This window comes from Azolla caroliniana, unplaced genomic scaffold (assembly GCF_043228905.1).
Source record: "Azolla caroliniana isolate FFs.n. ecotype wild unplaced genomic scaffold, voAzoCaro1.0.p SCAF_1, whole genome shotgun sequence".
NCBI lineage: Eukaryota > Viridiplantae > Streptophyta > Polypodiopsida > Salviniales > Salviniaceae > Azolla > Azolla caroliniana.
The window spans coordinates 26163845-26235462 of record NW_028230436.1 but is presented as its reverse complement, the minus strand read 5'-3'; the positions used below and the strand labels follow the sequence as shown (position 1 = coordinate 26235462).

Here is a 71618-nt window from a genome sequence, read left to right as displayed (position 1 = left end):
GAGGGAAGGCATCCGTAATTGTGGCGGCATTTAGTTTCCTGTAATCAACACACACACGGATTTTACCGTTCTTCTTGGGGACGACGACGATGGGGCTCAGCCACGTCGCTTTCTTTACCGGCCGGATGAAGCCCACTCTTAGGAGTTTGTCGATTTCCTCTTTTACTTTGGCGGCGTAGTTGGGGTTCATTCGGTATCGTCGTTGCGCCACTGGTTTCGCGTCCTTGCCTAAGTGGATCTGATGCTGATATAATTGAGGGTCCAGCCCTCGCATGTCTTCGTATGACCAGGCGAATACGTCGCGAAACTCCGTGAGAAGTTTGATCATCGCCGCTTTATCTTCCGGCTTCATTTCTTTGGCGATGTGTACCGGCTTTGATTCGTCTTTGCTTCCTAGGTTCACTTCGTCGAGCTGGGATGCTTTTACCCGTTGGGAAACGGCCATTTCCCGTTCCAACGCTTCCTGTGCTTGCCGTAATTCCCGAATCGCATATTTGTCTGGTTCGGCTTCGGTGTCGTCCCGCTGCGGCAAGTATGCGGCTACGGCTTCAGCTACGTCAATCTCGAAGAGTGGTACGATCTTCGGATGTTCCTCCAAGTACCGGGCTTCTTCGTCGTCCGCCAATCCTTCAAGCATGTTCACACATTCCGCATACAGCGGTGTGCATTCCTTACCGTTGCTCGTCCGTGGTTGTGTCGGTACCCGGACCTTGGCTTTTCCGCGCCGGAAGGTAATCATATTTTTTCGCCAATTTTGCTTGATGTGTGCTGTTTTCAACCATGGTCTGCCCAGCAGCAGTGGGTACGCGCCTTGCGCCTGTAGCTGCAGCACTACAGCCGAGATGTGAAATGTGTGGCCTCCTATGGTGACTTCCAATTTCCGTATTAAGCCCGTCGGCCGTACAGAGCTCGTATCCGCCATCCGTAGCCAGAACGGACATGGCTCCCATTCATGTATACCCAAGGCCTCACACGTACGAAGGCTTATTACGTTCACTCCGGAACCTCCATCGATTACTGTGCCGGGAAGTTCGTGCCCTTTGACAATAGCTGTGATCACCGGACTACTAGTGTCCACCACCGTCGGTCCCTCCTCCGGATTCGAGAAAAGGACTGGTGCCGGTGGAGCTATACCGTCTGTCATGACCGTTTTTAGTCCTTCTGTGAATCGCGGCACGAGCTGCAAGAGTCTTCCTAAGGGTAACGTGATCTGACATTCTTGTAGTGCTTGCCATGTCTCGTTTTCTGGGTGGCTACCGCCGGCACTCCCTATGGTCGTCGCCTTTTGCCGTTCCGCGTCCGCGACGTTTCTTTCATTGGCTTCCTTCACCCATTCCGTCGCCTGTTTTCGTATGGCCTCTTGTGTTTCCCATTCTTTGGCCATTCCTTTCGACCGTGTGGTTACTTGCTGTAAATCCGCCACTTCCGGAACCACCATATTAACTGCTGGTCGTTTCTCGTAGCTCTTTACCGGGCACTGGTTACTGTAGTGGCCTTCCTGCCTGCAGTAGTAGCAGTACTCTTTACGGGTATTGCTGGATTCAGCATTGCTGGTAGCCGGAGTCGGTCCCGTAGCGAGTGGTGCGTTCTGTGCCGGTTGGCTCCTTGGGGTTCCATGTTCCGGGTCCCTAGGGTGACCACCTTTCTTGAAATTACGTTTCTTATTATTCTTATGTTTATTTCGGTAGTCCGGTCGTGGTGGATCGTAAAATCGGCCGTAGTCCTCCTGGTGCCTTCGGTAACCAGGGGAATGGTCTCTGTCGTATTGCTCGTGTCGCCTGTTGGGCTCTCGATAACGGTCCGACCGCTCATACCGGTCGTAGTTATCACGCCGATTCCCGTACCGGCCATCATTCTCTTGCCTGTCTCCGTACCGGACATCCTGTGCCGGTCGGTACCGGTTCATTTTTTGCCAACGATCTTCATCTTCGTCTTGGCTGTTTCTTGGCTCGATCCGTCGGACGGGTGGTGCTTGTCGGTTTAACAGGTTATACTCGCACCGGTCCGTTGTATGACTCTTGGATTGACAAATCACACACTGAGTGCGCATGGTGCACTCTACTGCCGAGTGTCCGGCATTCAAGCAGATTGTGCATTGAATTGCCTGCCGGAACCGGAGATCTTCCTCGGTGGGTAACGCCCGTTGCAGTGTTCCCAGCGTAAGCCATGAGCTTGTCTTTTCCATCTCTCTGACCCGGTCAATGACCTGATCGATGGTGCATCCTCGAAAGTCAATCACCGTACACACCGTGCGTAACGGTTCCCGGAGTGCGTTTAAAAATATCGTCCGTAATTCCTCCTCCGGGGGTGCACGGGCAAGCTGGCTATGCATCCGTTGGAAACGGATGACGAATTGGGGAATGCTTTCCCCTGCCTCCTGCCGGATCGTATAAAACAGGCCCACCATTGTCGTCTGGTCGACCTCCTTGTGGAAAAAATGCAAGAATTTTGCTTTTAATTCTGCAAATGTTGTGATGGTCGCCGGGTCCTGCGACCGCCGCCATCGTGTCGCTGGTCCCTCCAACGTGACTCCGAATTCCGCTATCTTCGAGCGTTCTTCCTCCTCCGGTGTCATTCGCTGGGACGTGTGATTTGCTTCCCATGTCTGCTCGAAGTCATCCACATGCGCTTCCGCATCCGGATCATCGCGGTACTTTGAGTATTGGAACGGCATGTCGTCGTCCAGTATTAAGCCGCGCTGTAGTGGCGTTTGTTGATATTTTTCCGGTTCTTTCTCCGGTTCCACTTCCGGTTCTTTTGCCGGTCCTTTTTCCGGTTCTTTTTCCGGCTCTTCTTCCGGTGCAATTGCCGGCCCTTTCGTTGGTGTTGGTGGCTTTGCCTCTTCCACTTCCGGTGTTGGTGGGTTGACGGCTTCCGTTTGCGGTTCCGGATAGCCCTGGTTGAGCGGTTCCGGTTCTGGAGTCGGCACGGTATCCGACCCGTCGTCTTCCGGGCCGCCGGGGGTATCGTTGCTGCTCCGGTAGTTCGTGTGCACGCTGTATCCCCCTTCGGAATCCGATTCGTAGGCTGAAAAGGCTTCTGCCTCGTTTTCTCCGCTTGCCAGCGCCTCCAGGAGTCGTTCGGTTTCCCGGAGACTACTTAGACTGCTTCCGTCGTCCTGGTTGCGAGTTTGCCGTAACCGGAGAGATTCCTCCGCGACTCTCCGGATCTCGTTGGAGAACGAACGATCCGAGCGAATTTCCTGCGCTGCTTGCTGGAAAGTCTCACGCCGTCTTTGCCGTTCGGCGATGCGTCGAGCTCGGTCTGTAACCAAGTCGTGCGTTGGTCTAGTCATCCATTACCGTCGTTCGCTGCGAGAAAGCAGGAATCGTGGTCGCCAAAACTGTGTTATTCGCTTAGCCGGACAAGGCCTAACACAAGGTGTCACGGAGACACTTCACCAAAGGGTGATTACGGCATAGGATTAAGATTCAACGATTACACCGACTTACGTAGGTTACACGATTAGATTGCTTTGGTTAATTACACGCGTAAGATATAACAGTGATTACAGAACGGAAATCAAGACAGAAGTATAAACATCAGAATCTCTATTAATTATCCGCTGTCATTACAATGGGGTCCGGGCCTTTAAATAGGTTTCCGGCCCGTAGTACAAAACGGTGCCAACCGGCACCTTTTCGGGATCGGTCCGGATCTGGAACGGCATACCGTTTCCAGTCCGTCCGTCCACACTATGCTCATTTACAACCATATCTAATTAATTCCTTCACTCCGTATTTTGGACTCCTTGCCGGCCGGTAACAATTTACTCGGTCGGTGATCTATACTTAGGGTACGACCAGTTCCAGCTAGCCGTGGAGAGCAGAGACATTACGACGATGCGAACTCCCCTCGGCCTAGTGCGGATGTGTACGCTGCCGCAAGGAGGGACCAACTCGGTGGCCCACATGGTGAATGCAATGAACAAGGTGCTGAGGGACTGCATCCCGGACATCACCATGCCGTTTCTAGACGACATCCCGATCAAGGGATGCCCGGTAGAAGAAAAGGACGAGACGATCGGGCCGGACAGATGCCGGCGATTCGTGGCGACGCACATCGACGACTGCGAGAAGGTGCTGCAAAGGCTAGAGGCTGCGAGGCTCACCTTCTCGGGGGAGAAATCAGCCTTCGGGCAGTCGGAAATCATGGTGGTCGGACATTTATGTGGACCATATGGCCGGAAACCGTCTCCGGCAAAGGTAGAAGCCATCTCCGCGATGAAGCTTGATTGCAGCTCGGTCACGGAAGTACGAAGATTCTTGGGAGCATGCGCCTTCTACCACATATGGATCCCGCATTACGCGCATGTCGCGGAGCCGCTGTACGGATTATTGAAGAAAGGGCGAAGATTCGACTGGCTAGACAAGCACACGGAGTCGGTCCGGAAGTTGAAGGAGGCTCTTTCGGCAGCACCGGCGCTCCGAAAGGCCGTCTACAGGAAGGGCACCCCATTGTACATAACGGTTGACACGAGTCCGACCGGAATCGGGTGGGTCGTCAACCAAGAAGACGAGGACGGCAATCGGTTCCCGATCCGATTCGGCGCGAAGGTCCTCAGTGAGCGGCAGCGAGGATACGCCCAGGTTAAACGTGAACTCTGGGGTATCGTTTCGGCGGTGAAGGCCGACAAGGACTATCTGATCGGGACAGAGGTAATCATAGAGATGGATTGCATGCCGATTCTCGGCATGGTTTCCGGATGCGCGACGCCGGACCTGGCAATGCTCAGGTGGATAGCGTACATCAAGTCCCTGGACCCGGAAATACGACACATTTTTGGGAAAGACAACGCCATGGCCGACATGCTTTCAAGGGCGAGATTCGATGACGAGGGCGGCATGGTTTCGGAGGACGAAGAGGTCGGCGTGGACTTCTTCGAGGCAGCATACGTAACAACCGGCGGGACGAGCACTCCGGCGCTTAACGACTTCGACGCGAGCAAGTACGACGGGGAGTGGCTGCAGATCGGCGGGTTCTTGAGGACAATGGCGCCGGATGCGTCATGGACGAAAGACGAGGCCAACCGGATCCGGAAGAAAGCGTACCGGTTCTTTCTCCGGGATGGCTATCTGTGGAAGCACCCGAAGAAGAGGGACGGCGCTCCGCTCCGTGTGGTGGCGATGAAGGAAGAACAGGAGGAGCTGCTGACGGCCTACCACGACAGCCCTTGGGCCGGACACCGTGGAACTTGGGCCACGTTCGAGAAGATAAAGGAGAAGTACTGGTGGCCGGGACTGTACCGGGACGTGCATCGATTAGTGACAACTTGCGAGAGCTGTCAGATGCACTCTGTGGTCCGACACCGGGACGAGCTTCACCCTACGTACCCTCCGACCATCCACTTCAAATGGATGGTAGATCTGGTGACGATGCCAATGGGGGTAGGACAGATGCGGTACCTGGTCCTAGCGCGGGAGGATCTGACGAACCAGGTGGAAGGCCGGGCCCTTCCGAACAAAACGACCGCGGCCGTATGTCGGTTCCTAATCGAGGACGTGATATGCCGGTACGGGTGCGTCGGGAAGATCGTGGCCGACCGAGGGGAGTTGGACGCCGAAGAAGCCGCGGAGCTGTTCGACCGGTTGGGAGTCAAGCTCTCGCTCACCACTGCGTACAATCCGGAGGCGAATGGAAAGGTGGAGCACGGACACAGACCGATCGTCAAGGCGCTGGTTCGAGCATGCGGAGGCCAAGTCGGTAACTGGCCACGGCTGCTACCTTATGCTTTGTGGGCAGACCGGACCACGCACAGTTCGGTAACCGGGTACATGCCGACGGAGCTCATGTTCGGCCAGAAGCCGATCATGCCGATGGAACGGACGATCTCCTCGTGGGCAACGGTCGACTGGAGGGACGAGATGAGCCGGGAGGAGTTGTTGGCCGCGCGTATACGACAGCTCGAGCGGAGACTGGAGGACGTGGAGCTGGTTGCGGAGAAGCTCCGGGTGGCCAGGACAAAGAACAAAGCCAGGTTCGACCGAACGCACCGGCTCCGACCGAAGAAAATCGACGAAGGTGACTGGGTGCTCGTCTACGACAGCAGCCTCGACAACCAGCACCGAGCTACACGGAAGTTCGCACGAAGGTGGTTCGGGCCTTACGTGGTACGGAGCGCCAATGACAACGGGACATATCACCTGGCGGAACTAGACGGCACGAGAATGGCGATACCGGTTGCAGGGAAGCGGATCAAAGCGTTCAAGAAGCGACACGACGACGAGCCAGACCCGGCTCTCCTAGTCAACAGTGACGAACGATCCGAAAACGAGGAAGAACCGACGGGCGAGGAATGAAGACGGGCCGGTTTTCTCCGTCCCAACTCTCTTGGCGCATACCGGAGGATGCGCGGTTAGGTGGGGGCGGATGTCGTGAAGAAAACCGTCCATAGGCGGAATCGGCGCACCAAGGCGTGGGAACCGGTTCTTCACGCGCGCACGCTCCAAGTTGTACATAGAAGCGAATTAGGAGGATAATCGGCAGGAACGGGCCCTAACACAAGTGGAGACAAAGACCGCGCGAACAGTCTTTTCGGTCGCGCGCGCGAGCTAAGGAACTGTACGAGTCGGCGGCGTAACTACGCGGATGCGTGAAGAACGGAGCGGATCCCTGTCCAAAAGGGACAGGGAATAAAGCTGACATGACAGCCTGCTCGTCGGCCTATATAAGGAGCAGGAAAGAGCTGTTGTAGGGATCTCGCGCAGAGAGGACGAAGTGCTGCCGGACCGTTTCTGGACGCTTCTCTCTCTGTTTCCTTCCTTCTTGAGCTCCATAGCTTTTCTGTGCAGGGTTCCGAGGAGGCTCGCGCTGTTTCGAGGAATGCCCGAGTGCTTCCGGCAGCACCTCCGACCTGCTACCCCTTTGTGCGTCGAAGCGAACAGGCATCGACATCTGTTCGCCGGCCTGTTCAGTTGTAGCCAACCTGTGCCCCATCGAGGGTTGTAGTCGTGTTAGCCATTTTTGTTAATATACATATTTAGTCATTCGCATCTGTCTGTGTCGGTGTCTGTTCGCGTTCTCCGTGCTGAAGGGCCGTGTCCCTGTGTATCCCCGGTCCTGCGTAGCTGGTTCTCTCTCTTTCTCCTCCCTCGTTTGCTCTTTGGTTCGAGACCCCCGCGGTCCCGCCTCGTTTCCACACGCACTTGCGTAATATCTCGACAACGAGTAGTCTGATGTGCCCATCGGCACTTGACCCCAAAGATGTGTACCATCCAAGGAACATTAGCATGGCATAATACCCCCATTATTGATTGCTCTATATAGATGAGGTGATTTAATATCTATTTCACTTCCCATTCTTGTATTACTTACTGTTCAATGGTTCCATGGTCTAGTAGTTAGGATATTGGACTCTCAATCCAGCAACCTAAGTTTGTACCAATGATTTCTCTTCTTCTGTGATATTTTTGTTTGTTCAATAGTTCCGTGGTTAGGACATTGAGAATTGAACCTTCTTTCAATATTTTCTTGAATATCATTCATAACTATTCAATTGTTTCATAATCTAGTGGTTAAGACATTGGACTTTAAATCCAATAACTTGAGCTCAAGTCTCAGTGGAACATTCCTAACTAACTTTTGTTGAATAGCCACTATATGCAACCAAAACAATACACGAGGATGGGAAGTGAGATAGATGGTAATTAATCTCACTTCCCATCCTTGTGTATCACTTCGCTCTTCGTTCGATCTCGACAACTTAGATCCCATAAGACATGTACTTGTTGTTCCATTATCGTCAAAGTCTCGAGCATTAAACCATTTGAACCTGGAATCAATTTTCTTGTATCATTGAAGTCTACAACGTCCATCAATGATAGTTCATTAATATTCATTGATTTAGAGTCCTTCTCTATCACCTTATACAAATAAGATCAATTGGTGTCAGGCTTGTTCCAAGGATTCTTTTTCTTTGCCCTAGATCTACACACACACACACACACACACACACACACACACATGTATAGGTATTTACAAATATAGCCTTGCATCGGCTTTAGGCCGTCTTGCCTCTGGTTGGGTTGGCCGAATTAGCTCCTAAATTAGCCAACTCTCATATTGGTCTGACTCACAGCCAGATTAGTCGGCATAGAACCGGCTCTTGGTTGGATAGACTCTCCTCCCATTAGGAGGGACCTCTTCTCCACAACAAAACTCCCCCTTCACTCCTATATAGGAAAATTTACCAAGTTGACTATCACGGACACACCAACCGCAGACTACGACAGAGCATGGATGACGAATGTGGAACTAGAAGTGACGAGGCTAGGAACTCTAGAAGTTGTGAGTGATGAGACTATGAACTTAGAAGTTATGGAGAGCATGGAGATAGAGATGACGAACGAGACAAGATGGAATGGAACAAGAATACTAGATTGATGTGTCAATGACTAGTGTTGAATCCCTTGAAAGGAACCAAGGGGGTTACAAGTATTTATACAAGTTCTGAGATTGATTATGTCTAGAATATCCTCGAGAAATATCTCTAGAACATACCCGACAAATATCTCTAGAATATACCCGTCTAGAATACACCATAGAATATTTCTAGAATATACTAAAGACTAGAATATTATGGAATGTATTATATGCTAGAATATATAATACTAAATTATTATATACAAATACATGCTGATATTTAAATGGTTGAGCATGATGTCTTGTTAACATGAGGTTGTAGGTTCAATCCTCAACAACTATATATTTTATGTCATGACACAATCGTGACATTATCCTCCCCTGTACGACCGTCTTTTCGAAAGCGTGGTGTAGGGGTGAGCGGGAAACAGAGCACCAACGGACGTGAGTGACCATGTGAGGTCCTCACTGGAGACACGAACACCAACGAACATGAGCGATTGTGTATGGTCCTCACCGGGAAGTGGAACACCAAAATGTTGGACTCATTTTTATTGTCATAATGAATTTGATTTACCAAATGTCTCGGCCTACGGGGGCAATGAATGGCTATATGTCTTGGACCTCCGCAATATAAGCATAGATGGTTTGCTCGGCGGTGTTGCATCTCTTCGTCCGACAATGGTCCTCGTTGTTGGGTCATATCGATTGCCATGGGTGTAGGACTATCCATTGGAACTGGACTACGTGTTTGCCGTGGAGTTCGAGTAGGGCTATATGTTTACCTTTCTTGTATCCATTATCTTTCTCTTTCTATCTTAATACACTCATTCTTCTCTTATCATTTCATTCCTTTCTTCTTGTGTTCTCTTATATCGTTCTTCCATCACGCTATCTTTTATTCTAGGTTCTGACAGTTTGATTAGAATTGATTTGAGAAGACATGTATGTCTCTATTTATAGGTTCCTATAGAATACCTTAGAGATTTCTATTATGTTCAAGAATGTTCTAGACCTAGAATATTCTAAGATGTTTTAGGACATTTTAGAGCTAGTTCCAGAGTTTTTATAATAATCAATATATATTACAAAACTTAGTAGCTTAAATGACAATAAGCTATCTTAATGGTTGGGTTTTTCAATTATGGATTGCAAGGTCTTAGGTTCAAGTCCGGGTGACGCCATAATGGTCATGTGTTCATGACAAATACTACACAAATTTTGTAGGGGAGTTCTTAAAAGGAAGAAGAGGAGAGCAATGTGGATACCTTGATAACTATGTGATATGTTCAAATTGATATATTAATGTTCACGTCTAAGTTTGATAGTTTATGAATATTGTTTGCACAAATTTTGTAGGGGAGTTCTCAAAAGGAAGCAGAGGAGAGCAGTTTGGATACCTTGATAACTATGTGATATGTTCAAATTGATATATTAATGTTCACGTCTAAGTTTGACAGTTTATGAATATTGTCTACACAAATTTTGTAGGGGAGTTCTCAAAAGGAAGAAGAGGAGAGCAGTGTCGATAACTTGATAACTATGTGATATGTTCAAATTGATATATTAATGTTCACGTTTAAGTTTGACAGATTATGAATATTGTCTACATTTTTGGAGTTCTGAATTTATCAAAACTATTTATGAATATTGTCTACATTTCTTGAGTTGTGAAATTATGGATGTTGATGAGCACTAAATTTATAGATGATGATAGTAAGGATTACAGTGTTACCACTTATACTTAAAACATTTTTAAGTCTAACAATAGATGCCACTTCCACCTTTGGAACGTACATCTCCTCAAGATGGTGAAACCATTAATCGTAACTTGTGCCTTGAGTTAGCCATATGATTGTGATTTTCTTTAAGTTAACTACATTTCATATTTGCAGACCGTCAACGTTTTAACATTGATTGAAAAACTATTCAATTTTAGAAATTATCATTTTGAGAAATTATCAAATCTCAAAAAACTAGCAAATTTTATATGCTATTTAAAACATGTGATATTGGTGTATCAAGTTTTTGAAAACTGCCTAAAATCGCAAGATTATAAAAGGAATCTATAAGTGGAATGCGCGATCCTTCCACTTGTGAACGCAAACGTATGTTGCTGCCGGCATACAAGATTTTCTTTTCCCTTGTTCTCAAATCCTTCATGTTGTTGCATGTAGATCTCTTCCTCTAGATCACCATGCAGAATTGCAGTCTTGACATCTAACTGCTCTATTTCCAAGTTCATGTTGGACGCAATGCTCAACACAGTTATGATGGATGTCATCTTGACTACCGGGGCACATATTTCGTTGAAATCCACATCCTTCTTCTGTTGGAAACCCTTCACCATTACGTGGGCTTTGTACCTAGGTGGATTTTCACCTTCTCCCGGTTTCATCTTGTATACCCACTTGTTTTGGAGTGTGTTCTTTCCTTTCAGCAACCCGATTAGCTCATACGTGTGGTTCTCTTGCAAGGATTCCATTTCACCTTGCATGGCATGTACCACTCTTTGTTGTGAGTATCTATCATGGCTTTCTCGAAGCTTTCTGGCTTCCCTTCTTCAGTCGGTAGCACACTCTCTTTGTCTGGAAATTGGCATGGGGCTCTCCTTTGTCTCAAGGGGTACCTTCTTCTGTAAGTAGTTGGTTCTGGTTCAGCTGCATCAATTGGCTCTTCATCCAAATCTGATTCAACTTCATTGGTCGACTGCCTTATGCCGGTCGGCTCCCAATGCTCATCAGCCAGCTGCCAACTATCGGTTGATTGGTATTTGATTTGGCTTGTATCAGCTAGTTCGGATTTGGCTGCTTCAACTGGCTGCCTTATGCCGACTGGCTGGTAAGATGACCCTGATTTCTGCATCTCCTAGTCGACAATGATCTTATCCTCCATGAACACTATATCCCGGTTCTTGATGAATTTCTTGTCTATCAAGTCCTATAGTTTATAAACGAATTTGTCCTCATTGTACCCTAAGAAAATACATGGCCGGCTTTTGTTGTCCAATTTTGATCTTTGTTCCTTAGCTATATACACATATGGCAAACAATCGAACACCCTCATATGTTGGTATGACACATCTTTGTTTGTCCACACCCTATGTGGGACATCACCATCTAATGGCACTAAGGAAGACCTATTTATATGTAAACCGTCTCATCAACGCCTCCGCCCAATAGGTCTTTGACAACTTGGCATGTGATAGCATACTTCTAACATTTTCCATGATCGTTCTATTCATTCTCTCGATCATTCCATTTAGCTCAAGAGTTTTCGGTACTGTGTATTCAATCTTGATTCCTTGGCTTTGGCAGTACTTCTCAAACTGCCCTCGGTACTCTCTACCTTTGTCAGTCTGGAGGGCCTTCAGCTTTCGTCCAGATTCCCTTTCGGCTCTAGCGTGGAATTCTTTAAAGACCGATAGCGCCTAGTCCTTTGTCTTCTGCACAAAAGCCCATAACTTTCAGCTATAATCATCAATGAACGTAACAAAGTATTGTGCATGGACGTGTGATTTTGCATCTACATAGCATACATTGGTGTGCACAAATTCCAACACAAATTTCCTCCTCATCGAAGGCATAGGGTGAAAGGCGGCCTTGTTTTGCTTGCCGGCCAAGCAGTCTACACATTTATCAAGATGCACATTTCTTATCTCCCGTAGGAGTTCCTTTTCGGCAAGCATCTGCATTCCCCTTTTATTCATGTGGCCTAGCCTCTTGTGCCACAACTCACCGGATGTGTCGGCTGCCACATTTACTTCATTCCGGCACAACCATGCATACATTACATATAGTGTGTTTTGCTTTAGAGCACGAGCAACTATTAGGTTCCCTTTGCAGAATTTCCACAATAACCTTCGTTTTGAAAGCTACCAAAATAACCTTCATCATCTAGTCATCCGGCCAATATTAGATTCAACTTGATATCCGGAACATGGCATACATCTTTATGCAACATTCTACAACCCGTCGATGTTGTCAGCAACACATTTCCTATGCCCACAATTTTGCACGCTCCGTCATTTCCCAGCTTAACATCTCCGTAGTCTCCAGTTGTGTAGGATGAGAAGCACTCTCTCTTGGGTGTCAGGTGGAACGATGCACCCGAATCACCAACCCATGTTGATTCATCGTTGGCGAGATTTGCATAGCTCTATTCGGTGATGAACAATAGCTCTTGTTCACTTGCAATGATGGCCGAGATGTTCTTACTGTTCGAAATCTTTTTCGGCTCAACACCCTCAGCTCCTCCTTTGTCCTTTCTATAGTGCCGAAAACTCTTCTGGAAGTGCCCCCACTTCCCATAGTAGAAGCACGTGAGCCTTCCTCTAGACTTTGATCTGGTTTTGGACTTGTCACTATTTTGAGAACATCTCTACCTACCCCTTCCTCTATTTGAGTCACCTTCTATGACTAATGCCGTATGGTCAGAGTTGAACTCTTTGTCCTTTCATCCAACTTCTTCATTCAACAGGGTCGCCTTTACCATGTCTAGGGTCAACTGTTTCTCTTGTGATGTGGAGTTACTCAAGGTCACCACAAGTGTCTCCCAGCTGTTTGGAAATGAGTCTAGCACCAGCAAGGCTAATATCTCATTAGATAGAGGTATTTCAAGTGAGACGGTTTGGTTTATAAGTCCCTAGAAGGCATTAAGGTGTTCCGCCATGCTCGAGCCATCCTGATATCTCAACCTCACTTCCTCAAGGTGGGAACTCTAATTAGGGCAAACTTCATCTCAAACATAGTTTGTATCTTCTTCCATGAGACATCAGTTGTTACGAGCATGACCATATAATATCCCGTGGTGAGAATTTATCGTAGTATTCTATACACATGGATAAAGTGTGAGGGTTAAACGAGAGTGTAAAGAAGTGGAGGATTACTTTTATTCTCGGGATTGAGACAACCCATTAGGCCAAGTGTGAACTTGCCAGGGGACCTTAGGTCTGGCTATAAATATGAGGCCTAGCTACCCTCATTTGACACATGATCGACTATGTCTAGACTCTGATAATGTGGTGGGTCCACTTTTGTAGCGAGCGTGCGAGCACTAGGTACAACAGGACGCCACGATGGTAGTATGGGACGCCGATCGAGGCTCGAGTCCGTCTCGATCCCTTCGCTCGAGTGTGGTCGGGTGGATCGACACCCTTCTTTCTCTCTCTCCTTTCGTATTTATCTATCTTTTATCCTTATCATATGCTTACTTTAGAACATTTCTCTAACATAAGCTTCTGTCTCATAATTGAAGTTGTTATATAGTCTCATGTCTATAAAACATCGTATATATGTAGATGCCTTTAATGCGTGGCTTCCCAAACCAAAGCATCTATGTTATCCGGTTTGTCTTTGCCATTTTGTACTAGCAACCACAGGACTTCCAAACTGAATAGTTTCGGCTAGTTAGCTTGAACATACTTGAAAGGTAGCAACGTTGAGTTCATCTTCGTCACAGTGGACGAATATACAACTACTTCTCACTCTCACGCTCTGATTATTTAAATCTAATAATCATCACACACACCTGTATTTCCCTAGCTCTGTAAATACACACACACACACACACACACACACACACACACACATATGTATAGGTACTTAAAAAAATAGCCTTGTATCGGCTTCAAGCCGGCTTGCCTCTAGTTGGCTCAGCCAAATCGGCTCCTAACATAGCTAGCTCTCATATTGGTCTAGCTCACAGCCAGATTAGCCAGCATACAGGCGACTCTGGGCTGAATAGACTCTCCTCCCAACAAGAGGGACCTCTTCTCCACAACACTAAGTTTGAGTCATGGTGGAATCTTTTCTTGAATAGTCATTATATGTTTGACAATTAATGCAACCAAAACGATACACGAGGATGGGAAGTTATATTAAATCTCACTTCCCATCCTCGTGTATCATTTTTCTATGTTCTTCTTAGTACTAATATTTGTATTCAACTAATGGTTCCGTGGTCTAGTGGTTATGACATTGGACTCTGAATCCAATAACCCGAGTTCAAGTCTCGGTGGAACCTACTTGAGGTTTTTCATAGTAATCATTGTATGGTTGAGTATCAATGTAGTGATAAACGAGACTATGAATCAAATAATCCCGTTGTGTATCACAACACCTTGAATCCAATAACTCGAGTTGAAGAATTAGTGAAACAAGTTTTCAACTTGGTTGACTCTTTTCTTGAATAGTCATTGTATGGTTCAGGATCAATGGAAACAAAGTGATATGTGTGAGGTATGGGATGCTATTTACTTTTTTCTATTGGTTCCATGGCTTAGCGGTTAGCACATTGGACTTTGAAGACTTGAGGTTTTTCATAGTAATCATTGTATGGTTGAGTATCAATGTAGTGATAAACGAGACTCTGAATCAAATAACCCCCTTGTGTATCACAAGACCTTGAATCCAATAACTCGAGTTGAAGACTTAGTGAAACAAGTCTTCAACTCGGTTGACTCTTTTCTTGAATAGTCATTGTATGGTTGAGAATCAATGGAAACAAAGTGATATGTGTGAGGTATGGGATGCTATTTACTTTTTTCTATTGGTTCCATGGCTTAGTGGTTAGCACATTGGACTTTGAATCTAGTAACTCGAGTTCAAATCTTGGTGGAACCTTCTTCATTGACTTTATTCTTGAATAGTCACAACATGTTTGAGTATCCCATCCTCATGTATCACTTCATTATGCTGCTCCCCCAATCTCGGTGGAACCTTCTTCGCTCTTTTCTTAAATAGTCACTAATAACTATATGTTTGAGTATCACTTCACTATGTTGCTCCCCCAAAACTCGGTAGCACCTTCTTCACACTTTCTTGAATCGTCACTATATGTTTGAGTATCCCATCCTGATGTATCACTTCACTATGTTACTCCCCTAGATAGCATATGATGTTGACATCTCTAAATATTATTATGGCTTAATATTTGATATTGAATTGTAGGATACGGATTCAAACCCTCCATAGTATTTCCAGACCATCCTATTTCCAATCTGCTATACCATCCTATGGACAAGTGGTTAGGACATTGGACTTTGAATCAAAAAACTTGAGTTCAAGTCATGGTGGAATCTTTTCTTGAATAGTCATTATTGTTGGGATTTCGGTCCCTCCGGATGGGATGTCCGGAGATGAATGACGGCAAGCCCGGTTGCGGTTACGGAACCGGATGATGAAGAGTACCCGGCATGAAGCCGGATGAAGAGTACCCGGATACGGATCCGGATGATGAAGACCCCGGTTACGGAGCCGGATGACGAATGTACCCGGAGAGAGATCCGGATGCGGGGACATATTTGTGAATATGTTTGCCAAGGGCCCTTGAGGCTATATTTGTAAATAGCCCGAAAGTCATATGTGTATAAGTATGACTTAGGGCAAACAGTTTTATGTTGTTGCTCATTTTTCTGTTTTCCACTGAGAGGAAGCGAAGTGAGAGCAGCCGAGAGAGAGTGAGAGAGAAAGAGGAAGGAAGAGGTCGACGCCTCTGTGTAATACCGCCGCCTGTGGCGAGGACAGCGAGCTCAAGGTCGTCGCCTTGCAGCTCGCCATGTACATTCCCCGCGTATAGTGATAGTTGGAGTCTTGCACTCCCGTGGTTTTTCCCATTTAGGGTTTTCCACGTAAAACATCCAGTGTACCCTTCTCTTTATTGTTTTCGTGCATTCTTGTATTTCCCGTTTTCTGTGAGTAGATCCTATTCCTCGGTTGTGGCCGAGCGCTGTCTACAACAATTATATGTTTGAGCATCAATGCAACTAAAATGATATACGAGGATAAGAAGTGAGATTATGTGACTTCCCATCCTTGTGTATATTGTTTCTATGTTGATCAATGTTCTCGCTTTTTTTATACCACTAATGGTTCCATGGTCTAGTGGTTAGGACATTGGACTTTGAATCCAATAACCTGAGTTCAAGTCTCGGTGGAACCTACTTGAGTTTTTTTCATAGTAATCACTGTATGGTTGAGAATCAATGTAGTAATAAACGAGACTTTGAATCAAATAACTCCGTTGTGTATAAAAAGACATTGAATCCAATAACTCGAGTTGATGTCCTCGTGACACTTGGTTGACTCTTTTTTTGAATAGTCATTGTATGGTTGAGAATCAATGCAAACAAAGTGATACGTGTGAGGTATGAGATGTTATTTACAATTTTCTATTGGTTCCATGGTCAAGTCGTAAGCACATTGGACTTTGAATCCAGTAATCCGAGTTCAAATCTCGGTGGAACCTTCTTCACTTTAGTCTTGAATAGTCACAATATGTTCGAGTATCCCATCCTCATGTATCACTTCCCTATGTTGCTCCCCCAATCTCGGTGGAACCTTCTTCACTCTTTTCTTGAATAGTCACTAATAACTATATGGTTGAGTATCCCATCCTCATGTATCACTTTGCTATGCTACTCCCCCAAATCTCGTTGGAACCTTCTTCACTCTTTTTTTGAATCGTCGCTATATGTTGGAGTATCCCATCCTAATGTATCACTTTACTATGTTACTCCCCTAGATACCATATGATGTTGACATCTCTCAATATTATTATGGCTTAATATTTTATATTGAATTGTAGGATAGGGATTCAGACCCTCCATGATATTTTCACATCTTCCTATTTCCAAACTTGGAGCTATACCATCCGATGGACAAGTGGTTAGGACATTGGAATTTGAATCAAATAACGTGAGTTCAAGTCTTGGTGGAATGACTTTTCTTGAATAGTCATTATATGTTTGAGCATCAATGCAACCAAAATGATACATGTGGATAGGAAGTTAGATTATGTGACTTCCCAACCTTGTGTACCATTTGTCTATGTTGGTCTTCGTACTCACATTTTTATTCACCTAATGGTTCCATAGTCTAGTGGATAGGACATTGGACTCTAAATCCAATCACCCGAGTTCAAGTACGATGGAACTTGCGTGAGTTTGTGTGTAGTAGTCACCATATGGTTGAGTATCAACACGGTTATAAACGAGACTTTGAATCCAATAACCCCGCCCCACAGTGTATCACAGGACTTTGAATTCAATTACTCGAGTTGAAGGCTTGGTGAAACCTGATTGACTCTTTTCTTGAATATTCATTGTATGGTTGAATATCTATTAGTTCCATGGTCTAGTGGTTAGCACATTGGACTTTGAATACAGTAACCCTAGTTCAAATGTAAGTGGAACCTTCTCCACTATTTTCTTGAATAGTCACTAATAAATATATGTTTGAGTATCCCATCCTCGTGTATCACTTCACTATGCTACTCCCCCAAATCTTAGTGGAACCTTCGTCACTCTTTTCTTGAATCGTCACTATATGTTTGAATATCACAACCTGATGTATCACTTCACTATGTAACTCCGCTAGATACCATATGATGTTGACATCTCTAAATATTATTATGGCTTAATATTTGATAATGAATTGTAGGATACGGATTCAAACCCTCCATAGTATTTCCAGACTATCCTATTTCCAATCTTAGGGCATACCATCCAATGGACAAGTGGTTAGGACATTGAACTTTGAATCAAATAACTTGAGTTCAAGTCTTGGTTCTTGAATACTCATTATATGTTTGAGTGTCAATGCAACCAAAATTGTACACAAGGATGGGAAGTTAGATTATGTGACTTCCCATCCTTGTGTATCATTTTTCTAGGTTGGTCTTTGTACTCACTGTTTTATTTATCTAATGGTTCCATGGTCTAGTGGTTAGGACATTAGATTCTAAATACAATAACCGGAGTTCAAGTCTCAGTGGAACCTGTGTGAGTTTTTGTATGGTAGTCATAGTATGGTTGAGTATCAATGCATTGATAGACGAGACTTTGAATCCAATAACCTTGCACTGTATCACAAGATTTTGAATCCAATAACTCAAGTTGAAGTCTTGGTGAAACCTGATTGACTCTTTTCTTGAATTGTCATTGCATGGTTGAGTATCTATTGGTTCCATGGTCTAGTGGTTAGCACATTGGACTTTGAATCCAATAACCTAGTTTGAATCCAATAACCCTGCACTACATCACAAGATTTTGAATCCAATAACTCGAGTTGAAGTCTTGGTGAAACCTTGAATAGTCACTATCTACCTCATGTATGACTTCACTATGCTACTCCCCCAATCTCGGTGGAACCTTCTTCACTAATAAATATATGTTTGAGTATCCCATCCTCGTGTATCACTTCACTATGCTACTCCCCCAAATCTTGGTGGAACATTCTTCACTCTTTTCTTGAATCAGACCTCCATGATATTTCCAAACCATCACAATTCTAATCTTAGAGCTATACCATCCTATGGACAAGGACATTGAACTTTGAATCAAATAACTTGAGTTCAAGTCTTGGTTCTTGAATACTCATTATATGTTTGAGCATCAAGGCAACCAAAATGATACACAAGGATGGGAAGTTAGATTATGTGACTTCCCATCCTTGTGTATCATTTTTCTATGTTCATCTTCGTACTCACTTTTTTATTCATCGAATGGTTCCGTGGTCTAGTGGTTAGGACATTGGACTCTGAATCCAATAACCCGAGTTCAAGTCTCGGTGGAACCTGCGTGAGTTTTTGTTGATAGTAATCACTGTATGGTTGAGTATCAATGCAGTAATAAATGAGACTTTGAATCCAATAACCCTACCCCGTAGTGTATCACAAGACCTTGAATCCAATAATTCAAGTTAAAGACTTGGTGAAATTTGCTTGACTCTTTTCTTGAATAGTCATTGTATGGTATTGGTTCCATGGTCTAGTAGTTAGCACATTGGACTTTGAATCTAGTAACAACAATTCAAATCTTGGTGGAACCTTCTTCACTCTATTCTTGAATAGTCACTATCTCTTTGAGTGTCTCATCCTCATGTATCACTTCACTATGCTACTCCCCCAAATCTCAGTGGAACCTTCTTCACGCTTTTCTTGAATCGTCATTATATGTTTGAGTATCCCAATCTTGGTGGAACCTTCTTCACTCTATTCTTGAATAGTCACTATCTCTTTGAGTGTCCCATCCTCATGTATCACTTCACTATGCTACTCCCCCAAATCTTGGTGGAACCTTCTTCACGCTTTTCTTGAATCGTCACTATATGTTTGAGTATCCCATTCTGATGTATCACTTCACTATGTTACTCCCCTAGATACCATATGATGTTGACATCTCTCAATATTATTATGGCTTAATATTTGATATTGAATTGTAGGATACGGATTCAGACCCTCCATGGTATTTCCAGACCATCCTATTTCCAATCTTGGAGCTATACCATCCTATGGACAAGTGGTTAGGACATTGGACTTTGAATCAAATAACGTGAGTTCAACTCTTGGTGGAATTGTTTCTTGAATAGTCATTATATGTTTGAGCATCAATGCAACCAAAATGATACATGAGGATGGGAAGTTAGATTATGTCACTTCCCATCATTGTGTATCATTTCTCTATGTTGATCTTCGTACTCAGTTTTTACTCAACTAATGTTTCCAAGGTCTAGTGGTTAGGACTTTGGACTCTGAATCCAATAACCCGAGTTCAAATCTTAGTGGAACCTGCGTGAGTTTCTGTATAGTAATGACTGTATCATTGAGTATCAATGCAGTGATAAACGAGACTCTGAATCCACTAACCCTGCAGTGTATCACAAGACTTTGAATGCAATTACTCGAGTTGAAGGCTTTGTGAAACCTGATTGACTCTTTTCTTGAATAGTCATTGTATGGTTGAGTATCATTGGAAACAAAATGATGCTTGACTCTTTTCTTGAATAGTCATTGTATGGTTGAGTATCAATGGAAAGAAAGTGATGCTTGACTCTTTTCTTGAATAGGCATTGTATGGTTGAGTGTCAATGGAAAGAAAGTGATACATTGAGGTATGGGATACTTGAAAAAATACATTTTTTTTATTGTTTCCATGGTTTAGTGGTTAGCACATTGGACTTTGAATCTAGTAATCGGAGTTCAAATCTCGATGGAACCTTCTTCACTCTATTCTTGAATAGTCACTATATGTTTAAGCATCCCATCCTCATGTACCACTTCACTATGCTACTCCCCAAATCTCGATGGAACCTTCTTCACTCTTTTTCATCACTATATGTTCTAGTATCCCATCCTAATCTATCACTTCACTATGCTACTCCCCTAGATACTATATGATGTTGACATCTCTCAATTTTAACCGTCTTCACTCTATTCTTGAATAGTTACTATATGTTTGAGCATCCCATCCTCATGTACCACTTCATTGTGCTACTCCCCCAAATCTCAATGGAACCTTCTTCACTCTTTTTCTTGAATCATCACTATATGTTTGAGTATCCCATCCTAATGTATCACTTCACTATGCTACTCCCCTAGATACTATATGATGTTGACATCTCTCAATTTTATTATGGCTTAATATTTGATATCGAAATATAGGATAGGAATTCAGACCCTCAATGGTGTTTCAACACCATCCTAGTTTCCAATATTGAAGCTACACCATCTTGTGGTCAAGTGGTTAGGACATTGGACTTTGAATCCAATAACTTGAGTTTTGAGGTCAAGTCTTTGTGGATCCTTCTTGAATATTCACTATATGTTTGAGTATGGATGCAACCAACTTGATATAGGAGGAGGATGGCAAGTGAGGTAGTGTTTAATCTAACTTGACATCATCAGGTATCCATCCTATGTTAATTTGAGTATTTTAATTGTTCAATAGTCTAGTAACCTGAGTATAAGTGAAGAATCCTTTTAACTCTGTTTGGGCATGACTAGTTACCCAAACTAGGGGCATAAAATGATCAATGGTTCCACGGTCTATTGGTTATCACATTGGATAGTAAATCCAATAACTCGAGTTCAAGTCACAACGGAACCTCCTCTACTCCTTTCTTGAATGGTCACTATATGGTTTAGTATCTACGCAACCAGAGTGATATGAGGATGGGAAGTGAGATATATGTTATTTAATTTAACTTCCAATCCTTGTGTATAACTTGCCTATGGCAATCTGTTTTCTTGAATAGTCATTATATGTTTGATTAGGCCAAGTGCTTTGCTTTATCTTTGCTATTTTGTTTAATGGTTCCATGGCCTAATGGTTAGGTCATTGAACTTTGGATCCAGTAACTGGAGTTCAAGTCTCGGTAGAAGCTTCCAAGCGACATTTGGAGTGATATTGATGTTTGAGGGGTATAATTTGATTTCTTTTTTATGGATTGATGGTCCAATGGTTAGGACATTGAACCCTGGATATATTAACCCAATTTCAAGTCTTACTGGAACCTTCTTGACTCTTATCTTGAATAGTTATTACATATTTGAAAATAAATGCAACCAAAGTGATATACTAGGATGGGATGTGAGATGTTATTCAATGTTTTTGTTGCTTAATTATGTGCGTTTGTCTTTCTCGAAAATATAATTATGTAGCATGTAGTCTTTTTTCTTTACCTTTTTTTAATGGTTCCATAGTCTAGTGGTTAAGATTTTGGACTTTGAATCTCATAACTTGTGTTCATGTTTCCATGGAACCTTCTTTCCTATATTCTTGAATGGTCATTAGATGTTTGAGATGTCGTATTACAACATATGATTTAGGCAAAAAATAAATATGAATTACAAGCAAGCTTAGAGCACATTAATAGAAGAGTATGAGAGAGTGACTGAAACATTGTTGTAGGCACACAAAATTATTTACATAGATAGCCCATACAATATATGTATGTATTCATTAACACATGCACTACAATTTAATATGTGAATCAATGCCGCCAAAGTGATCCATGAGAATGGGAAGTGAGGTTGATGTTAGTAAATCCTATGGTAGTTAAAGCATATCTCAATAATAATTACAATTTACAACCACCACATCAATAAAGAGGATCATAATTCGGTGAACATTTTGCTATGATTCTTAATGTTTTCAATATTTAAGAAGTAAAACACACTTTTGATGCTTTGAGGACGGAGCACTCAATAGGTGTGGAGGATGTTAATGGAAATAATGTTAAACTTCTTTAGATATCATAAACCTATAAGGTTTTAGTATTTTCAATTTGAACATTTGGTCACAAGCCAAATGTATGCAAGAAACATGCCTATAGCCTATATTGTAGTTTGTGGGGAACCACCCACTATTATGTAGGAATGGTCAATGACCAATGGAATTGTAATGTGAAATGGGCCTTTAGGGTTTCAAACTTGCATAAAAGGGAAAGAGCCCTAATGTAAAAAATACCTTTTGGATCCCTGTCTTTGGGGCAACCTTTTTGTCCTCATTCCCTCCCCTTTACATCCAATAAGAGCCACTTTCTTCCATGTAGCTTTTTCACCCAATTAATCGAGATATACATGTTTCTCGCGAAGTAATTATCTATTTAATTGAAATGCCTCTTATGTTTCTTATATAATGATTATCTATTTAATTGAGACTAACATATATCTTAACTAGTGTAATGATTAAGTGTGTCTTAATTTATATTAAGTTATTAAGCCTCTAAGGCTTCGTGGTTGCATGGAGTGGAGAGGTAAGTGCTCTTGTATGTTTATGTGTAATGTGGTCTTTGACATTCGGGAGTGATGTTCCCCAATCCCATTGTTAGCCCACCGAGCAGAAGGCGATTCCCTAGTGCAAGGCTCCAATGTATGAGTCGTGTTAATCCCTTCGGAAAAATGCTATTCACCAAAGTGATACGTGAGGTGCGATTGATGTTATCTCACTTATTGCATGGAATGAATAGAGAAATTTCACAAAAAAAAGGAATTAAATCCTTAACATTTTATTCTTTCATGTTATTAGAAATGAATACTTGGTCCATTTAGGTGGTAACCAAGAAAAGAGTTAAGTTAACTTGATCATCTTGTTGGGTGCTTGATATTATAAAATAATATAAGAATGGGGAGTAGAGCTTTTTTTGGAGGTTTTAGGTGATGCTATGAAGCATGTGATCATTGTGGATAGATTCCTAGAGCACTAAGGATGAAGTAAAAAGATACTAAAATGTCAAATTTACAATAATACATCACGAATGTTGGGCCCAACACAAAGTAAAAATTCTTAAACTCTATCTGCATCTTACTACACCCAAGAGCCTCGGCTCTCATAGAGCCTCAAGACTTCTTTGAACTTGCTCACACAAGTTAGGTGTCGAGGTATCATCATGGCATCATCATTGAAGTATGAAGATATGCAAGGTATTGCAATGAAAACCTAATCATGGAGGATGAATATCGCTTATTGTCTTTCATGCTCAAGATATGAGATAATTCATAAGAAGTATGATGCCTTGTTAGACTTGTATGCTAATTGTATGTTTCATACTCAAATCTCCACCAAGAAGGGTGAGCACATTTTTTTATCTTCACATAGAGAGGTTTTGCCACAAAGTAAGCGTCCCTACTCAAGGAAGTGATGTGACATATTGATTGGATCCCATAGATAAGAATTGGCCCTCTCATGGTTGATAAAAATATATCGATACTCTATTCTAAATGTTGTGCATACACTAGTTGTGTTGCGTTCTTCAATAAGATGGAAATCAAGCAATTGCACTATAGACATGCCACAAATGAAAATCACCAAATTGAAAGTATCTCTGTTTGGTTCTCTTTTGTGAAACTACCTTACGCTAGTGGTAAGTTATAAGGCTACCAACTATAAAGTCCTGGGATCATGGCTTGACTATCACACCTCGTTTTTTTCCCCTAATTTTCTAGGTGCCTGAGTGTAAGGTCTTGGGTTCAAGGCTTTGACTATCACGCCTCTTTTTCCCCTACTTTTCCCAGGTGCCCTAATGGAATGCAAGGCCTAGAAGCATGACCTTTGTCTCTACCACTAACAATCGGCAAACGGTTCGGTTTGAACCGAACCGAACCGTGAAACCACGGTTTAACAGCTTAACAGTTTGGTTCGGTTTTGGTTCGATTTCAACAGTCAAATCCCGTGGTTTAAACGGTTTAACGGTTGTTTATTTTATTTTATTAAAAAAACTTTAAATTTTCTAAAAAAATTTAAAAATTGTCTTTAAACAATCTTCGCATCTTTAGATCTTATTCTCACATTTTAGGAACATCTTAAAAATTGTAAATAATGAAATATTATAAATTTTAAAAAATAAAAAATTAGACCTATGTTGAAAACCGAAACCGAACCACGAAACTACGGTTTTTACTGTTTAATGGTTTTACGGTTTGAAAAATGTTTAACAGTTCGGTTTAACAGTTTCACGGTTCGGTTCGGTTCAAGTTTCAACCTTTGTAAACGGTTCGGTTTGGACTCTCTCAAACCGAACCGAACCGTTGCCGATTGTTATCTACCACTACACAATCTCGCCATTTGAGCTATCCATCTAGGATCTCTACTCTCTCACACACATACACAATCACTCACTCACTCAATCAGCTATCTATGTGCCTCTCTTAGCTGGGGGGTGGAGTACCCAGGAGTTTCCTCGGCTATCTTTACGTGTGTCTCTTAGGCTTCTCCGGTAGTGAGACGAGGTGGAGTGCCATGGGAGTTTCCTACTAACTATGTATAATTATTAATAGCTATACTATGTACATTGTAGACAACCACCCAAGCAAAAGCCCGACCAAAGTGTCAAACCAACCTCCAAGAGAGAAGGAATGGATCATCTCTGTCACTCTGTGACCTCTCATCATCAGGCCCATGTACCTGGCCATGGCCGTGCCCATGTCAAACACCCATCTTGCCTCCCACTCGCTTCCTCTTCAGCTTCTTGCTCTTCCGAGCTTCCTTTCTCATCAATGTCCACTGCCATCTCCATCTCCAACACTTCCCCCATGCCCATGCCCGTGCCCGTGCCCAATACAAGAAGCAAGGAGGAGGAGGAGGAGGAGGAGGAGGAGGAATGGACATCTGAGCACCTCGACATACTCTCTTCCCTTCTCCATCGACCACCCAGACCCTTCTCAACACACCGCCCACCACCTCTGGTAAGGAATCAGAAGAAAGTCCGTTCCATGGATTCTCCCCCCACACGCAAAAGGTACCAGAAAACTATGCACATGTCTATGCCTATGTCCAAGGCTAAGGTCTTTTGTCCTGCCCATTTGGCTGACCATATCCGTGATTCCCGTGATGTTGTGCAAGTCCTCGGGGGATCGCAGCACCTTCTAGAACGTGGATCGTTATCGGGAACGATCCGTGAACTCGGCCGAGCTGGGATGCCTCTTCTAGCACTAGAAACATTTTTGTGGCAACAAGATTACCCCCACCTTTGGCCCGACGAAAGAACCCTCTTATCCACCATTCAAGTCCTCGCCGAAGCTGCGATGGAAGATAGAGCAAGAAACCTCCTGATGATGATGGATACAACCATGACTATGGACCCGACTTCTTCAAATCCTATGCGTGATCGTTTCGGGGCTCTCATCCGTGGCCTCGCCTTTGCACGCCGCCTCCACGAAGCATTGCTAGTGAAAGAAGAGGCTAAAAACTATGGTTTCACACTCGGTCAATCCTCTTACGCCGAGCTTATCCTTCTTGCCAGCCGACTCAACCAAGGAAACGTGGTTAAAAGTCTTCTCAAAGAAATGGGTGGTTTCCCTGAACTGAAGCTCGGACTTGAACACGTGACGGCTGTGATGGCGGCGTGTCGCAAGGCAAGAATGTATGAAGTTGTGCCTAACCTTTTCACATGGTGGAAATCGGCTGGTTTTCTCCCCAATGTGATCATGTTTGAACTAGTAGTGACTTCTCTATTGAGCATGGGTAAACCTAGAGACGCATTGGCAATCTATTGGGAAATGGAAGAAATGGGTTGTTGTCTTGATCTTCGTGTATATAAAGCATTCCTCTCAGTGTGTGTCGAGTTGAGTGATTCTACTAAAGCTTTGAGACTCTTCTCAAGGATGAAAGATGCACAAATCTCACCGGATCGAGATGTCTATGAGAACTTGATTAGAGTATGTTGTAAAGATGGGAGATTTGGTAAGGCCCAAGAGTTTTTGGATGCAATGAAGAGAGCTGACCTGCCCGTGATGCATTGCAATTTAGAAGATTATATCTAGAGTTGAAAAACTATGAATATACATTTGTTTTGGTTTTTGTTTCCAAGGTCTTGCAAAGTAATCTTGATCTTTCTATAAAGTGTATATTTATTCTATATGCAAGGTTGAAGAGCAATTGTATTACCTTGTGCAATGGAGTCTCTCTCTATATATATAATTAGATATGCTAGTACCTTCCAAGCCATTATTATAACTATTGGACAGAGTTGGTGGCTTTTTGCATTTGTTGAATATTCACAGTTTTTTTGTCTGCAATGAATAGACATACATTACATGTGACGTTTACAATGGAGCTTATTCACAATGGCTTATAATAGTGCTTCAGAATGTTTATCTATTATTATAAGAGAATTCTTCCTTGCCATGGTTGAGTTTTTTGTTGAGTTGTGGGTTATAGTGACATGGTATCAAACAATATGATTCTGTTTAGAATGACTTTGTGTGGGAAGAATTGAACCCACCTTCATCAGTTTGTGAACATGCCCATTGATATAATAATGCCATGAAACACAATCTTTAGATAAATCCAACCAATTTTTCAACCTTGCGTTTTGAGCCTTCCAAGAGATTTCATAAAGTAACTTTGACCTATATCCATAGTTATACATTATTTGAACCTTTATATGAAGCCTATACTCTAGAAACGATCAAAAACATAATGAAATGGCATGGAGACAATGAGGCAAAAATGCCCTAAACTGAAGAGGATAAAATGAATGAATGAACAAAGAATAGATTTCTGTCCTGATTCTCATATTATACAAACTCATTTTAATTTGGATCTCTGGTGGGGAAGAGAGTGGGCTGTTTTGATTCGGCACAGATTTGAGACATCAACACATAAGCTACTGAATCCTTTCCGTTCGAGCACATTGCATGTTCGAAAACTTGCTTTCCAACCTCCACATTTCCTAGATTCCTACATGCACCCATCATCGAGTGCCATATCTCGGCATTGCCACAAAAAGATAGTTTACCAATCATATCAAACGCTCCATCTAACTGACCTGAACGACCATGTACGTCAACCATGCAATTATGATGCTCATGCATTGGACTTATACCATAGTCTCTACTCATAGCTTCAAAATACGTCCAACTCTTGCTTAAAAGGCCTGTTCGGCTACATGTGCTAAGAACAACAATAAATGTGACCGGATCTGGCTTTATATGTTGCCCTAGCATGTCATGAAACAAACTAAAAACATTTTCACTATCCCCCAGATGTGCATAGCCTCTCATGAGTGCTGTCCAAGAAACCACATCTCGAGCTGGGAGTTTCACAAACACTTGTCTTGCTTTATCAGGAGCACTACATTTGGCATACATATCGACCAAAGTGTTGCCGACAAGGTCTCTATCTAGCCAGCCTTGCCTTTCAATTTCATCGTGTATTTCAAGACCTTTGTCAATAGCTCCAATGCTACCACATGCTTGCAAGCATGAGACAAATGTGGCAGCATCAGGAGAAACACCCCTTAGTTGCATTTGATGAAAACAGTTCAATGCTTCCTCACCATCACCATGTTGGGCATAGCCAGTGATTAAAGCATTCCATGAAACAGTGTTCTGGACAGGAAGCTTATCAAAAACTTGCCTTGCCCTAGCCAGTAATCCACATTTTGCATACATATCAACTAATGTGCTCCCTAGAAAGAGATTTTTCTCGAGGAACCCTTCTTTTTCAATCTCAGCATAAATTTCACCATGTATTACTCGAGCCTTATCAGTTGTGCCTTCCCTGGCACAAGCTTTTAGGCTGCATACAAAAGTGACAACATCAGGGGAAGCACCTTTGAGTCGCATTTGTTTGAAGAGTTTGAATGCCTCACCTCCTTGCCCATATTCAGCATACTTTGCAATCAATGATGTCCATGAGATTACATCACGAACTGGAAGTTTGTAAAATACTTTTTTGGCTGTATCAAGCAACCTACAATTTGCATACATGTCAACTAAAGTATTTCCAACGATAATATCTTCTTCAAGTAATCCCCTCGCTTCAATCTCACTATGGATTTCATAACCCTTCTCTATGGCCTGTAAAATGGAACAAGCTTTCAAGCTGCTAACAAAAGCAGTAGCATTGGGAGAAATACCCTCAAGTTGCATCCATTTGAAGCAGTCAAGTGCTTCCATGCCATATCCATGCTCCACATATCCTGTTATCAGTGTTGTCCACGATATTATATCTCGCGTGGGAAGCCGATCAAATACATCTTGTGCTAGAACAATCGAACCACATTTTCCATACATATCGATTAAGGCATTGCCAACAATAGCGTTTCCCACTGAAAAACCATGTAGTTCAATCTTACCATGTATTTCCTTAGCCTTTTCAGCATTTCCTATATTTGCACAAGCTTTCAAGGCATAAATACAGGTGACAACATCAGCGGCAATGCCGAGTAGTTGCATTTCACTAAGACATATTAGGGCCTCCTCACCATGCCCGGCTTCAGAATATCCCGCAATCAATGCATTCCATACTATCATGTCCTTCAATTCAAGTCTATCAAATAGTTTCTGCGCTACAAGAAGCAAGTCACACTTGATATACAGATCAATCAAAGCTCTATTGGCATCCAGATCTATCTCCAGCAACCCTCTTTTTTCGATTTCTGCATGTATTTTCATGCCCTTCTTTAAGAAACCAACATTGCTACAACATCTCAAGCTACAAACTAGAGTGATGGAATCTGGGTACAAACCCTCAATTTGCATTTGCTCAAAACTCTTGAGAGCTTCCATATCATACCCATGTTCGGCATATCCTGCAATAAGCACATTCCATGATACAATATCTTGAACTGGAAGTTTGTCAAAAACTTGCTGTGCAACAAGAAGCATGCCACATTTTGCATACATATCTACAAGGGCATTCACAATACTAAGTCCTTCTAGCCAACCATGCTTCTCTATCTCACCGTGTATCTCTTTGCCTTTGCAGATAGCCTGTAGCATACCACAGGCTTTCAAGCAGCACATGTACGTGATAGCATCGGGATGGATACCCTCTAATTGCATCAGTTCAAGTCCATTCAGTACTTTTTCTCCTTGTCCGTCATCAGTATATCCTGAAACTAATGCATTCCAAGTTATTGTATTTCGAACCAGGATCTTGTCAAATACTCCTTGTGCTTTTTCAATCAACCCACATTTACTATACAAATCAATAAGGGTACTGCCAACAAAAAGGTTCCTTTCTAGCAATCCCTTTCTTTCAATCTGATAATGTATTTCTTGGCCCTCCTCTATTGCACCTATACTGACGCATGCTTTTAGGGCACAAACAAAGGTAACAGGATCGGGTGAAGTACCTTCAAGCTGCATTTTTCCGAAACACTTGAGTGCTTCTTCACCATGCCCATATTCAACATACCCCGCTATTAAGGTTGTCCAGGACACCACATCTCGAACCAGAAGCTTATCAAAGACATGCCTTGCCGAGGCAAGAAACCCACATTTGGCATACATATCAATGATCGTATTTGCAACCATTAGCTCTTTTCCCATTGAGATTCCTCTTCTTTCAACCCCAGCATGAATTTCTCGGCCTTTAACTATGTCTCCTATGCTACCACATGCTTTCAAGACACAAACGAAGGTGATCATACTTGGAGAGATGCCTTCAAGTTCTGTCTTTTCAAAGCATTTCAAAGCTTCCTCACCATACCCATACTCCACATAGCCACCAATCAATGCCGTCCAAGAGACAACATTCCGAATCGGAAGCATACATAGCACTTCTTCTGCTTTCCCAAGCAACCCACATTTTGCATACATATTGACTAATGAGCTACCAACAAATATGTTATTCTCAATCATTCCATTTCCACGAACATCTGAATGTATCTTCAAGCCTCTTTCGAGATCCTTTGCTTTTCCACAAGCATTGAGCAATGAAACGATGGTGGTAGCATCAGCATAGGAACAATGTTCATTTTGCATTGTCTGGTACAGTGTGAAAGCTTCAATTAGCATACCATGCTTGGCAAAACCTGTGATGAGCGAGTTCCAAGACCATTCCTTCGGATGTGAAAATGCATTGAAAACTTGTCGAGCTTCAGACAAGAGGCCAATTTCGGCAAAAGTAGATATAAGGCATTTCTCAAGGGATGGATGGGAATCAAACCCGGATTCATGAATAAATGAAAACAAACGAAGACCATCTGATCGGTCTTTCTTCCTCCTACATACGTCCAACATGTGTATAAGCTCATCGACCCGAACCTCGGAGAATTGCTTCGCTTCCAAAGAATCCGAATTTGATCTACGGGAGCATAATTCTTGCCCGTCTCCTTTTCCTGCAAGTTTTTCTTCTCCGTCTTTTCCATTTCCAATTGCTTGTCCTCTAGTTTTCCTGAAACCTTCATGTTGCCGAGCCCGTGGACTATGTAGACCTGAGGAAGTATAGATATTCCACGCCCTAAGACCTGGGAGAGGGAGAGGGAGAGATCTGAGTCGGTTCTTCCACAGACGCTGAGGTGTGGATCGCGATCTCTGCATTCGAATCAAAATATGGTGGGATATGGCGTTGGGGGGGATTCACATGGGAAGCTCTAATTGATTGATTGATTGATGAGAGAGAAGGAGAAGGGAGGTCATGGGTTCAACCCCTACATTCCGCAGTGGCATCTAGTGAATTAAGAGATATGTATGAAGTATATATGAGGTGAGAAATTTGGGGTTTGAACCCAAGATGTAGCGCTCGTAGTATAACAACTTACCATTAGGGTTAAATTAATTACAATCTAAAGAAAAAGGAACTTTTATGGGAATGCCCCCCCGAATTGATGCTTCTGCTAAACTTAGTGGAGACCATTGTACCTCGCTTCATAACGTTCGGACACAAGATGTGGTCATCTTTCGTTCCGAACCCATGAATATTTGAGACCTAAACCCTCGATGTAGGGATATATACAAAAAAAACATTGGCTTACTTATATTTATGGTACAATCCACCCTTAATATGAGATATATATATATATATATATATATTATTGTCTTTGGATCTCAAATATGACCTATGACACCAAAAACATAACGTTTTCACGTAATACATGTGAAAGCAAGTGGTGACTCTCAATTTTCAAGGATACCTTACTAATGAATGTCACAATCGAGAATGCAAATTGTGATTGTGAGAGCAATGTGTGTGCAAGGATTGGGTTTGAGAGATAGATAGATAGATAGATTCTATTATCAACTTTGGAGGTCAAATATGACTTATGAGACCAAAAATATTACATTTCACTTAATATATGTGAAAGTAAGAAACAAATCTTGATGTTCAAGAACATTATCAATGAATGTTGTAATTGAGAGTGCACATTGTGGTTGTGAGAGAATTTTGTGCAAGGATTGGGTTTGGTCAAAGATATGTGGAAAGCATGGTCGAATATGATCAAAGGTAGACATTGTTTCAAAGTGTAATACTCAGACTCTTGAACTTCGTTTAGCGCAAAGTGTGCATAGTCAACCACTCTCATCAATTGTGCCCCAACACCCTATCTCACATTGTAATGCATGTGAGTTCAGTGGCATGGAAGCATGGTTTGAATGGAAGACAACAGGATGAGCTCTGACATGTATCAATGTGTACGAGTTCCCCATTATGCGAAGAATATATCGTTTTGTAGTTAGGTGCAACATGTATAGTATAATGTGTGAAGCATGAGCCTCCATATGTGTCCCATGTCATGATACATTGGCGTTGCAAAAAGGCCTGATTCACAAGGGAATCTAACAATGCATCGTGAAGCAAGTGTATTGCATCCCATCTACCAAACCAGTTTTCCATATATTGCATCCAACCGGAACACAACATTTTGTTTTGATGCGTTTTTTGGATCATTTTGCTTGTTTCCCATGTGATTCTAGAAAGCTGATGTGAGGGATTTTTTTGAAGCTTAAGCATGTATTCAACGACCCCTTTCTATGGCCATGATCTCAATGGGAAGGAGGAGGGTGTATGGCATTTGTTTCTTAACTTGTAGAAACTTTATAAGAAAAATGTTTTTGGTGATTTTTAAACTCTTTCCAAGTATATTTAGGGGTGGTACCACCCCATAGAGAAGCTTTGGTGTCACCAAAGTGTCGAAAAGGAATTTCTTGAGGACCCAACACTTAATATCTCCGTGATTGCATGTGTTCTCAAATGCAAAGAACATGATAATGGGACGTTGCTGAGTTTAGACACAATATGATAGGGTTGTCTACAAAGAACCCAAATGTATATAAGGCAATGAAAGTAGGAGTGGCCATAGAGACAAAGACAGAGACAAAGCATAATAATGGGATGTTGCTCAATTTACAAAGAACAACAAATGTATATATTTCAATGAAATCCGGATTATCCATGTTGGAAATCCACTAATTCCGAAGGGAATTATAGAAATTGATGATAGATGCTCACAAACAAGAGATGATGATAGCTAACAATGCAATCAAGTAAATTATGTTTAATACTTAGTCAAAATCCAGAGATTGGAACACAGGGTTGTGTGCCTACTCATTTCAATTGTACCTTCATCTGCCAAAGGGTCGTGGGAGGTTTTGGGCACACCAATCATCAAGCAAAGAAGATATTATACCTCTAGTCAAATATCTGAATGACATCCGACGAACATTCATACTGGAAAACTTTCTTCTTCTTCTTTTGGTAAAAGCACAAAATGATATTAATTGTATGTAAATCCACTTGTTACAATACTTCTTATTCTCTTTTACCTATCTATCATATGTAGGGAGAGGGATGTTTTGTAATGCCACTAAAAAACCTGAATATGCATTTGAGGAACTGATCCCCACATGCTCTAACATCCAGAAATACCACATAAGAATACCTTTCAACTTCTTCATATAGGCTTTCCCCCCATGTCTACTATCAAACATGAAAGCATTACACATATTCTATAGTTTTGAAGTCCCTAATATTGTAAAAATTTGAACAATATCTCCATCTCGTCATTTGGACCACTTTAAACATACTAAGAAAAATACCATTGTTGAGGCCTCAAATAACAACAGGTTTAACACTTGCCAAACGTCTTATAAGTACTTCCAAATCATACACGCTAACCTATGTGTATTGTCGTCTAACGGAATGGTGCAAAAGAAACACGTACACAACCCTAGTCCTTGTCTCTTTAAGGCTGGACCTAATGGGAGGCCACCAATGACGACTCTCCATATGAATACCTTTGCACGAAATGGCAAGTGGGAATGCCAATCATGTTGTAATATTTGCCACCACCTTGCATTCGACTTACATATATCCGCGATTTTTCTGCCTTTGGAGATAGCCAAGATAATGATGCCATTACATGATGATACAATATATTTGTAGTGACTTGTAACAAGCATGTACCATCATGTAATTGCCAATCTGCCCAAGGTGCAACATTTGTTTTCAATGTCAAAGATCCATGCTACAATGGTATAGCTTGTAATTTCTCCCAAATAAATCCATAATGTGGGAGAATACATAACTATCGCTTGACATCTTCAAATTCCGACAAACCTTTGAGATTCATTATCAACCACATTTCAAAATGTACAACCTCCAATATAAATAAACGATTGAATTGAGATCTCAACTTCTCTTTTTCCATGCAAATTCAACACTCGAGAAGAAACGAGCTATTCATTTTGTAACTAATTATGAAATTCTCGATCACTTGATGGTGCCCACTCAAGGAACGATACCGCATCTTGCCAATGACCTTAGCAACTGTTGTCCGCATACAAAAATGTCGAATCTTTAGAGGAATAAAATACATCCACTAAGTAATGACGACCATGATGCTCGAATATTTTTGTTTTTTCCCCATGCACCAATCCGTCATGCATCTAGAAAATATGGCATCATAGATATATATCCATGGGTGATCTTGTGGACACATAATCTCGTAATGAGGCAGTGGATGCATTTCCCGATCTGATATTGCGGCACCACCTGGCAGTTTGGGAGCGGCCAAATGGTCCCATGAAATCGACGTAACTCCCGTGTCATGGTTTCTCCCGTCCAAGTTCCACCACAAAACATGAAGCGAAAGAAGAATCGAAGCGAAGAAGAGGTTCCGAACAATAATTGTAATGCCTTCTTCTTACTTACAAAGTTACAAGTTTTTCCCAAGGAACTAATGAATGGTAAAAAAATATATGTACATAGTAACATTCTCTCTGTCTCGTCTCTCTCTAAAAGAAACAAAATCCTTCTGTGTGGAGGAGGTGGAGGAGAAAGAAAGGAAGGAAGGAAGGAAGGAAGGAAGGCATGGCCATGGCCAGGCCATTCCCTCGCGCTCTGCTTCGCTTCATCTCTCTGCAATCCTCTCCACCGCACACGCCCCACCATCAATCCATCCAAGCAACATCCATACCATGCCTCTCCTCCCACCCCCTTCAGCCCCACCATTTCTGCACGGAGGCAATCGTAGAAGACAACCACAACAAGAAGAAGAGCCCCTCTTCATCTTTGTTGTTGTCGTCCCTGCGCCAGAGATTGGCGAAGGAAGAGCCGAATCTGAACGATTTCCTGAGTTCTAAGAAGGCTCTCGCCCTCGACGAAGACGAAGAAGAAGATGTATACTCTGTGGAAGTGGGCTCGAAGAAGAATCCAATCCCGAAGCCTCATTGGATGAAGAGGGTGGTTCCAGGTGGAGAGAAATATACGGCGATCAAGGCGAAGCTGAGGGATCTCAACCTTCATACGGTTTGTGAGGAAGCAAAATGCCCGAATATTGGTGAGTGTTGGACTGGGGGAGACACTGGCACCGCGACTGCCACCATCATGATCCTGGGCGACACTTGTACTCGCGGATGTCGGTAAGAACCTATTTTGAAAATGCCGATTGAACTCTTAAGTGCTTCGAATGTGTTGATTGTAATTTCAATTATGCTCATTGTGTGATTAGAATTTCGGGTAGGTATCTTTTAAATGCATTAATTTTCACTTAGTTTGTATTGATTCATGTGATGTATATAGATCTTTTTAATGCATCCATTTTGAGCTTGGGTTGATTTCTGTGAGGGTTGAGAAGGCATACATTTATCAGCAAGTCCATTGTCACATGAGTTGATTTGTGTGATGAGCGATAACTTATTCATCTTTTCAGTGCATATGTTCTCAGCTTGGATTGATTTTTGTGATAGTCGATAAGATATGGCATTTGAAATGCAAGCATTATGAGCTTTGGTTCATTCGACAATAAGTTATGCATCTTTTCAATGCCTTCATTCTTAGCATGGGTTGATGATGCAAACTACTAGAGGCCAAAATGGCCCATGGGACAAATCACGATTATAAATATGTGTGAATTCATGTTATTCATATCAAAACAAAAATAAAAACTCTAGGTTTCCTGAGGCCCCAAGACATAATCTTAATGCATGTGGTGTAATGATTTTGGAGATGATTTACAAACATGAAATGCTTAACTAATATGTAAGGATTAAGTAGTGGTGACTGGCGATCATATCTGAGGTTGGTTGGTGTGGTGGAATGATGCAATATGTGCATCTGGGTATCTTCGTGCGGATCAAACATGGCAAGCAATGATCTCCATGATCTGGTGATGGTATGGTCCATGTGCCTTACATCCTGGTACTCTTGATGTCCTTTGTATCAGCATTCCATTGCTCACTTTATGGTGACTGCTTGGCACATTTTCAGTGGAGGTCTGGAGCGATGCAAGAAATAACTGATGTGCAATTACCATTGCATCCAGCATGCTAATATAAGGGCTGATTCCCCATTGTTTTGAAGCTTGGGAGAGAGAAGGGGGGGGGGGGATTGCATTCTCTCATTTACCAGGATCATACAACACAATCACCGTTGTACAAAAAGGTCATCTAATGCATTCTATAATAGAATTATATCAGTCTCATCCAACTCTAGCTTAGAGAGAGACTTGACAAATGTAACTCAGGTTGTAAGGATTCAAAGAATGCTAAAGATTGTCAGGCAGAGACCATATGGCGGTGAGTTCAACCTGTGCATACAATCCCTACATTCCGCAGTGTTATCTAGTAAGTAGTTTTGGTAGTGAGTTTTGTATCCCAGTGCATGGGTTAGTAAAAACATGGCTTACCACTAGGGTATAACCCAATATGAAAAAAACGAGAGGTCAAGAGATTTTAATGTCTTTGTGGTGGCCAGAAACATAAACATAAGCCAAGAGACCCAAAAGACCTTTACAAGAGAGTCCCCTTTGCTGGTGCAAAGGGTGTAGCAAAGTGTAGCTTGTGCATATGTCTTAAGGTCGCCAATTTATAGATAGAGAGCTTGTATCTGTGTATAGAGGTGGGAAACATGTATCCAACTTGAAGTTGAGCAAGGTGAGTGCATTGGGTAATTGATGGTGGGAAGCGTTGTTTGATGACCTGGAATTCATTAGAATGTATGCATGTGTTTGAGATGCCCCACATCTTCAATCTTCTTGTTATTCAGTGGTGCACAACGTTCAAGACATCAAGTTCCCAAGTGTGCTGATTGCATCCTTGTGCAATATCTTATGTATTGTCAGTGATCATGTGATTAGTGCTGCATAACAGCACAACAACATTTAGTAGATAGATACATTATAAACATCCCCACAGATTGTAAATGAGCTATGGGATGGGGCCAAGGCCATCATGAGGATTGAATGGGTTCCCTCAATTTCATGACTTTGATGCTACTGTGTAAACCACCAAACCAACATCAAGAGCGATAGGGAGAGATTAAAGAAAGAGAAAGAAATGAGAGAGATGGCACAGGTTTTGTGCTGTAAAGACATCACGGGCACCGCCTCCACCCGATCCTGAGGAACCATCCAAAGTGGCTGAAGCAATTGCAGCATGGGGCTTGGATTATATTGTCATCACAAGTGTAGACCGAGACGACATCCCAGATCAGGGCAGCAACCATTTCGCAGAGACAGTAAAACGGATTAAGGAAAAGAAACCGGAAATGCTAGTGGAAGCTCTTGGTAAGTAACCTCTTTGTTGCTATATATACATGTGATACAGGAGCTTGTCTCTGATAATAAGTAACCTTTTCCTTGTTTATATCAAGGTGCTTATTATATGTAAGTAATTCCTTCATTGCTATATAGTAGGTGGTTGTTTCTTACAAAAGTAACATCCTCGTATCTATATATCAAGTCTTCATACTGTTTGTTTTTTGCCTCATATATTTTTTGCTGCCTCCAAATTTTTTCATTAGTTCCCGACTTTAGAGGAGACAAGGAATGTGTAGAGCGTGTTGCCACCTCTGGACTGGATGTCTTTGCTCACAACATAGAGACTGTTGAAGAACTTCAACGTTCAGTTAGAGACTATCGGGCAAATTTCAAGCAATCGATCGATGTTTTGAGGATGGCCAAGGCTATGGCAGCTCCCGGCACATTAACAAAGACATCCATCATGCTTGGCTGTGGCGAGACGCCTGCACAAATTATTAGAACTATGGAACTTGTGAGGGATGCAGGTGTTGACGTAATGACTTTCGGGCAATACATGCGCCCTACGAAGAAGCATATGCCTGTCTCAGAATATGTCACACCAGAAGCCTTTGAGGAATACCGAAAGCTTGGAATGGATATGGTATTGTTCTTTGGATTTGGATTGCTCAATTTTTTGTTTTGCTGAAATGTATGAACATACACATAATTGAGGGTGTGAATTAATAGGCTAACCCCCGACCATAATGTTTTCTTACATATATACTGAAAAAAACATAATATTCTATCTTCTCTACTTGTTTGGATTTGTAGGGGTTTAGATATGTGGCGTCGGGTCCTATGGTCAGGTCCTCTTACAAGGCTGGAGAGTTCTATATCAAATCTATGATCGAGAATGACCGGAAAAAAAAGAATCTTAGTGTTCCAAATGCATAATGGAAGTGTTCAGATTCTAATCATACAACATTTTCTTTATAAACATCTTCACTATAAATGTAAAGGTACATTGTATCATTATCTTCAACACAAAGTATCTCTTTTGATTCAATAAGACTTGCATGTAATCGCAAAAATTTATGATGCGAGGTTAACCCCCCCAGAAAAGATTGTAGCCAATTGCTTTACATTTTAATCTCAAGATTTTTGTTGTTAAAAACTTCTCAATGGCTTCAGTTGTCCACAATCATAGATACTTCAATCTTGATTGTTTTCAATGATATAACTTTGTCAATGTCTTTTTTAGTTTGTCTTCCCAAAACCTATGAAATTCTTGATCTAATTGTGGTAAGTTATTTCGTCTTGTTCTTCGTAGTTTTGAAGATAAGGATCCATTCCTCAAAGTCTACATTTTCCACTATGAGTGATGATAGTGAACATCATAGCACATACTTGAAAATCAATTATGTCTCTTTGTATGTTATCTCCATTTTGTATGCGAGATGGTCATTATCATGTTTTTTTCATAGTTCTCTACTACTTGTACAAAGTCATTATGGCAAGATTCGTTGACGTTTTTTACCCTTGTAATAATTCGATGGTATCATAGGTTTCATTAGTTTGTAATTGTTTTATTCAAGTGTTGATTGTTTGATGGGTGGGAATAGACAAAAACACTGTTACTATATAACAATAAGTTTTCAGGTTGGGAATGTCTAATTTTATCTACTTGTAGTACAAAAATGTGGGGGTGGGACCCAAAAAACTCGCTAAATAATCTACCTCCTTGCTAATGGTGGTTTGATGTTGACAACACACGTAGAAAATTGGGAAGAAATTAAACCATGTGAGGGATTTAAAAGAAAGATGAACGAACTATACAAAGAGATTAGGTTTATCATTGTCCCATCAAACTCTCATTTATGCATGGCTCTTTTGTTGAGGTTATAAGCTCAACCACACACTTTATGTCTTTTAAGTTTTAACCCACACTCCTCGGAGCATGTGTGTGTATTAAAGCCCACCATTGACTTAGGGAGTAATAGACGCCTTTTGCATTGAATGAAGAGGATACCTTAGATATCCCATTCATTACAAGATTCCTCCTAACTTCTATGTGTACTTCCAAAGAAGCTCTAGTTTAACCAAGCCCCATCTATTGTATAAGGTGTTGATTGTATGTTGTTTACTTACTTGATTTAACTATTTTGTTAGCTTCAGTTTCTGATATTTCAGTATCATGATAATATGCACTTTTGTCTTTGGTGTACTCTCTCTCTCTCTCTCTCTCTCTCTCTGAGTTATTGAGGAAAGGTAATTAAACGACTAAGGAAGAAGTGTAAAGATTCTAAAAAGAACAAAATTATGAATATGATGATTAATCCTTGTAGAGCCCTCACACTCTTTCGCATTCAATCACACAAGCTAGGTATTGAAGTTGCATTATGGTATCAAAATCTATCAAATATAGGCATGTGAATAAGAGCTAATAGTGAATGAATACCCCTTACTTTTACAATAATCAAATTTTAGTGTAATTCGTGAAAGTTGTTATGAGTGTCACACTAAGGAAAAACCTAGGAGGTTGAGTATCGACTACCTATAATAGTACGGGAAGCAAGCAAGGTTCAAAAGACACATAAACACACAAAAATTGCTCCATTTCTATATCAATAGATTACTCTATGAATGAAGCCTTTTTGCAATGCCATTGTATTGTAACATGGGAAAAAGTGGAGGCTCACGATTCACACATTATACTGCATATGTTGCACCTAACTATGAAACCATATTCTCCACTAAACGGAGAAACTGTGTATATCCTTACATGTTAGAGCCCATCTATTGTCTATGACCCAAACCGTTCCTTCCATGCAACCTAATTGACACTCACTAGAATGTGAGATAGGGCATTAGGGCACAAGTGATGAGTACTCGACTATCCACACTTTGTCCTTGTAAACAAGTTCAGGAGTCTATGTTTTACGCTTTGACACAATGTCATTGATCACATTTGACTATGTTTTCCACACATCTTTGAGCATGAATTTCTCTCACAAGCATAGAGTACACTCTTGATTGCGACATTCATTAGTAAGGTTTTTGAACATCGAGAGTCGCCACTATTACATGAAAATGTAATTTTTTTGTTTCAAAGGTCATATTTCACCTCCAAAGATAATACTAAAATCTATCTATCTATTACACTCCAAGTTTGATCCTTGTCATGGGCTAGGCCCTATCTCATTGCAGTCGATCTTCCCTAGACGCTAAAAAGATCTCTCTCTAGTAAATGGTAATGTATTAACTATGAAAGTTAGATTACAATTGATGGAATGTATATCTAGAATCTATCAAGGCTCCCATTACACCTACCATATCTAGATACATAGTTGTGGACGTATATAGGCCATGTGATAAAGGCCAATGCAAATGATAGACATGATGCATGCCAGACTACAATTCCCTAATACCTAATGTGTCAACCTCTCTAAAGTCTCCAATAAGTAGAATTGTGCCCATACCAGTATGCATTTTAATTCTCTCTCTCTCTCTCCCCCCCCCCTTATCTTTCACACTCACAAATACATAACCTACAAGTTGTGTGTGGAAGTACATACCAAGTTCCTCAATGATTCATATCATTTATTTATGCAACAAAAAACTTCAAATTATATTGATACTTTCGTGTTTTCTCATTTAGTGATGTCAATTTCACCAATCTCCACGGTTGCGACTTGGGTAATAGGAAAAATGGATTCTAATTCCACTAGGTATCAAAGAACCCAATGATTCACCCACACATGCTAAGCCATTCACCTCAAATATTGATGATCGATAATTTCATGTAAACCAACATGTACTTCCTCCGCCTCAACAAGGAGACTTGCACCACATTCTAAATGGACCCAACGTTTGTTCGTGTGCTACATCAAGACGGAATTCTATTGGACAAGAAAGAAACCACCCAACACACATCGTTCTATGATCCGATCAAACGTTTGCGCCACATCGGGGTTGCCAAGACATACAGGTATCCAAGCCCACAATTTCTTTGTCTTCTTCTTCGAGTATTGATTTCGTGCTACATTTACATGGAATTGTAGGTTTGGATGGAAGCCATCTTGCGATAAATGTTTTGTGGCGTATGATCTCGCATGCGACATTAACATGGTGTTTCATGTTGGGAGGGTTCTTGAGACGGTAAGTCCCCTGCTGGTGCTGGGGCTTTAAACTGCCCAAGTAAAATAAGCATGTCAAAAACCAATAGGCCTAATTACCCCCTTCTTTTGTTTGATGATGATCTGCTTGGAATAAAAGGAAGAAGAAGAAGAAGAAGAAGAAGAAGAAGAATAGGAGGAAGAAGCAGATATGAGCTTACCTGTGAGCTCTGCACCCCCTGTTCCTGCAGCCTCACCATCTCCGCCTCTCCTGCGTATGTATCATCGCACATTCTAGCATTTGACTTTGCTTCTCTAATCTGTTGTGATATTGTTTAGATCATTATGTCATAACTTCGTCTATGCGTCTGTATGTGTATATGTATGATCGAATATGTTTATGTATTTATTTATGTATTTATGTATGTTCGTAGGTGTATCTGTGTATGTTTGTATATGTATATGCATTGTTGTGTACGTATGTAGACTTGTATATGTATTATACGTATATGCACGTATGTATCCGTGTATGTAATTACATGTGTATTTATGCTGTGTATTTGCATATACATATGTGTGTGTTGATACATACACAGACATATGTATGCATATGTATCTATGTGTATACGTGTATGTATGTTTTAATTTCATCTCATCATATTTCCTCTTCTGGTATGATATTGTTTAACTCATTACATAACCATAATTCTCGTGTATGAATGTGTCTAATAATATATTGTCATTGTTTAAATAATAATATCTTGTTATTGCCAGCAAGAATGCTAATATATTGTTATTAGCATCATTTTTATTGAAAAATATTGCATTTTTATGAATGTATAACTCCTAGCACAACCATAACATATGAATTGATAAATATCCTCTATGTTACTGGTGCCCTGGATCAGTTTGAAAATATTTTCTTCATGCGTGAGATAATAGGAACTTATGAGAGAATACCCTAAATTTGTAGGACTCTTGTAATATATATATATATATATATTGTTATGCTTTGTTCCCTTTATGATGATTCAAATCAAACCTTTTCCCAAATTCTAAATTTGTACCTATGCGGTCATAACATTAATACATTGTCATTGTCGACAAGAATGTTAATACATCATGGTCATTTCAGCATCACGATCATGATTATCCTAAAGATATTACATTTTGTATAATTTTTTGTATAGCCAAGGATGTGCCATGGGAAGTCCAGCAAGAAATCAGGAATCTGCAATCAGAGGTAATATCCAGTATCATGATTTAATGTAATAGAAAAGCACATTATGACTTCCACATACTACTAATGAAAAACTCCAGTATCCTTGAGTTATTCCTTATTTCCCAAAATGTCTGTAAGGTTTTGCCATTTCCTGTCAACCTCATGTCAGGCAATAATGTATGCTATTTGAGCAATTATACGGAAAATTCCTCCTTTTCTCTCAACTATATGTGCTGCTTGAGCACTTATATGGTCATTCATTCCCCTTCTCCTTTATTTTGGATTTGATGGGGGTATTCGTAGAAGTAATGAAAATGTAGGGGTTATTTTGGGGAAATAAATGGAAACCTAGATGTATTTCAAAGTTGTTTTCACTACTGCGGTAATGCATATTAATTCATCTTTTTCAAATTTTACTGTTGATGATTCGGCAATTGTAAACGATAGTAAACAATATTCATATAATTGTTTTGATTATCTGGTTTGCTAACTGGTTAACATGTATCTTGAATCCAATATAGTCATCAGGCTATGGGAAAGCTTTATTTATAGCCTGTTGTTACTGTGTTACTTCTGCTGCTATTATTGAATTATATTTGTTATATGATTTATCAGGATGAATCAACAGTCATGAAGTCTGCTGCTTCACTTGTAATGCTGGCAAATTTGTCTGAAGCTGAGCCTCATCTGGGATCATGTGTAAGCTATTTTAATAGAAATTGAATGAAAAAACCAGTTCTTCAATATGTTGGGACTTAGTATTTGATTAATGAATGTAAGTGAAGAAATAAAAGGGAATGTGTATATGTGGCTTCTGTACAACGATTCATGTCTAGATTTTACTGTTATTAAACTGAAAACAGTGAAACGGCACTATACAATCTTTTTTATCATGTTCTTTAGGATTCATACATTATTCATATCTATCTTGGAGTGCATGAAAATAAGTATCTAGCAGAGGTCAAAGGTTGGACACTTATGATATAAATGAGATGCATAACTTCTATGGTTTGAGAGTCTTATATACTTTGAACTGGGCATCTCAAAACAGTGGGAATATCATCATCTGCATATACATATCTTTGTGTATTTTTCTTTGCATATAAAGAGAATATATGATGCTAAAATATGTTTGAACTGGCCTTGAATAAATAACCTCCTATCTTATCACACAAATTTAGGGCCCAATGCCATTGGACATATATTTTTCTTAATGAATTTATTTATTTATTTGAATATCCTTGTAATTTTCAAATCTATTATTATTTATTAATTTGTTTATTCTTTCTCCTAGTGCTCTTTGATGTAATGACTGCTTTCATTAAGTAATTTCTCTCCCAATGAACATTTCGTGTAATGAGTTGTGTTTAGGATAGATCATTGCGTACACCAGCTCTTACATTGGCACACTCTAAGATCAATATGAGCATGAGACTAGATGTCATTCAATTAGCCAACAGGACCTTTGCGAGAGCCCCTTGAGAGGATGTGGATGAATATTGCTTTTTATCTAGAACATATTATGCATACCACAGAGGATACACTCATACTGTGAGCGCACTACACAAATACTCATCTATTGCATGGGCTAGGACATGCCAATTTTCAGGTGCATATTCTTCTCATCAACTAGATATTTACACCAAGAGAGACATGCCTCCAAAGGATAGGATATGTCAGATCTATCATGGAAAGCTAGAGAACAAAGAACTACATATGCAATTGCACAACTGCTATGCACACATAACGTAAGTGAGGTTAGGTCACTAATATTTACAAAACATAAGTGAAGGGTATGTTCACTAATGTTAGAAAGGGACTAATGTGATTGGATAGAAGGAATGGTTGGTGCATGCACTATTGTGATCTTGACAACCAATGAATGCAAAGACTTTTAGAAAAGCACATGTATTCCAGGGGCCTAAGAAGACAAATATGAGGCCTAGCTACCCTCATAAAAAACATTACATGTGTGGGCTATGCTTTTGTCACGACGATTGTGTTACTTATTCCAAGGTACTAGTCATCCTAATATCTATCAATATAGGATGTAAGTGGTAAGTTTGCTATATCTTGATCATAACTCGGGATGGTCGGGAGGATCGGGTTATTCTATCTAATCTATTCACCTGCCCTTTTACTTTTATTTAGTCTATTGATTAGTAATAGATTCTTAACAACATCCTATAATGAGATCCAGGTGGAAATGAGGAATTCAGACCTATCAATCAATGATGGATTATTATAATCAGGGATGGATTATCTACTAGAGATTCATATATAGAGAGAGCATCTCATCTCAACACGAGCTGCCATATTGACCCCAATGTCCTACCACCCAGTGAAAAATTATCAACTTCTTTAGAGGGACCGCTCAGGAGGACTAGAGGTCAAAACTATCTTACACATCTCCAGTATATCCATGGGACATACTCTTATAGAGCGAATACTGTCAATACAGGTGTCATATGTTTGAAACGAATGTGCGGTTTCATCTGTTTACTCCTATTGGATTAGTATATCAGAACCTTCCGCATGTGGATTGAAATTATTCCTGTTTTCTATTCCTCATACGGATGTTACTCATTCTCCGCTCAACAACCTAAGTTGATGAAAACCCTCAATCTATGCACGTGTTATGGATGTAGCAACTACATCCTTTCTGTTTGCTATGGATGTAGCACTACATTCTGACTTCCTATTGCTGTTTGCCTAATGTAGGCCACATGATAAGTGGTGTCAGGCAAGCAAAAAGATTTTGTTTTTCGGTGCTCCACCCAATTTCATGAAGGTGCCTGAGGTAGCCTTATTGGTAAAGTAAGGAATGCTCTCACCATTGATTGCCACTGAGCATGCCCAACAGGGGAAATGGGCATTGAGTAGAATTGTATGAGAGGGAACCTTAGATGGTCATTTTGAAAATGATGGTTTTGATTCTTGAAACCATTAGGAAGATTTGGAACATAAGAGGACACAGGTTCCACCTTCATTTTCACAATGATGGTGCTGAAATCAGTAGGCTTTATATTGAATGGGAACACTCATAACATAGAAGACACACTACAACTTCATTTTCATAGTGATGGTGTTGAAATCATTATGCTTCGTATCGAAACTGCAATAGAAAACTCTCTTAGCTAGTATGACATTTAAACAGACACATAAAATAGAATAGATATTTTGTCCTCTATGAGGAGGCCATAAAGAGTTGAGAGATGACTCTGAAAAAGGGCTCTCTCTGGCTTAAGAAATTGCAGCAAGGTGGCAGAGTAGAGCAAAGAAACCCTACACCTCTGAAATAATAAAAAAGAGCAATCAATGAACAAAGAGTAGCAGAAATCTCTAATCTCATAGTAGAAGGAGAATGAATTATATGAATGGAAACAGAGACAGTTTACCCAGATGCCTTAGGAGTGATTTGTCCATGCTTACATCTGTGAGGTTGTAAGGTTTTTTTAAATTATAAATCACTATCACTATAGACTACCTATATACAGACCTATGTACTATTTTGTTAGTTATCCTCTTCCTGTTCGTCTACTTAAGTAAGTAGACAGTTATGGAACTTTCTGTCCAATTCACATGCCTTTCAGTATGGTTCTGATTTTATGGGTGTTTCAATAGCCATAGTCACATCGAACTAGAATTCCATGAATGGGTAAAGGGACATGAATGGGCTGTAGCAAGAGAATGGAGATGATGACATCTTTGGCTCTTCCTCTGGGAGCTAGTTTCTTAACCAGTTTCGTCTATGCTTATAATTAAAATAATGACTTCAAAGAGAATGGGCATCTGTGATTATTGCCAAAATTTCTTTCTTGGTGGCAGGATTCTTCATATAACGGACATTTGAGCATCAGAACTGGGCAGAAATTCAGTACAGCTGTTTATGTACTTGGAAGTGATTTTGCATGTTAGATATATGAAATATTGCACTTTCATATACAGTCTTGGTCACTAATGACAATGTAAAGATGCAACAGCATGATTTAATGTTATTCATGAAATGGTTCAAGCATGACAAACCTATATGCTACTTCTCAGGTAGTGTAGATTGCTCTTATATTTATGGTATGGTTACTTCTCTTCTACCTCCTGAACGTGAGAGGGTAAGATTTATTTTTGAAGAGGTAAGATTTGGCAGTATGAGAAAAACTTGCCTTATTCAAACACATCTCTCTTTTGATGTAGACCTCGAAATACAGTTTTAAAGAGAAGGGAAAGTCATTTGAGAGAAAAAATCTGCTGAAATCATAGCTGTTTTACTCTCTGTGGAGAATAATCCGAAAGCCCTATGTACAGGTTTTAGTCTTGGAAATAGGCTAAAACTGCTGGCAATGTTTCTAGCATTTGGGATCTATCTCATTGTATCATATCCATTAATTACCAATAAAATGAATACTGATTATGAAATTAAGTTATAGTGAGTTCAAACTCTTCCCGAAATCTTTCTTCGTTTATTTAAAATCTCTCTGGTGGTGAAATTAAGCTAAACTGGTGGTTTCCATTGGGGTTTAACTGCCATCTGGAAATTCCTCAGGATGGGGTCAGGATACCCTTCACAAATGCAGTATTTAGAGAGGTCTTTGGTCTTGATGATTGCTTGCATGATACAGAATAAGCCATCTGTATCACATGAGATAGTCCATGTTTAAATGGGAGCATTCCTAATAGTTCGAGATCAATATTTCGAATTGTAACTTTATTTAGAATATTTGGGAGCTATTGAGTCAAAGATGTATATGACTGGCATGTGTGTCATCAAAAGATTGGCCTGAGAGAAGGAACAGTTAGTGCTGGATTGCTCAAACTAAATACTCTTTTAGATGAATTAATTCCATTATAATACAGTCTCTACCATCCACATCCCAATATGACACGAGAAGAGGAGAAGGGAATCCATAAATATATCACTGGTCTGGATACAAAGATGACATGGATGAGACACATCACATCGTCTGCTGGTAAGCTGACTCACTATAGGGCCTTATTTCTAAACTTGTCACATGATGCATTTATCATCAGACATCTTATATGGATAGCCATGTTACTTGTGCGCTGGAGTAGTTTGGAACCCCTTCATGTTGATTAGAGATTGAGACAGACAGATACACAGGCAAGGTTAATGAAGCAATGGATCTGCCAATTGTGCTCTGGGAGTTGGAATCTGAGTAACATTATGTTTGTCATTGCACAGTTTTTAGTAAATAAGAGGAGTTCAGCACTTCCTGCGTGGCTTTTGTCCACTCTGTAATGCAATGCCATGTGAAGAGCAACAATGCTTGGGACTGTTTGCTAAAAATCAAGAGACAGAAACTGCTGAAATATATGAATGCAACTACAAAGCTACAACAATATAGAACGCTCACAACATCTTCAGCACGGTCACCCCTCCCTCATGTAATCAAGTAGGATTGTCACCATAAGAATTTGACTTTGTCGCCCTTGTCATCAGCAAATCGAGACAATTATCACGAGACATCGAAGATGATTCCTTGTTTCAGAGACTTTTCAATCTTGGACTAGCCCATGTTGACCTTTCAGAGGCAGAAATTTCAGTTTATCTAAGCTCATGATGTTGTGTGATGTTTACCTGACTGGAATATCTATATTTCTGTCAAGAACATAGAATGTCGATGTTTTCATCAAAATGCTTGTAGAATAACCAAGGTATCTCAGGAAGTTTTTCTAATTTATTTATATCTATAATTATTGTGGTTTATTGTTTTTTCTCCAAGATGAGATAACATTTTCAGATGTTATCTCTACTATGCGGGCGATTTTGGCTGCTTAGAGGATGCTAAACATATCTTTCTTCCTGATCTGTAAACTTAAGTTGCCCCCAGAAATCGTACCAAAGAAGTAACATTAATCTTGATTCATTACTGCATTATCAGCAATCTGCGTTCCCTATGTTATATGCATATGAAAATGAGCAAAATTAATGCTATTAACATGTTTTTTAATCCATGCATGTCATTGTCTTTGACGTGAAGATAAAATGTTTCTAATGTAGGCATCATTGTGAACGGTTGCAGGTTGGACGTTTAGTTTCACTTCTTGTTGGCGACTATTCTATACATGTACAGGTGTTAAGAATACAACCTTACCGTTTCCCTTGAAGAAGGAATCTGAATTCATGTCTAGCAATTCTTTGCTCTCAGGAGTGATAGCTCGTTAGTGTCCTAAAACCCATATTTTAAAGAAAAACTAAAATATTCTAATATGATGGAGCGCAATGCAGAGAAACGCTTGTGCAGCCCTCACAGCCATAATGAATGCAAGCACAATCCTATATCATACTGTTGCAGAAGCTCCTGATCTGGTAGTAAGAGTTGCAAAGTGTTTCATTCTCTTTCTTTTGTCTTGTACTGGAACTGTTGTGCTAATTTGATGTGATGTCTTTCAATTCCCCCATTAATCTTTCTTTCCTTAGGTGAAAGGACTTCGAAAGTGCCTCAAATCAAATCTGGATGATGCTGGACTTCAAATTAATGCATTCTCTGCAATTAATGTTCTCTCTCAACAGTAAGCTGGAATCTCATGTTTCTTCCATTGTAATAATTAGTTAAACACCAAAACATGCGCCAACATTATCAGGTTTAGGGAAAAACTTCTAAATTTCCCATGTTTTTTCTTTATTTCCGTAACTGCCTCTTTTTTTATTTGAAGAGAGAAAAAGGGGATGCATTGACCCGTATAGTTTCTCAAATATCACATATAAGTGAAAAACGAATGAGTTGATTACATAATTGGTCAAGTAGCACATACAGTTCTGCTCTTTCAGTGATTTACCAGGGGCATCTGGGAAATAAACACACGCTCAGGCATTTGGGAAAATAAAGAAAAAATTGAAGGGTATTTTGGAGATTTACCAAAATACTCCCAAGTTTTCAAAAATTACCAGAAGCTAAAGAACTTACTACTACCTACAGGTATGCTGGTAATTTTTGGAGGCTAGCGGTATTCTGGTGTGACCATCCAAAAGATAGGGTTATTTTCATGCCCCCCACCCACTCTTTGAGTTCAATTTAGTTGAACTGGTTGTGTTGGAAGTTTGCAGAGATCAGGGCTTAGCTTTAATTGAAGAAGCGGGTATTGCTGACATTATGTTGTCTATGTTGGGCTGCACTCTGGATGGTATTGTGAATTCAAAGGATATTTTTTAATTGACACAGTGGTGTTTCAACATTCAACCAAAGAGTTTGAACGTGTGTTTTCCCACTGGCTTGGTACAGCTACTTTAGAAGAGGAAGCTGTGGACACTTTCTGTGCACTAGCTGCTCATGAAAAAATGCGACCAAACCTTCTTGATAAGGTGAAAAGATTGTGGTTATGAAAGCTAGTCTCTCTGCCCTTTTAATCCCCTATCAAAAACATGAAACTGATAAAACATATTGAATGCGAAAAGGAAGCAAAATGTCATTGCAAAACAGTAATTTCTAAAGAAAATTTGGATATTTTCCAGTTTGAAGGTCGAGTGAGTTGAAACTCTAGAACTGGAGACTTCCATTGAAGATATTATTTGTCTCTCTTATTTATATATGTATGTATATATGTATGTATTTTTTTGCCTGAGTATAAAAAATGAAGCACATGATAAAATACAGACCAAAACCTCGAAATCATGAATCATCAAAGATGTTTCTGATAATAGGGTATACTTGCAATACTTATCATATGATTATTTTACTATGTGATTTTGGTACTGAGTTATACGGTGATTACAGGGAGCTATACCCAAGCTTGCATCACACATGGGAACCAGTTCCCCAGAGGTGTGTGTAAGGGTTCTACTAGCTTTAGGGATGCTGTGTGGATCAAGGTAAGCATTTATAAGCATTTAGACATGCTTAAAGAAAATATTTCCCAAGTTTGCTGATTCATTATTTCATTATTATTTTTAGCCTAAATGCACAGATTGAACTGGCATCAACTGATGAAGCTGTCAGAACACTCATGAAATTGACGAAGTAAAACATCCTTCATGCTTTCTCTGTTACATCTGCTTGGTTTTGTAATGTTTTTCTGACAAGGTTTTCTGTTGGCTTTTCCTTTTCCCTTACACCAAAGATCGGATGACAGTGACATCAGATCTATTTCACGTGATTTATTTGGCACTTTAGTATCAAATCAAGAAGCGCATGTTATAGTGGAACAAATGATGAGGAGCAGCTGATATGATCTCCAATGCCTTCCGGAAATGTTCTTGCCCTCTCATGTTTTCCAAAGTTGAAGTAGCAATTTTTACATCTGAAAGATGAGTTTTTACAAGAGACAGAAGTAAACCTAATTGCATTATTTGTAACAGTTTTCTTCCCCTAGTTAATATGTTTATAGTATTCATATTCCTTAAGAGTCACTAATACGCATATATTTAAGTGCTTTTATTGTATACATAAAAAGAAGACGTTGATTTCATTCATTCGAAGTCGACACTGTAAAGACTAGGCCTGTATATCAATGAAAAGGAATGCAAGTGGGCGTACACAAGGAGCATTTCATCCAAACATATGGTAACACCTCCACAGTATATCAACGTAGATGAACATAAATGTTAAAAGAACAAAACAGCATCATCAACGTAGACAACAATCACCATGTCATAAAGGCGCTGGAATTCATATTATGTTAAAATCCATGGAATTGGACACTGAGATGTAATATACTTGCAATTATCCCAAAGGATAATGATATCCATACCATGAATAACTCAGTTTTGTCTCATGGTATCCATTCTCTCATACATTCATCACTCATTACACTTATTTCAGTGGTTCATAAAGAAAACCACTTTGTAGCAGAAAACAAAACTTGGGGCTGATAATATGATACAAAGGATTAGCATCCAAACCAAATCCCCAAAAAAGACATGGAAACATCCCCATACAAAGGCTGCATTTGGGGAAATATCCATGCTCTTCCAGGTTCTTGTTGAACCATATGATGATGAGGAACATAGTATTGGGCATCATTTACCCTGAGCTTAAAGCTCATCAATCATGGAGATTCCCTTGACAATTACTGGAACCTTTGGTTTGTCCTGAACATCTGTCTCCACATTCTCAATTTCCTTCAGAAGAAAAGATGTAAGCCATAAATGATAATATTCGAAGTAACTAAGACATTTTCAGCTGTCATGAGCACATAATAATGCCTAGATGAATCTAATCTACCAAAGGTATTTGAGCAATTCAACATATAGATTTGATATTAGCGCTTATCCAATTAAACCAATTATTAACACTTGTTAACACTGGTTCACACTTGTAATTATAATTTATTAAATTAAATAACTCCTAATATGTACTAGATATATATCTAATCTAACAAATGTATTTAGCATTTTAACAAATAGATTGATATGAACATGTAGTTAATTAAAACAATCATTAACACTTGTTAAAACTTATTCACAATCTTATTACTCTTTTTTACTTAATTAAATAACCCCTAATACTGAGGGCTTTTCATACAACTTTTCAAAGTAGGGTTTCTTAAAACAAATAATGCTAAAAACTATGCAATAATACCTTGACAACATCTTGTCCTTTCACAACTCGTCCGAAGACTGTGTGCTTGTTGTTGAGATGAGGAGTAGAGACTGTAGTAATGAAGAATTGGGCCCCATTAGTGTTGGGTCCTCTATTGGCCATTGATAATGTGAAGGGTTCATGCTTCAACCTATGCATCAACATACAGGTACAAATCTAATGTAAGAGCTATGTCCCGTTAAGATTTATTTATTATTAGCATTATGAAAGAAAATGTTCAAATATTTTGAAAATTCTAGTCTCACATAACATATCATACCACATAAATAGGATACATAACAGAAAAAAAGAGAATGAATTTCGATAGGCCAACACTCATAAAACACTTAAAATACTCATGAAAAACTCCAAAGTGTTTAGAATTTTTTAAGTTTTAGACAGAATAAAGCTGCTATGATTGATTAAGACATGAAAATACTATGTGAAACAAAGCTTGAAATTTTAACATCAAGTTGAACTACTGCAACATAGAATTAAATTAAAGTGCTTGATCAAAAGTAGAAATAGGAGAGCCATATGTCTAAATACATTTAGGGTTTCACGAGATACTAAATTCTGCCAATGCATTTACACTGAGAAAATTTTGGGTTCTTTAATTTCTTACTCTGAAGCACAACCAATGTATCTGAACAAAAAGAGGTTTATAGTCCGCAACATTACATAGAGAAACATAAGAACTAAATTTCTGTAAAACTTTTCCTGACAACATACCGTGGATCAAACTCGTCTTCAAATGTTCCACCCCAGATAGACTCTCCACCTGTTCCATCACCTTGAGGGTCACCACTTTGTATCATGAAATTCTTTATCACTCGATGGAATGTCACACCATCATAATAACCATTCTTGCTGCATATTCAATTCAGAGATTACTAAAAGGATGACCTCTACCATCATAATGTGTAAAATTTCAAGACATGACTTACCTATGGACAACAAAATTCTCCACTGTCTTAGGAACCTTATCACCAAAGAGCTCCAAATATATTAGTCCTTTTGTTGTATTGAGAACCTGAGAAAGAAAAGAGGCCATACTAATCTCAATGCATGCTCACTACAAACATGATCTTAATTCATACACCATGTCACTACTTGTAGTTCTCATTACCGCTATTTGTGGCGAACCAAATCCAAATTTGTAGTCCTTTGCTTCCTGGATACACACATGTGGGTTCCTTAGTTCAATATAAATGACAAAAGTTAAGTTTGTTTCCTTATATTAGATATTAACAGCCAATGAAGCATCCTTTGGAATAGGTATTTGTATCTGGTCATAAATTATAAATTATAAATTATAAAATCTGGTCATCACTCATTTAGTGCAAGATACTTTTATTAAATTTGATGAGCCAATACAGTGGTTCATAGTATGAGTTACCGTTCTCTTATGTGAGTCTATCTATCTATCTATCTATCTATCTATCTATCTATCTATACTACACAATTGATTCCTGATTTCAAATATTGTGGGGATTCTTTTCTAATGTATACTTTGAGAACAATTCATGATCAAGCATTGACAGTTACCATTCTTCTATTTCTTCTATAGTCAATTTATGATCAAACATTGTGATAGAAGACTTTTATATACACATTAAGATTAATTTATGCTCAAACAGTGTGAGATAATAATTCTTACATTATGAGGATATGCACGATCCATTCATTCATGTGGACATTATGAGGTACTCAGATGCTGGATAAATTTATGATTCAAGATTAATTCACGATCAAGCATTGTGAGGTACATACACATGCACATGTACACACACTACAATATCATTTTGCGACCCAACATTGGGAGGAATGAAGGATCAAATCATTTATGCATACGTTTCAAATGAAGGACTATCCAAGATCATCGAATCATAATCCAATATTCAGGTACCATTCCTATTTTATGGGCCAAGATCAAAGGATCATAAAACATTATAAAAGCTGAATTATCAGCTCACTCATATACAATTTGAGGGGTACATAAAGTATAATTCATATTTATGATCCATTCATAAACACATTCGAAGGTGAATTGTGAGTCATTTAATTGCATGAAAACTTCATGATCTATTCTCACATATAATCCACGTTCATCAATTCAAAGGATACAATATCAAAGGCCAGAAAAATTCAAGGTCTACCCGTATACAGATTGTGAGGTATTCAATGCAAGACAACTTCTTCATGATATATCCTTATATATAAATGATAAGGTATCCAAATGCAACTTCAATGATGATCCATTCTTATACACATTGTGAGATACCCAAATGCAAGACAAATTCAATATGATCCATGCGTATATTCACGTGAGCAAATCGAATAGAAGACAAACTTCAGGATCCATTCATACATACACATCATTTGAAATACTCAAATGCAGAAAAAATGATCCATTTACACACACATTGTGAGGTACTCGAAACGCACGACCACTTCAAAATGGTGCATTCATGTATGCACATTGCGGGGCTCCCAAAAGCAAGAAAAATTCAATAGGATCCGTTTATATACATATATGATAGAAAATCATCAAAGCAAAAGGACAAATGATGATTTAATAAATAAAAAAATCAGTAAAATAAAGATTGAAAATAGGAAATAGGAAATCAAGGAAGAAGAAGATAAAAAAGAAGGAATCGGCGCTACTTACCGAGATGCTATAAGAGTAGAGATGCTTAGATCTGAGGAAGAGAGCGAGGAGGAGGAAGGAGAAGACAAGGGCAGCGCCTAAAAGAATTATACAGGTTCTACTGAAATGGGCAGGAACCTTTCTCTGTTTACTCTGTTGAAGAAGAGCCCTCGGCTTGATCCTCGCCATAGCCGCCTTCCTATCAATCAAAACCCGGAACAAAAAACAAAGAGCAAAAGCAAAATCAAATTCATAAGGTATACATACATATCTATAGACTATCATATATGATATACCCCGTAATTTTCCTTTTATTCCTAAAAATGCCCCTCCATTTGTTTTTCTTCGTTTTCCATTATTCACGTGAATGCCCCTGCATTTATACCTTCCTCCTCAGACAGAGTTTAAGAAGGGTATATAGATAGGACCATGGCTTTGCCTTTCTTTTATGTTGCCTTCTTGCTTCTTCTTCCCTGTGCTTGTTAACGAATGCTCTTCTTTGCTTCCTAATGGAGCGTGTTTTCCCAAAGGCACTCAAGATGTCTGTTACCTTGGATTGATGTTTTGCGCTTCTGAAGCCCACTTCTGAGTCTTGAAGGGTTTTGTTACTCATGTGCTTGGCCATAACCATGAGATTGGGGGCGTCACTACACAACAACGAAGACCACTTCATGCATCCACACTCAAGGCCATCGTGGAAAATGAGACAACTTCTTAATGTCAACTTAAATTCAAATGCATTGATTAAGAAATATAAATGCCTCAACTAAATAGAGTATTATATAAGTAACATGATTGTCTCAAATAACTACAGTTGAAAGGCTACATAAAGAAAAGTGGCTCATGGTAAGAGGCAAGGGAGAGGAATGAGGACCACCATGAGATGGTCCCAAGGTTGTGAGAAAGTCGTAATGTAGTTGGACAAAGAGGCATCCATGATCAATTCCAACATGGGTTTTGCAATGATGTAAATGATCAACTTTTTACCTTTAGTGAAAATCTTTGATCACTTGAAGTGTGATCTCATAATTGATTATTCAAACAACTTTCCCAATGTTGACAAATATTTATGCCCTAATAGTAGTACTCTTGCCCTTGGGCCTTTCACAACCACTCAACATCATTATGTTAGTGGCTCCACTCCAATGGAGATCAAAATATCCGAAAGAAGGTGTACAAGTGCTTGCACGCAAAGTATTTATTGAAACCCAAAGGAGAGAATGGGAAGGTCGTAGATGATCGTTTGCGAGGAGGAACAAACAACTCTTGGGTTTGAGTTCCATGAAAGTCTTTGGGTAGACCATAAGGGTACATGGGCAACTTTTGTGGAGCTGAAGGAGAAGTATTGTTGGCCATTCATGTGAACTATCTAGTTATACAAAGGACTAGATTGTGACATCTAGTTAGTTGTGAAGTGTAAATATTATCAAAGAATATTACATATTCTTATGACATAATCATATACTTGATTGGATATTGTTGAGAATCGAACTCAACTTCCCTTAGAGATAGTGTTCACACTAGTCAGTGGACATCATACTAGGCTAGTTTTGTAATTAGTAGAAAGGGCACTTGCCCCATATCAGTTGGTATTTAAACCAACCTTTTGTAACTTAATCGTTGTTGGATGTAATTATATTTTTACTAATACAACTTCTTGTTCAAGCTCTCTCTCTCTCTTGCCTTACGTGCACACACACACACACACACACACACACACACACACACAAAGAGTTGCTTTCGTTGCCTAGCACCACCTACGTCTCACCTTCTTTACATGGTATCAGAGCGTGTGGTTATCTGATCAAACTCGCTCAACTGTGTTGTGATCACAACACCGACGATCGTTAGAACCGGTTCAAACAATAGATAAAGAAATTGACATCATGAATACTTAGATGGGAAGCGCTCTTCGTACGGAGAAGCTCGACAGGACAAACTTTGCATCTTGGGAATACAAGATGCATCAATACCTTGTTAGACAAGGTTAATGGAGCTATATCGAAGGAGCTCACGAAACGCAACCCAACCCAACACATGCCGATTACCTAGCGTGGGAGTAGGCCGCAAGCCGTGTGTTGTATTGCCTTGCATCATGCGTTCATGATCACATGCTCGGCTATATTCAAGAGTCGAAAACGCCGAAAGAATCTTGGGGCAATCTCAAGAAGATTTTTGCGGCCAATATGGCTGCACGAAAGCTCCAACTCCGACAGGAGTTGAATAACATGCAACAAAGGGATATGTCGATCACCAGCTATACCTTGAAGATCAAGGAGTTGTGCAACACCCTTAGATCGATCAACGTTGTCATCGATGATGAAGAGATGGTGCAAATATGCCTTGGCGGCTCGACACCTCAATTCAGCACGATTAGATCAGACATTCTTGCAAGGGAGAATCCACCTTCCTTTTTCGACCTTCAATCGATACCTAGATTGGTGGATGAAAATCATGTCCGATAAAGGAGCAATGCAGCCGATGGTCAAATGCTCTACTCCCAGTCGGATGATAGAAGAACATTCAGACGAGGAAATAGAGGTCGATTCGGCCGAGGACGACAAGTCAGCCGACCCGAGAATGCAACTCCTACCAATGGCAAGATGCTAGGAGCAATCCTAGAGAGTTCGACAGAAGGGGGAGCCATCTTTCCGGACCGAGCCATCACAATAACCCGATCGAATGCGGGTAATGTGGAAAACTCGGCCACTACGAAGAGGAGTGCCGAAAGAAGCAACGAGAATCGGCTTCGACTAGCCGACAACTCACTGATTTAGGGTTTAGGGTTTAGGGGTTCTTGGCGAGTTTGTTGAACTCTACCGCCGCTCTCTCTCACACACTCTGTTTCTACTCAACACTTCACTATGTTGTACTGTACAGAAACTCTATGTGAAAGTGAATGTGCGGAAGCTTAGACAAACCGGCTCACCTAGATAACAATAGAAAACAGAGACAAGGTTTAATGGAAGCTTGGAATATACATAGTATGTGGGAGAGACAGAGAGAGCAGAACAGTAAAACCAAATTTCAGAATAAAAACACTCTATACATACGCTTAGTGAGCACTTTTATACAAGTCCTTAAAAGGATTGACAAAAGTACTCACAAGTACTTCAATGCTCGTACTGAGATACTGACAGTAACTCCAAGGATAACTACCTAGTAGTCTAAGAGTGTAGACCTCCAATGGCCTACCGGTTCACTCGTGGGTCCAGCTCTTCGGATTCGGCTTTGGGTTCTGGATACCAATCCGTCTTTGGTTCTAGATAACAATGGGCGCAATTCGGTTTTGGTTCGGTTCGATTTCTTGGCCTTGAAACCAAACCATTTATTTATACTAAAAACCAAACCAAACTGTTTAAATTTTATGAAGCCATTTAAACCGAACCGTTTATGAAAAATTTAGAACCAAACCAAATCGGTTTATCATAAATCAAAACCAAACCAAACCGATAAACCGATAAACCTAGAAACATTTAAACATTTAAACCTTTAAACCAAACCACATAAGCCGAAACCGCTAGACCGTGAAATTCAAAACCGAACCGAACCGAAACCGATAAGCCGCTAAACCATGAAATTCCAAACCAAGCCGAACCGAAACCAAACCAGATCATAATATTTGAAACCAAACCAAACGGTTTATTTATCTTTGAACCAATAAACCGTACCGTTAAGCCATGGCTTAACGGTTCGATTCGGTTTGAGCCGAAACCGTGCCCATTGCTAGTTCTGGATACAAATCCGGATCAGGTTGAGCTTATCCGCTCAACACTCCCCCTCAAGCTCAACTTGAGGCCGGATCTCCATGTCAGTCATTGCCGATCCTTGCAGTTGGCTTTTCTCGGCATCTTCTCGCCTTGCTCACACTCCTCAACCCGTCCGGTTCCGTTTCTCACGACCCGTCCCGTTCTATGCACCTCGACCTTCTTGGTCGTCTTGTCTTCCCAAGAGGCCCATCTCAGCTCCTTTGTTGTTGTTCTCAACCCATCGGTTCCTCTGTGTTGGCGTTGACTTCCGCTACCTTCTAGTCCATTTGGCCTTCTGTTGATTCGGTTCCTCCGAATCGAACACCTCTTCCAAATCGGGGGCCTCTGATTCATTCCATCTCTTGTCTGAATTGGCAGTCTCCAATTTGTCCTCAATATTCAAGCCCTTCACCACATCATACCATGTTCGGGTCTTGGCCTTCTTCTTCCGGCCGGCTCTGTCCTTCTTGACTCAGCCGCCGTCACCGCTTGTTTCGACTCTTTCGGATGTGCCGACTTCTTCAGTTGACTCGGCTCCCATTTTCTTCTTGCCTCCCTTTGTTTCGGTCTTTTCTTCCTTCTCTCTGACTACTTCTTCTCCGATGCCTTTACCTGTCTTTCCGGTTTTTGTTCTGGTTCTCCCCCTTAAGTGCGGCATGTCGAGATCCTATAGCGTCAACTTGTCCAATCCGAGTGGCTTAGTGAAGATGTCGGCAACCTATCGATCCATTCGAACATACCGGAGTTCGACTTCACTTCTCAGGACCCGCTCACGCACAAAGTTATAATGCACTTCGATGTGCTTTGTCTGAGTAGGGAACACGTGGTTCTTGGCCAACTGCATACTGCTCATGTTGTCGCAATAGATCTAGATCGGAGTTGATACTTTGATCCAGAGGTCTTGCAAAAGCCGCCAAAGCCATATGGCTTCGCAAGTGGAGATGGTAACGCCCCGATACTCAGCCCCAGTGGTCGACAGAGCCACTGTCGACCACTTTTTGTTGTTCCACGCAACAACCACGCTCCCAAGAGCGAACATAAAACCGGAGGTGGACTGACAATCTGACACATCACCGGCCTAATCGGCATCTGTATAACCGACTAGCTTTCCAATTATACCGTGTCGGTATAACAATCCCCGATCCTTAGTGTTGCTCACATATCTCAATAGTCGATGCACGCACTGAAGGTGCTCGACGGTCGGCTTCTGCATGAATTGGCTGATCGCTCTGACCGGATAGCTAATGTCGGATCGGGTGAGCATTAAGTAAATAAGGCTTTCGACAATGTTGAGAGACAAGCTCAACATCGGCCGGATCGGCTGAAGAAGCCGAGGACCGGATCGGTTGGGACCGATCGGTTAGGCCGAATGCGTAAACCGGTACGTAGACCGGTGCGTAGGTAGGGCCGGATTGGTGCGTAAACCGGGAGGCCGTTAGGAAAGATATTCCGTGAGGAATATATTTGGGAGTTAGTGTAGGAGCTCTTAATGAGCATTGAAGTACTGTCAGTACTTCTGTCAGTCCTTCTAGGACTTGTATAAAAGTGTTCATTGAACACACATATGTATAGTGTGGTGAATAGAGATTGAGTACTTTTGTTGAATATAGTTCTTGTGTTCTCTCTCTCTCTCACTCTCTCTGTCTCTCCCGCGTATACTGCATAAGCTCAAGCTCTCCATTAAACCCGAGTTTTCTTCCTTCTGTTCGGTCTTCATACTTGCTTCCGCACGCTACTTTTTACATGGTATCAGAGCACGAGGGTTGAGAACCTCTCTGCAGCCGACACAACTTGACGAAGAAGAACAAGAAGAACGATGGATAGAGGCATGGCGAGCTCGCTTCCAACAGAGAAGCTCGACAGAACCAACTACGCGTCTTGGTCCTACAAGATGCACCAGTACCTGCTCGGGCACGGCTACTGGAGTTATGTCGAAGGAGCTAATGACGCGGCACCCGAATCGACACATAGAGACTTCCCGTCGTGGGAGCAATCAGCGAGCAGGGTATTATACTGCTTCGCGTCGTGTGTGGGCGAACAACTATTGAGCTATGTTCGGGATGCAAAGACGCCGAAGGGTGCGTGGGAAAATTTGAAGAAGATTTTCGCCGCGAGCACCACAGCCAGGAAGCTTCAACTTCGATAGGAGTTGAGCAACCTACGACAACGTGACTTGTCGGTGGCAGACTATACCTCGAAGATCAAGGATATCCGCGACTCCCTCGCTTCCATAGAGGTGAACATCGAGGAGAGCGAGATGGTCCAGATCTGTCTTGGAGGTTTGGCATCGAAGTTCGGAGCGTTCCGAACGGCTGTGTGTACCCGGGAGAATACGCCGTCCTTTTTCGACTTACAGTCAATGCTCCTGGTAGAGGAGAACCACGCGGGTGCGTCTACAAGCACGCACACCAACAACAGAATGTTGTACATGGAGGGAGATAGGCCCCGTGGACGTGGAGGACGAGGCGAGTCGGCGCGCAATGGAGGCGGCCGACGAGATCAAGAAAGAAGGCACCAAAGTGATGCCGACAGCAACTCCGGACCCTCCGGAAACAGGGGGAGTCAAAGCGATGAGAACCGGCAAGGGAAGGCCATCGCGGAGTGCTGGTACTGTGGCAAGAAAGGCCACAGGGAAAGTGAGTGCTGGAAGAAGCGCGTTGATTCGGAGAGAACCGGTTCCAGAAACGGCTCCGGACATACCGACAAGGGAAATCGGCAGTGATCGCACTACGCCGGAGAAGGGTCTGCCTTCGTGACGAGACACGAAGCAAACTCAATGAAACAGACCACCCCGAGATCGGACGAGGTGTGGTACGTAGACTCCGGCGCGTCAAACCACATGACGAGCCATAAGGAGTGGTTCTCGTACCTTGAAAAACCGATACAACCTGGAGTAGTCGCAACTGGAGACGACACTCTGCATCCGATCGCGAATGTCGGAGAAGTTCCCCTTAGCCATGTTGGGCAGAAAGGGAAACTCATGAACGTGCTGCACGTTCCGACAATCACGAAGAACTTGGTCTCGGTCGGACAGATCGTCGACCAAGGGATGGAGGTTCGGTTTACACACCTCGGGTGCTTCATTGAGGAAGAAGGCCGTGTGATTGCGCAAGGGCGCAGAGACGGGAGGATGTCCATCCTCGACTCCACTGACGGCGGCACCGCAATGTTCGCGAAGGGACAAAAATCCGAGTCGGACATCGACTTGTGGCACAAGCAGATAGGCCACGTCAACTACCAGCGGCTTCAAGATCTGCAATCGAAACAGGTAGTGTTCGGATTGCCCAAATTTAGTGGCCGAAAGGCACAAATTTGTGAAGCCTGCCAGCTCGGGAAGCAACACCGACTTCTTTTCCCCAACGAGCGAAACCAGAGCCGGAATAAGCTCGACCTTATACACTCCGATGTATGGGGGCTGACACAAAACGTTAGTCTTGGCGGGAGCCGATATTTCGTCTCCTTCATCGACGACCACACGCGGCACACGTGGGCCTACCTCATTGAGAGGAAGAGCGAAGTCTTCGACTATTTCCAGGACCTCAAAGGGTTCGTGGAAACGGAAACAGGACGAAAGATCAAGTGCCTGCGGTCGGATGGCAGGAAAGAGTACTTTTCCGGTCAATTCAATGGTTATCTACAACAAATGGGAATTCGGCGCGAATTCAGTTGTAGATACACGTTGGAGCAGAACGGCGTGGCCGAGAGAAAGAATCGGTCAGTTGTGGAAGCGGCACGGGCAATGCTGGAGGAGAAGAGCTTGCCCAAGTTCTACTGGGCCGAGGCGGTAAGGACTGTGGTATACATCCAGAACCGGATCAGAGACAAAGTGTCGGCGCACGAGCTATATTTCGGAACGAAGCCGAACTTGCGACACTTGAGGGTGTTCGGTAGCATTGCGTATGTGCATGTACCGAAGGAGAAAAGGAGGAAGCTGGACGCAAAGGCCGAGAAATGCATCTTGGTCGGTTACTCGGACGAGCAGAAGGGTTATAAGTGCTATAAACCTCGCACTAAACAAGCGCGTGTTAGCCGCGACGTTGTGTTTGACGAGTCCGCGTCCTGGTACCAGCCCCCGACTCCGAACCTCGACTCCAATCCGAGCTCTGACGATGAGGTCAGCGAGGCCGAGATGCCTCCGGATGAGCCCGAAATCGAGACCCGCGAAGAGAGTCCGATTTCACTCTGTTTAAGTGGACCGATTGGACGATTGAGTCGGTATGACCAGTCCGATGAAGAGCCGGCGAGTAGTGGAGACTCGGCCGTGCATTCCCCGCGCAGGAAGCCGAGGAGACGGCTTACGCGCAAAGAGAAAGGGAAGAAGAAGGTGTCGGATTCCGGCACGGATAGGAACGACTCAGACCGACGCGAGTCCGACTTTGAGGAAACTGGTGACGGGTCTTTAAAGGTGAAGTCCACGTCGACTGAGAAGGCCTCGACATCGGCTAATGTGAGATTACGCCGATCTACCCGCTAGAAGAATCTTGTTTTGCGGTTCGGATACAACGAGTATATGGCGCATCATTATGCGTACATGACCCGTGTAGCGGAAGTGCGTGAGCCGGAGAGCTACGCAGAAGCGGCTAAAGATGCGAATTGGCGTGCCGCGATGGAGGAAGAGATGCACGCATTGGCGGAGAACGAGACCTGGGACCTGGTTGACGCACCAAGGGGGGTAAAACCGATCGGGTGTAGGTGGGTGTACAAGGTCAAGTACAACACCGATGGCTCGGTCAACCGGTACAAGGCTCGGCCAGTGGCAAAGGGCTACGCGCAGAAACAGGGCATTGACTACGATGAGACGTTTGCGCCGGTCGCGAAAATGACGACCGTCCGTGTTTTGCTCGCAGTAGCTACGGTGAAGGGATGGCACTTACATCAGATGGATGTAAAGAATGCGTTCTTGCAAGGTGACCTTGAGGAACAGGTGTACATGGTACAACCCCCCAGATTTCACTCCGAAACGAACTCCTCGGCAGTATGCCGACTGAAGAAGTCCCTTTACGAACTGAAGCAAGCCCCGCGTGACTAGAACGCGAAGATCACGCAACAACTGCGTAGGATGGGCTTCGTCACGTCAAAATTGGACTCTTCCTTGTTCATCTGGAAAGGTCGACTCGGACCGGTTAGTATTTTACTATATGTTGATGACTTGGTCATCACCGGCGCCGACCTAGGTGAAATCGACCGCGTGAAGCTCCAGCTTGCGGCATCGTTCGACATGAAGGATCTGGGGGACCTTCATTACTTCCTCGGGATCGAAGTGATCCGTACCCCCGAAGGCATATTGATCAGCCAACGTCATTACGTGTTGAGTATGCTCTTCAAATTCGGGATGGCCGACTGTAAGTCCGTCTCGACTCCTCTAGACAGAACCGTCAAGCTTCGTCCTGATATGGGAAAGGTATGCGACCCGACGAGGTTCCGACAAATTTTCGGAAGCCTCATATACTTGACCATCACCCGACCCGACCTCAGTTATCCGGTCGGAGTGATCAGTCAGTTCATGGCGCGACCTACCAAGGAGCACCTTCAATGTGCGCAACGCATACTTCGGTATGTCAACGGCACTAAGGATGGGGGACTGCTATATCGGACCGGTGCAACCGCACAGTTAGTTGGCTACACCGATGCTGATTGGGCTGGCAACGCCTGCCGTTCGCCGATCCATGTCCGGATACGCGTTCTCCCTCGGGAGTGCCGCGATCGTGTGGAGCAGTAAGAAGCAGCCGACAGTTGCAGTGTCGAGCACCGAAGCTGAGTACCGAGGAGTGGCTGTCGCGACATGCGAAGCCATATGGTTGAAGCGGCTACTTAAGGACTTGCAAGAGGAGGTGTCAGATCCGACAACGATCTACTACGACAACTTCAGCAACATCCAGCTCGCAAAAAAACCCGTTTTCCACGCACGGACCAAGCACATTGTGGTGCACTACCATTTCGTTCGTGAGCGTGTCCTTTCCGGTGAAGTCGACCTTCAGTACGTTCCGACGGATCGGCATACTGCCGACATCTTCACCAAGCCTCTTGGTCTGGACAAGTTGCGCCAATTCTCAGGTGCGCTCGGATTGCGTCACCTCGACGTGCAAAACTTGAGGGGGAGAACAGTCCCGAACGACCAAGCAAGGCAACAGGAAAGGAGTGGAGACGGCGACACCGAGTTGGTTGACTCGGTTGTCGAGTTCGACTTCGGATCAACTGAAGAAGCTGAGGGCGGACCCGCGGAAAAGTCCGGAAGCGGACAGAAGAGGAGCGGCTGAAGGAGAGAGCCGAAGCCAACCACGCATGGGGAAGATGACGCCATCGAGGGCGAGAAGACCGAAGACAAGTGACGGGAACCCAACGTTCCTTATGCGCGACGCTCGGCCACAACCGAGCTTAGAATGATACACAGAAAACGGGAAATAAAACACGACAAGAAGAAGAAGAGAATACACAGGAGGTTTACATGGAAAACCCCAAACTAGGGGAAAAAACCACGGCAGCCCACAGGCTGCAAACTGTCACTATGTAGGAATATACAACAGTGAGTTCACTGAGGCACCAATCTCGTGCTCACAAATCTTCGCCACAGGCGGCGGTTATAACAGAGGCAACGACCTCTTTCTCTCTCTCTCTCTCTCTCTCTCTGTACAGTTACGCACTCTAATCTCGTGCAAAACAGAAAAATGACAACAACAACTAAAAGTTTGCCCTCGGTCATATTTATACTAATATGACTTTTCGGCTATTTACAAATATAGCCTCGATGGGCTCTCAGAAACATATTTACGAATATGTCTCTTCCTTCGGTTCTCACCGGGTCTGCACCATCCGGCTCTCTGTAGCCGGGTACTCCTCATCCGGTTCACACCGGGTCTGCACCATCCGGCTCTCCGTAGCCGGGTACTCCTCATCCGGTTTCGGCCTCGGCCTATCGGCCTATCGGCCTCGGCCGAGTTTGTTCATCGGCACTGTTCTTCTCCCTTCCCATCCGGAGGGAACTGTCTCCCAACAAACTCCCCCTTCACTCCGGCATGGGGTGTCTTACCAGTCCGATCCTCTTCTGGCATGCGTCCACCTTGTCGGGTGTCAGCACTTTGGTCAGCATATCTGACTCGTTCTCGGCAGTGTGGATCTTCGTCAGTGTGAACTCCTGGTCATCTACTCTTTCCCGGATCCAGTGATACCTCCGCTGGATATGCTTCATCCGGGAATGGTAGGCCGCATTCTTAGCAAGGTGGATGGCAGTTTGACTGTCGCAATAGAGTCGGTATTCCTCTTGCCGTATACCGAGCTCTCCGATGAAGTCCTTCATCCATAAAATTTCCTTGCCGGCTTCCACAGCTGCCATGTACTCCGCCTCCGTGGTTGACAATGCAACCGTCTTCTGCAGCCTCGACTGCCATGAAACAACTCCCCCTGCATATGTCATCACATACCCAGATGTAGACCGGCTGGTATCCACATCAGCCGACATGTCCGAATCAGTGAAACCATCTAGTTGAGGTTTTCCGGAGCCGAATCGGAGACACATATTTGAAGTGCCCTTCAAATACCGGAGTATCCATTTGACTGCGTTCCAGTGCTCCTTGCCGGGACTGCTCATGAACCGGCTCACCACTCCGACTGCGTATCCTATATCCGGTCGAGTACAAACCATTGCGTACATCAAGCTCCCGACGGCAGAGGCATACGGAATCTTCATCATATCCTTCTTCTCTGCTTTCGTCCTCGGGCTTTGCTTACTGGATAGCTTGCAGTTTGCCGGAATTGTCGATCCGACCGGTTTCGCATCTGACATGTTGAACCGGTGAAGCACCTTTGTCACGTACTTCTCCTGTGACAGCCATAATTGCTTCGCTTTCCGGTTACGGATGATGTGCATCCCCAACATCTGTCTTGCCGGATCCAAGTCTTTCATTGAGAAGGTCCGGTTGAGAGCCTTCTTCAGCATCCGTATTTTGACTTGGTCACGTCCGACGATCAACATGTCATCCACATACAGAAGGAGTATTAGGAAGTCGCCTCCTTCGAACTTCTTCACAAACACGCAGTGATCGGCCTGCGTCTTGTGGTACCCTTGATCGGTCATGAAGGAGTCGAACTTCCGGTACCATTGTCGGGGAGCTTGCTTCAGTCCGTACAGGCTCTTCTTCAACCGGCATACCAGGTGCTCCTTCCCTTTCTCCACGAATCCTTCCGGTTGTTGCATGTAGATCTCCTCTTCGAGGTCGCCGTGAAGGAATGCCGTCTTCATGTCCAGCTGCTCTACCTCAAGGTCCATGCTTGCTGCTATACTCAGCACCGTCCGGATGGAGGTCATCTTTACTACCGGGGCAAATATCTCGTCGAAGTCCATGCCCTTCTTCTGCTGGAACCCCTTCGCCACGATCCTGGCTTTGTATCTCGGGGGGTTGCCGGCATCTCCCGGTTTCAACTTGTACACCCACTTGTTTCGGAGTGCCCGCTTTCCTTTCGGCAAATCCACCAATTTGTACGTATGGTTCTCATGCAGGGAATCCATCTCATCCTGCATGGCAGTTAACCATTTTCGGTTGTGGGTGTCAACCTTCACTTCTTCGAAGCTTTCCGGCTCCCCCTCATCGGTCAGCAGAACATGCTCTGCATCCGGAAATCTCCGGGGGGGCCTTCTCTCTCTAAGAGGATATCTACGTCTTCGGGCTTCGGTAACCGGCTCCTCCATTTTCTCTTCATCCGAATCCGATTCGGGGTCTTGGCCGGTTCCGGTCTCAGATTCCTCTACTTCTTCTTCTGCCGGTTCGGTATCCTCACCATAACCGGCTGGTTCCTCGAGTGCTAACCGGTCTCTTGCCGGTTGGGTCTGCTCATCGTAGAGTTTATCCTTACCGGTCGACTCAGAGTTCATTATCTTCTTCTCCGACTCCCAATCGGCGAGCGTCTTGTCCTCCATGAAGATAATATCTCGACTCCGGAATACCTTCTTGTCGACCGGGTCCCACACTCGGTAGCCGAACTCATCGTCACCGTAACCGAGGCATATGCATGGCCGGGTGTTTGGATCTAACTTACCTCTCCGGTCCTTAGCTACATGTACGTAAGCGAGACACCCGAACGCCTTCAGATGCCGGTAGGATACTTCCTTACCGGTCCACACTCTCTGTGGCGTGTCTCCGTCCAAGGGTACTGAGGGTGATCTATTTATCACGTATGTCGCCGTCGACAGTGCCTTAGCCCAAAACTTCTTGGGTAGTTTTGCATGCGCTAGCATACTCCGGACCCTCTCCATTATGGTCCGGTTCATCCTCTCGGCCAGTCCGTTTAGTTCCTGCGTCTTCGGCACGGTAAATTCGAGCCGGATTCCCTTCGAGCGGCAGTACTCCTCGAACTGCCCCCGGTATTCTCCTCCGTTATCTGCTCGAACCGCCTTCAGCTTCCGGCCGGTTTCTCTTTCCACTCTCGCGTGGAGCTCTTTGAAGACGGATAACACCTGATCCTTCGTCTTCAACGGTGTGGCCCACAGCTTCCGGCTGTGGTCATCTATGAACGTCACGAAGTACTGCGCTCCGGCATGTGACTTCGTGTCTACATGACACACATCCGTATGCACCAACTCCAGTGGTGCATTACGTCTCATCGGTGGCCTTGGTCGGAAGGAGGTCCGGTTCTGCTTACCGGCCAAACAATCAGTGCACTTTTGTAAGTGCACGTTCTTCACTGGAATGAGGTTGTCGTCTGCAAGCCTCTTCATCCCCTTCTCGCTCATATGACACAACCTCTTGTGCCACAACTCACCGGCAGTGTCGGATGCCACGTTCACTTCTTCCGGACATAACCGGGCATTCATCAGGTACAACGTGTTGACCTTCCGGGCCCGAGCCACAATCAGGCTCCCTTTGCTGAACTTCATGACCCCGTTCCGGATGCTACCCGTGTAGCCTTCATCGTCTAGCCGACCGGCTGATATCAGGTTCAGACGAACCTCCGGAACGTGTCGGACATCCTTCAGCAGCAACTTGCATCCGGTTGGTGTTGACAGCCACACGTCTCCTATGCCGACAATTCGACATGTACCTTCATTCCCCATCCGGACACAATCGTGGTCACTGGCTGAGTAGGATGAGAAGCATTTCCGGTCCGGGGTAAGGTGGAACGACGCTCCGGAGTCTACCACCCAGGTCATCTTGTCGCCGGCAAGGTTTATCTCACTCTCCTCGGTGATGAGCATCAACTCTTCTTCACTTGCCACGATTGCCGTCGTCCCCTTCCGGTCCGGCCCCCTCCAGTCTTTACCGTTCCGGTCCGGGGTCCGCTTCGAATCGGCACCGTCGGTTTCCTTGTCTTTACGGAAGTGCCAACAGTTCTTCTGGAAGTGTCCCGGCTTGCCGCAATAGAAGCAAGTAGGCCCCCCCCTTGACTTTGATCGTGTCCCCGACTTCTCCCGGTTCTGGGGACTACGGTTTCTATGTCTTCCGTGTTCCGATTCGGTAATGAGCGCTTTGGAGTCGGAGCTCGTATCCTTATCTTTCCGACGCGCCTCCTCATCTAGCAAGCTCAACTTTACTCTTGCTAGGGATAACCGCTTTCCTTCCGGCTCGGCGTTGCCCAGAGTGACAACCAATGTCTCCCAGCTATCAGGGAGGGAACCGAGCAGAAGTAGCGCTAGTACCTCATCCGCGAGAGGTACTTCCAATGAAGTTGCCCGGTGGATCAGCCCCTGGAAGGCATTCATGTGCTCCGCCATGCTGGAGCCATCTTGGTACCGGAGTCTTACTAGCTTCCGGAATACCGACACCTGATTAACAACATTTTTGTTCTGAAACATTATGCCGATCTTCTCCCAGAGCTCATGAGCTTTGCTCTCTTCATTGAAGTTGTTGTATAGGCTCATGTCGATGAAGCACCGTATGTACGTCGTTGTCTTCATGTGCATCACCTCCCATATTGTGGCGTCGATCTTGTCCGGTCTCTTGTCCCCGAACTGAACCGGTAGCCAATGATCTTTAACCACGAGCATGTCTCTCATCTTCGACTTCCACACTGAATAGTTGGAGCCGGTGAGCTTGAACATGCTGCCAAACGATTCGTCCATTTTCTGTGTCGTTTCGCTCTGATACCACTTGACGGGAACCCAACGTTCCTTATGCGCGACGCTCGGCCACAACCGAGCTTAGAATGATACACAGAAAACGGGAAATAAAACACGACAAGAAGAAGAAGAGAATACACAGGAGGTTTACGTGGAAAACCCCAAACTAGGGGAAAAAACCACGGCAGCCCACAGGCTGCAAACTGTCACTATGTAGGAATATAAAATAGTGAGTTCACTGAGGCACCAATCTCGTGCTCACAAATCTTCGCCACAGGCGGCGGTTACAACAGAGGCAACGACCTCTTTCTCTCTCTCTCTCTCTCTCTCTGTACAGTTACGCACACTAATCTCGTGCAAAATAGAAAAATGACAACAACAACTAAAAGTTTGCCCTAGGTCATATTTATACTAATATAACTTTTCGGCTATTTACAAATATAGCCTCGATGGGCTCTCAGAAACATATTTACGAATATGTCTCTTCCTTCGGTTCTCACTGGGTCTACACCATCTGGCTCTCTGTAGCCGGGTACTCCTCATCCGGTTCACACCGAGTTTGCACCATCTGGCTCTCCTTAGCCGGGTACTCCTCATCCGGTTCACACCGGGTCTGCACCATCCGGCTCTCCGTAGCCGGGTACTCCTCATCCGGTTCACACCGGGTCTCACCATCCGGCTCTCCGTAGCCGGGTACTCCTCATCCGGTTCACACCGGGTCTGCACCATCCGGCTTTCCGTAGCCGGGTACTCCTCATCCGGTTCACACCGGGTCTGCACCATCCGGCTCTCCGTCGCCGGGTACTCCTCATCTGGTTCACACCGGGTCTGCACCATCCGGCTCTCCGTAGCCGGGTACTCCTCATCCGGTTTGGGCGTCGGCCTATCGGCCTCGGCCGAGTTTGTTCATTGGCACTGTTCTTCTCCCTTCCCATCCGAAGGGACCTGTCTCCCAACAACAAGTTGGAGACAGCCAACTCGGACGAGAGCGAAAACCGATCGTAGGTAGCCGAGTCAGTTCGGATGTTTGATTCAGATACGCTGAATCAACCGAGGCCCAAGTGGAAGAAAAGGCAGCAGGAGAAGCGTCAACACCGCAACAACAGAAGAGCTGATAAGGGCCACATGAGCAGACAAGCCGACCGGAAGGGTCGAAGCGCGTAGACTTGAACAGGTCGTGGAGCGCAAGCGAGGCGTGAAGCCAGGAGGAACCGAAGCTGTGAGCCCGAAGATCCCGAAGAGCCTCAAGTTGAGCTTGAGGGGGAGTTTGAGAGACAAGCTCAACATCGGCCAGATCGGCTGAAGAAGCCGAGGACCGGATCGGTTAGGCCGAATGCGTAAACCGGTACGCAGACCGATGCGTAGGTAGGGCCGGATCGGTGCGTAAACCGGGAGGCCGTTAGGAAAGATATTCCGTGAGGAATATATTTGGGAGTTAGTGTAGGAGCTCTTAATGAGCATTGAAGTACTGTCAGTACTTCTGTCAGTCCTTCTAGGACTTGTATAAAAGTGTTCATTGAACACACATATGTATAGTGTGGTGAATAGAGATTGAGTACTTTTGTTGAATATAGTTCTTGTGTTCTCTCTCTCTCTCCCGCGTATACTGCGTAAGCTCAAGCTCTCTATTAAACCTGAGTTTTCTTCCTTCTGTTCGGTCTTCATACTTGCTTCCGCACGCTACTTTTTACAGACAATCTGTCGGAACGGTGTCGTGAAGAAAACCGTCCACGAGCGGAATCGGTGCGCCGGAGCATAGGAACCGGCTCTTCATGCACGTACGCCTTACGTTGTACATAGAAGATCCTAGGTAGGAAGATTCGGTAGGTAAGAAGTTAATAGGAAACGGCTCCCTTCTTGCCTATAAAAGGAGGGAGACGAGGAGGAGGAAGGGATCGCGAAGTAAGAGAGGACGAAGTGCTGTCGGATTGTAGGCCGAAGGCTTCTCTCTCTTCCAAACTCCATAGCTCC

The 71618-nt window shown here is 42.6% G+C and overlaps 5 protein-coding genes and 3 non-coding genes across 9 annotated transcripts; 6 read left to right on the top strand and 2 right to left on the bottom strand.

Moving 5' to 3' along the window:
* The first annotated feature begins 14313 nt into the window (after nucleotides 1–14313).
* TRNAQ-CUG (transfer RNA glutamine (anticodon CUG)) lies at nucleotides 14314–14385 on the top strand. Its single transcript has one exon. It is a non-coding gene; the product is annotated as a tRNA-Gln (tRNA).
* Nucleotides 14386–16230: 1845 nt separating this feature from the next.
* TRNAQ-UUG (transfer RNA glutamine (anticodon UUG)) lies at nucleotides 16231–16302 on the top strand. The gene has a single exon. It is a non-coding gene; the product is annotated as a tRNA-Gln (tRNA).
* Nucleotides 16303–18866: 2564 nt separating this feature from the next.
* Nucleotides 18867–18938, top strand: TRNAQ-CUG (transfer RNA glutamine (anticodon CUG)). Its single transcript has one exon. It is a non-coding gene; the product is annotated as a tRNA-Gln (tRNA).
* Nucleotides 18939–24988: 6050 nt separating this feature from the next.
* On the top strand, nucleotides 24989–26439 carry LOC147869292 (pentatricopeptide repeat-containing protein At2g01860-like). 2 transcript variants are annotated; one of them, XM_087328121.1, is made up of 2 exons: nucleotides 24989–25191; nucleotides 25225–26439. In XM_087328121.1, exons 1-2 carry the CDS (start codon nucleotides 24997–24999, stop codon nucleotides 26401–26403), a joined length of 1374 nt encoding a protein of 457 aa, XP_087184247.1. In that variant the 5' UTR covers nucleotides 24989–24996; the 3' UTR covers nucleotides 26404–26439. The 2 variants fall into 2 exon arrangements, with proteins under 2 accessions (XP_087184247.1, XP_087184240.1); XM_087328114.1 differs by having other exon boundaries at nucleotides 24989–26439.
* Nucleotides 26440–27126: 687 nt separating this feature from the next.
* Nucleotides 27127–30953, bottom strand: LOC147869291 (pentatricopeptide repeat-containing protein At2g39620-like). Its single transcript, XM_087328102.1, has one exon. It carries the CDS (start codon nucleotides 30910–30912, stop codon nucleotides 27175–27177), a length of 3738 nt encoding a protein of 1245 aa, XP_087184228.1. The 5' UTR covers nucleotides 30913–30953; the 3' UTR covers nucleotides 27127–27174.
* Nucleotides 30954–34618: 3665 nt separating this feature from the next.
* On the top strand, nucleotides 34619–38501 carry LIP1 (lipoic acid synthase 1). Its single transcript, XM_087328127.1, has 4 exons — nucleotides 34619–35232; nucleotides 37165–37376; nucleotides 37613–37992; nucleotides 38163–38501. The coding sequence occupies exons 1-4, from the start codon at nucleotides 34682–34684 to the stop codon at nucleotides 38283–38285; spliced, it is 1266 nt and encodes a 421-aa protein (XP_087184253.1). The 5' UTR covers nucleotides 34619–34681; the 3' UTR covers nucleotides 38286–38501.
* A 3098-nt stretch (nucleotides 38502–41599) lies between these two features.
* Nucleotides 41600–51010, top strand: LOC147869289 (uncharacterized). The gene is made up of 11 exons (XM_087328067.1): nucleotides 41600–41721; nucleotides 42637–42689; nucleotides 43284–43367; nucleotides 48707–48757; nucleotides 48913–48993; nucleotides 49105–49196; nucleotides 49732–49808; nucleotides 49907–49986; nucleotides 50399–50493; nucleotides 50576–50641; nucleotides 50742–51010. Exons 1-11 carry the CDS (start codon nucleotides 41658–41660, stop codon nucleotides 50845–50847), a joined length of 849 nt encoding a protein of 282 aa, XP_087184193.1. The 5' UTR covers nucleotides 41600–41657; the 3' UTR covers nucleotides 50848–51010.
* A 346-nt stretch (nucleotides 51011–51356) lies between these two features.
* LOC147869288 (peptidyl-prolyl cis-trans isomerase-like 1) lies at nucleotides 51357–55088 on the bottom strand. Its single transcript, XM_087328055.1, has 6 exons — nucleotides 54873–55088; nucleotides 53331–53375; nucleotides 53149–53234; nucleotides 52934–53071; nucleotides 52202–52352; nucleotides 51357–51741 (listed from the first exon to the last, which is right to left on the bottom strand). Exons 1-6 carry the CDS (start codon nucleotides 55038–55040, stop codon nucleotides 51655–51657), a joined length of 675 nt encoding a protein of 224 aa, XP_087184181.1. The 5' UTR covers nucleotides 55041–55088; the 3' UTR covers nucleotides 51357–51654.
* Nucleotides 55089–71618: the final 16530 nt, after the last annotated feature.

Bases quoted from the DNA above. Each gene is read 5' to 3' on its own strand.
- LOC147869292 (XM_087328114.1), top strand. From the start codon at position 24,997: ATGGATCATCTCTGTCACTCTGTGACCTCTCATCATCAGGCCCATGTA.
- LOC147869291 (XM_087328102.1), bottom strand. From the start codon at position 30,912: ATGCAGAGATCGCGATCCACACCTCAGCGTCTGTGGAAGAACCGACTC.
- LIP1 (XM_087328127.1), top strand. From the start codon at position 34,682: ATGGCCATGGCCAGGCCATTCCCTCGCGCTCTGCTTCGCTTCATCTCT. The intron at 35,233-37,164 runs GTAAGAACCTAT...GAGATGGCACAG, and splicing joins ACTTGTACTCGCGGATGTCG to GTTTTGTGCTGTAAAGACAT. The intron at 37,377-37,612 runs GTAAGTAACCTC...TTTTTTCATTAG, and splicing joins AATGCTAGTGGAAGCTCTTG to TTCCCGACTTTAGAGGAGAC.
- LOC147869289 (XM_087328067.1), top strand. From the start codon at position 41,658: ATGAGCTTACCTGTGAGCTCTGCACCCCCTGTTCCTGCAGCCTCACCA. The intron at 48,994-49,104 runs GTAGTAAGAGTT...TTCTTTCCTTAG, and splicing joins TTGCAGAAGCTCCTGATCTG to GTGAAAGGACTTCGAAAGTG. The intron at 49,809-49,906 runs GTATTGTGAATT...GGCTTGGTACAG, and splicing joins GTTGGGCTGCACTCTGGATG to CTACTTTAGAAGAGGAAGCT.
- LOC147869288 (XM_087328055.1), bottom strand. From the start codon at position 55,040: ATGGCGAGGATCAAGCCGAGGGCTCTTCTTCAACAGAGTAAACAGAGA. The intron at 52,353-52,933 runs GTATGTTGTCAG...GTTGATGCATAG, and splicing joins GAAGACGAGTTTGATCCACG to GTTGAAGCATGAACCCTTCA. The intron at 51,742-52,201 runs GTATTATTGCAT...TTTCTTCTGAAG, and splicing joins AAGGACAAGATGTTGTCAAG to GAAATTGAGAATGTGGAGAC.